General features: G+C 40.9%; 2 protein-coding genes and 1 long non-coding RNA gene across 7 annotated transcripts; 2 read left to right on the top strand and 1 right to left on the bottom strand.

The window, feature by feature from the left end:
- Window positions 1-23126: 23126 nt before the first annotated feature.
- On the bottom strand, window positions 23127-25222 carry Dph3 (diphthamide biosynthesis 3). Of its 2 annotated transcripts, none has more exons than XM_074043850.1 (3): window positions 24966-25222; window positions 24382-24521; window positions 23127-23586 (listed from the first exon to the last, which is right to left on the bottom strand). In XM_074043850.1, exons 1-3 carry the CDS (start codon window positions 25071-25073, stop codon window positions 23532-23534), a joined length of 303 nt encoding a protein of 100 aa, XP_073899951.1. In that variant the 5' UTR covers window positions 25074-25222; the 3' UTR covers window positions 23127-23531. The 2 variants fall into 2 exon arrangements, with proteins under 2 accessions (XP_073899951.1, XP_020013115.2); XM_020157526.2 differs by having other exon boundaries at window positions 24447-24521; window positions 24966-25214.
- A 28-nt stretch (window positions 25223-25250) lies between these two features.
- On the top strand, window positions 25251-65631 carry Oxnad1 (oxidoreductase NAD binding domain containing 1). 4 transcript variants are annotated; one of them, XM_020157534.2, is made up of 9 exons: window positions 25251-25708; window positions 33350-33505; window positions 36045-36128; window positions 36415-36478; window positions 48274-48380; window positions 54694-54835; window positions 62911-63153; window positions 63933-64041; window positions 64649-65631. In XM_020157534.2, the coding sequence occupies exons 4-9, from the start codon at window positions 36419-36421 to the stop codon at window positions 64801-64803; spliced, it is 816 nt and encodes a 271-aa protein (XP_020013123.1). In that variant the 5' UTR covers window positions 25251-25708; window positions 33350-33505; window positions 36045-36128; window positions 36415-36418; the 3' UTR covers window positions 64804-65631. The 4 variants fall into 4 exon arrangements, with proteins under 4 accessions (XP_020013123.1, XP_020013121.1, XP_020013120.1 ...); XM_020157532.2 differs by having other exon boundaries at window positions 36008-36128; XM_020157531.2 differs by having other exon boundaries at window positions 35992-36128.
- On the top strand, window positions 55246-56244 carry LOC141411507 (uncharacterized). The gene is made up of 2 exons (XR_012436309.1): window positions 55246-55370; window positions 56095-56244. It is a non-coding gene; the product is annotated as an uncharacterized lncRNA (long non-coding RNA).
- Window positions 65632-65850: the final 219 nt, after the last annotated feature.

The raw sequence follows: 65850 nt of genomic DNA, 5'->3' as shown, positions 1-65850 counted from the left end.
GTGTTTTTGCTGTTTGTCTACGATTATGTTATGCTCCCCTCATTTTCCTTATCTTGCCTTCAACATCTCATCTTTGTTCAAAGCAGCTTTTCTAGGACCATGGAAATGTGTCAGCTTTTACCTTACTTTCACTTTTCCTCCTCTGGGACCTCTATAACCTTCCATCACCAATGGTGTCAGTTTTTCCAAACAAATTTTTTGAAGCACTGAGCAAATAAATTAATAGCTTATCAGAGCCCGTTAACTCAGTTATTACCCCCAAAATGCCATTTAGCATGGATGTAGAATGATCAGGCTACTGGAAGTGCTGCTAGGGTTGTGGGAATATACCCCCCGTCTTGCAGAGGCAGATGGGGCTCTGGCAGACAGATGGCTTCATATAGAGGATCTGCATAGAAGCAGCTGAAGGGGAATCCCTGGGGATGGGCCAAGACCATGGCCTCTAAAAATAGTTGCATCTGATAGCCAAATGTGAAATTAAATGATTAAAAACAAATCCTGCTAAAGCTCAAAATTTGGTTCTCTCAATCCTTAAGTCTTGTGATGAAGTTAAAGCATGCATAACTAAGAAGGAATATCAAATTCATCCTCCAATTCCAAAGACTATAGTAGTGACATAGAGTGTCATGGTCCCCTCCACATCCCTCTGGTCTTACAACTTCAGCTTGCTTCTGAAGGAGCTCAACTCTTCATTCAGTCTCTGCAATTCTTTGCCTGAAGATTGATTCCAAAGCCAAAGAAGGTTGCTTTATGAAATGCTTGGGAAGTCACATCCTCAGGTACAGTTCTCGGTCAGTGACTCATCTCCCTCACCTCTCCTGTAGAACAAATGAAGTGCACATTCTACATCATTTCCCAGAGTCCAATGTGGGATGAAGTTCTAATCACTCATAGTAGCAGCTGCTTTAATAATGCATCTTTAATTGGTGACATTTTCTTCATCACTCCCCCACTTACACTTTCTAGACTCAGCTTCAAATAAATCGCCTGCCCTCAAGCCCTTAACTGAATGTCTCCAAAGTCATAGGCCTTTCCCATCAAAAGCTGCCATCTATAAGAGTTATTCTGCTCATTAAATCCTATACTTTATCAGTAGTCTTGTCCCCATACTTCAGATATTCCCTGAGTTGAATTTACCCTACTACACTGCAAAGCTGGAAAATGGGTGTCCAGGCAGCCATGTCTAGGAGAGGGGAAATAATACCATTTTTGGAATCCTTTCTCCTTGGAGAAAAGTGAGTGTTCCACAATTTGATGTCCCTTTTTAAAGACTGAAGAAGAAAGGTTCTTGTTGCATCAAAATTTTTTTCTTCTCACTTTTCAGTTATTTTCCAATAACTGGTTCATACCAATGTTAGAGGATATAGAAGTACACCACAGAAGTTAAAAGTGGAGCCCATGATCACTCCTGTGATAAAGTGAGGAAGATTCGGCTATGAGACATGAATTAAGGAAGAGATGGGATCAAATAATGTAGTAAAGACCTAAAGAACAAAATGATCAAGGAGGATTCCTAGAGAAGGCAGGACGGAGTCACCAGAGTTAGCTGTCTAATCCTCAGTATAAAGTTCTTTGCCGTATTTTCATTGGTTCCACCTTTTTCTCAAGACCTTGTGACTTGTGTGATACATGGGGGATGAGAATCAGCCTGGCTGGGCTGAGCTCCCCACCCGGGACAGGGAGGGAAGAGAACAGCTGGGCCGGTTGGGTGAACACCAGTGAGATAGAAGATTCTAGCAAGCAGAACCTAAGTGACAGTGGTATAGGAAGAACGAATACAGATTCTTGCCATACATCACTGAACAGTGTGACCAGCTAAGTCACTTAGGTAAGATAACATTTAACAATTATTTTAGACTGTGGGCAGGGATAGGGTTAGCAACCTTTTCTATAAAGGGCTAGATAGTAAATATTTTTGGTCTTTGTTACAACTACTCAACCCTGCTATTGTGCAAAAATAGCCATGGATGATCATAATCAAATGAGCATGGCTGTGTTTCAATAAAATTTTACTTACAAAAAACAGGTAGCTGGCCACACTTGGCTGACAGTAGGAGTTTGTGACTTCCCTGGTCTAGTTTTTGACATGGCTGCAGATGATGAATTATAGATTCTTTTAAAAATAAACAGAGAAATGGTACCAAAGCAATTGTGAATGAGAAACATTGGATCATACACTTTAAGTGAGTAGATTGTATGATATGTGAATTATATCTCAATAAAGCCACTTGAGAACATGTAAATGAGCTTGAAAAATTTAAAACTAAAATAATTTTAAATAAAAAAGCAAGCAAAAAAAAAAAAAAAACCCTGAGAGGAGGGAAACAATGTTGTCATTATTAGTAGACTCTAATTCATTTTATAAAGAAGTAAGAGCCTGGGGTGGCTCAAGCCTGTACTTGTAACTACTCAGTAGGCAGAAATCAGAAGAATCACAGCTCCAGGCAAGACTGGGGGGATGAGGGGAAGGGGATTCATGAGACCCCATCTCAACCAATGACTGGGCAAGGTTGTGTGTGCCTGTCATCCCAGCTATGCAGGAAAGCAAAAATAGGATTACCACCCAGGCCAGGCCAGCGTGGTCACAAAGTGAGATACTATTTCAAAAATAACCAATGCAAAAAGACTGATAGAGTTCCTCAAGTGGTAGAAGGCCTTCCTACCAAGTACAAGGCCCTGAGTTCAAATCCTCATACTGCCAAGAAGAAAAAAAAAAGGCAGGAATAAACAAGCAAATAAATCCTTTTTAAAAATGAAAAAAAAAACCTTGAGCCAGACTGGATGCTTAACTTCATGAATTCTGCCAGGAAGAAGAAAGTAGGATCCAGAAGAATGACATTTCAAGACACCTGTGATGCAGTCTCATTTACTACCCTTGTTAGCTTTTATTCCTGGCATCTATCTCTTCATGACACAAAATGAACACCACAATGCCAAACATTATACCTTGACCCCAGTTACCCAAATAGAAACGAAAGGAGTGGGAAAAGAAAGTTCTCCTCTCTGCATCGAGAAAGCAAGATTTTTCCAGAAGCTTTCCAATGGACTTTTCCTCTGTCTCATTGGCCAGAACTGTCATATGATCAGCACCAGCAGTCAAGGAGGCTGAGAAATTAAGGAAATACCCCAGAAAAGGAAAAAGGGCTATGCACACTGACACCCAGAGCCAAGCCAGCACTGTGGTTGTTAGAAGATGGGAGGTTGGCTGGTAGATGGCCAGTAACAATGTATGCATTTTGAGAGTGACTCCTCTCTAAGGCAAGACTGGACTGTGCTTCTATTTTTATCATAATGAGATCAAAATCGACACAGAGCCAGAGACTTATAAAATTCTATGCTTATACTTCCTGGATATTATCCACTTATCAGATCCAACTCAGTGTACTCAGTCTAGGGTACAGAAAGGCAAGCAGGATGCACATCACATGGATGTCCATCTCTGCCACCTTAAAGGTGTGTTGATCTCTTTGATTTCTCATCTTCCAGAAAAAAAATTGTGGTCCAAGCTGTGTGCCAGTGGCTTATGCCTGTAATCCTAGTACTCAGGAGGAAGAGAGATCAGGATAGCGGTTCAAAGTCAGCCCATGGCAATTAGTTCTGGGAGACCCTATCTTGAAAAAAAAAAAACACAAAAAAATGTATGGTGGAGTGAGTGGCTCAAGCAGTAAGAGTGCCTGCCTAGCAAATGTAAGACCCTGAGTACAAACCCCGGTGATGCCCCACACACAAAAAAAATTGTGGGGGGCATGAAAATCAACAAAACTCTCTTTATTCCTGTCTTCTGCTTTCCAAAAGAAACATAAAAAAGCAAGTAATCACAGTTTATAAAAGTGAAGGGGCTTCACATGGGATTTTTAAAGATTTTCTTCCTTTTTGTACATCATATGACATAGGAAGTTGCTTGAGAATCTGCTCAAAAAGCAGGGATAATTGTTAATCCCATTTTCTTTCCATCAGTGGGAAAAGTCATTATGTACTAGTGTGACAGGAACTCAGGATTTTCTCAAGGCTTTCCCATAAGACAGGTGCTTAACACAAAATCCGCCAACCCTTTGGTTCTAATCCTCCCTTCTTAGTCCACTCAGTAACCATGGAAGGAAGCAGCATCTGGCCCGTACCCGGGGAGGCTGTTTATTGTCCTGCAGCTAATTTTAATGGCTGTGACTTAGTTGGTCTGCAGAACACAAAGTCAAGTTTCTGTGTGATGCACTTACTATTAGCAATCCAGATTTTAATGCTTTTTCCATAGAGAATTCTAGTCCTTAGGATCCTTTTCCGAATGAGAAAAAAAAAGCAGTATATATTTGTTGGATGTCTGTTATGTACCAAGGACACTTCTAAGTCCTTGTCTCACGTATTTTCTGAACTGTTGGCCTGGACAACTTGATGAGTCACCCATGAATCAGAAAATTGCAAAATACCATCCTCGTTGCATTTTATGTCAGCCCAGATTCAGGGCTGATATGTTCTCTCTGGTTTCTGGGAAGGCAGAAACAATTCCAGGAAAGCAAATGAATGTGTCTTTTGATGCACTTGCCAAGTGGAACACAAACTAGATCTAGATGTGTAAGTAGCAATTTTTTCCCCAACATCACCATGAGAACGTGTGTGGCATACGGTGGCCCTTAATCTCTGTGAAGTAATAATCCATCAATGTTCTGATCACTGTAAGAGCCTTTCCAGCCTTGACTACACCCTCGAACCTCAGATTCACCCACTTAAATATCGTCAATATACACTAGAGCCCAGGAGACCTGTCTAAAGCATCCTCCTGTTGAAACACCTTCCATGAGTTCCCTCGCATCCAGAGCAATGCCCATCTCTTGACAGCCTGCCCTCATGCTCTGCCCTAACCTGGCCACTGCCCTCTGGACTCTACTCTAGCCACTCATTGTACCAGATAATTTGTTGTTCCCAACACAATGCTCTTTTTCTTGTCTCTGAACGTGCCATGCTGTGCTCTTTGCCCAGAGTGCCCTTTCCTCCTTTATCAGCTTTCTGGTTTCCATCATGCAAGACACGTGAATGCCTCATCTCTCTCTAAAGTGTCTTCCCCAAGCCCCCAAGCTGAGTTAATTAACCCGTTTCTAGAGCACTGTGTGTATATGTAGCTCTAACTTCACAAGGACCACTTAGTAGTTAAATTACCACACACATTCTTCCTCCACTAGACTTTAAACAAATTTTGCTTATCTTTTCCCCCATAGTATCTGACTCTTGATGGACAGATAATATATGTTTACTAAACTTAAGCTAAAGTGAGAACAACACTTTTTCTGGTGCATAGATTCAAGTAAATGAAAATGGAAAAGTCAGAGAAGTTTATTTGGACAGCCGAGAGCTCTTACCTGAGGTCAAATTTAAGAAGACTTTGTGCCGATCACTTAGATCAGATGGATTTATATCCTCCCAGGTGGCTGTAACAATTCCAAGCCCCACATCCACCCACTATACCCTTCCAGTTATCTATTGCTCTATAGCAAACGAGCCCAAACTTAGTGGCTTAAAGCAATAAGGCAGTTGCCTTATTATAGCTCCCAATTTTATGGATCAGGAGACTGGGCGTAACTCAGCTAGGCAATTCCTCTGCTTCACAGCTAGTATCACTTGGTGGCATCTGGCTGTCTGGTCTAGTCTGGAAGGTCCAAAACAGCTTCACTATCATGGCAGAGAGAGTAGGCTGGGCTCAGCTGGGCCCTTTCCTCTCCATGCCATCTCACATTCCTCTCTTTTGTTCTCTACAGCAGCTGGTCCTGTCTCTTATGCAATGGCCTAGCATACCTAGAGACCAGTATGGAAGCCACTCGTCACCTAAAGGCCAATTTACAACTGATATAGTTGTCTCTGCCATCACGCTCCATTGCTAAATCAATCATAGTCCATCTCTGCTTCAAAAGGGAGGGGAAACAGACCTCACCTATCAAAAGAAGGAGTAGCAAAAAAAGTGTATAGCCCTTGGCTCAGTGGCCAAGACTGAGTCTATGTCCCAGAATCTCTGGTCGAAGCTCTGAGGTTCACTCCGACTGAGTAGCCTAACCCAATCTCTTACCCATTCTCTGGGATCAGGGCTTGGGAATATTGTTAGAGTTAGAAGTGGAAACAATCCAAGCCAACATTACAGTCAAGAAATTCTGTAGGAAGGAGATGGTGGGAGAGATTGCTAAGGAGCTGTATTAGTTTTGAGTAACCCAAGAGCATAACCTGAACAAGGCGTTGGAGGCAGGGGGTTTGTTTGGAAAGTAATGTCAGGAAACACAAGTGAGAGTGGGAGAAGGAAGGAAGAAACACCAATGTAAGAGGTTTGTGAGCAGTGGGATTTGATTATTCCTACCCTGAGAGGCTCAAAGAACATGGTCCAGGCTGTCCAACCAAGGGAGATCGCTGAGACATTTTCAGCCAGTTCTCATCTCTCATTGGTTGAAGGTTACTTGAGCCAATACCTGTGCAGGCTACCCTTATAGGAGCAGAGCAGGCCTCTAAGCCTTCCAAGAAGACCAAAAGGCATAAAAGTGGAGAGGCTTGGGCTTCACCTGGACATCATGAGTCCACGTGGAAATATTCACCAGAGCTGAGGCTGAAATGCAAGCAGGACCATGGCTGCAACACTAGATACAAAAAAAAAAAAAAAATCTACAGTTGGATCCAACCAACAAAGTTTTCCTCAAGGTAAGAGTTCAAGTCTCCTTGCCAAATGGCTCCTGGGGAGCACGTCTGCAGTGGGTGGACTCCCAGGGAGCATCTCTTTCTTTCGCAGTGTCCAGTACTGACCATCTTCCCTTGGGCCTGTCTACATCCACAAGCCAGTACCACCAGGAATACTCCTATGGGTGATAAAAGCTGGGCATATTGGTGTTTATTGCAACAAGGGAGACCACACACCATGGGGTGTTTCGTGGGAGGGTGTCAAGCGAGGCTTCTTAGGAGATCGCCTTGGGTTAGGTGACTGGGGAAAGGGTTGGGAGGCACAGTCTCGCTCTGGATTAGAGGCTGTCAGAACGTGGGACAATTGTGTGGTTGAACATTTTAATAATTTTTATCTAGGACGTTGTGAGAGGAACAGAGTGGGGCTAGAGCTATAATTAATTGGGAAAGAACACTTATGTTTGCCAAGAGAGGGGACTATCGGGTCATTTTTGTAGCTTGCATATGGTCTTGTTTTTGTCTCACCACATCATGGTCACAGAATGACCTTGTCTGATGTTGGTGTTCAGTAAAATTGTGTATATTAACTAAGGAGGAGCCCAAAGTCAAACCTAGCAGTTGGTACATTTTCCTTTCCCATGCCTTTTCAGACACAAGCTCTTGTGCCCTGGGAAGAGTGACAGGTACCCACATTAGCCAGGTGCGTGGCCCTCAGTAATAGTTAATTCAAAGAGTATAGGAGGCACAAGAGTAGGCACAGATGGTAGAACTCTTTTGTCACTTGATAAGCTCTTTCAAAATCTGGCTGAGACATCTGAGTGGTTTCTCTCTCCTTCTTCAGAGACTCACAGCCACCATGCTCTTGGCTGAACCCTGGCGTGATGCCAGCAACAAGGAAACTGAGGACTCACTGATCCATTTCCTGTCATTCATTTGAGGTTGACAAAGCACAAAGGTGACAGCTCAGATAACATCCATGGCCACAAAATCCTCAAACTAATGGAGCCTGGCTGCCAGGGAAGAGAATGACAGGCATTCAGTGTGCTGCAAACTTTCCTGCCAGCTGCCACCCTCACGAGAGAATTTTAAATGAGACTCAGAGCCTGCAGAGTGGGTTCTGTGACAGGATTTATGCATGACTACATTGACCAGTGCCAATAGAAGGTCAAAGGTGGAGGACAGGTCAGGTGTCCTAACACCATTGGGTAAGACAAAGGTTTAAGGAAGTCAGCACCAGTAGGGTACACAGTAGAGAAAGCCACATGTTCCAAAAGAGGTGAGGATTCTATGAGTACCATATCAGCCTCACCATTGACACACCTTCTGGAAGCTCACCTCTTTCTTCCTAGGCCCCTGCTTCAGACTGGAGTCCTGAGCAGAGGCTGGTATTTTAGATATGAGCCAAGGATGTCTTCACTTGGGTCATTTATAATATGGCCCCAAAGTTCAATAAGGGATTGCAAAGATGCTGTGTGACACATCCCCGAGTGTCTTCTGCCATCAGCCTTAGCCACTGAAGAGCTCTGGGCCAGCTCACATTCCCCTCGTCCTTGGGCTGAGGGTTTTCTGCATTCTGCCTGTGTCTTCTCTGAAGACAGAGCTGTTCACATGAAATATCTGAGGAAATCAACTTAAAGGAGGAAGGATTTATTTTGGCTTATTTTATTTATTTTATTTTAGGCTATGGTCAGCTGGCTCCATTGTTTCTGGGCCTGTGGTGAGCACAACGTCCTGGTTGGAAAGAGTGGCAGAGCTGCTCATGTCATGTTGGCTGAGAAGCAGAGTGGGGGTGGGAAAGGGGCAGGGACCAGGGACAAGATATGGACTCCAAGGGCATGTCCCCAAGGTCCTGCTCCCTTCTCTTAGGTCCCACTTCCTAAGTTCCTAACACCTCCCAACAGCCCGTCAAATTATAAAGCCATCTCTGGGTTAGCCCAGTGATGAGGTGAATGGCCTTGTGATCCATCACATTCCAAAAGTCTCACCTCAGAACATGGCTGCAAGCTTGCAACACGAGTATTTGGGGAACATCTCTGATCCAAATCATAGCAGCCAGGGAGCCAGCAGCCTGACTTGATAGTCCATTTACTATCCCCAGGACAACCCTCGGTCACAGAGGGAACAGGACCCAGTGGACAGACACCCTAACCTCTTTCTTTAAGATAGATAAATCTAGAAACATTTTCTGTATACTTTTCAGGAGGGTCCAGCAGAACCAGGCAGCAACTCTGATTATGCCTATGTTGGCTTTTCCTTCTTTCCACCTCACTTCCCCACTCCCAAACTCCTGCTTCCCAGGTTTACCTCCCACACAAGCCACCAGCCCCCATGACTTTTTCTCAGGCTCTACTTTCAGGGGAACCCAAGTCAAACCAACCTGAGTGTAGTCTGCCTTTATTATACAGGTGCTCCCCGCTAACATGGTTGAGGCCCAGAGCCTTCACTCTATCCAGGGCCAGGGAACTGAAGCAGTGCCCGGGGGAATCCTGCCACAGGGCACTTGGCCCAAGATAAGACTGGTCCTTCATCCTTACACCATCAAGAAGTTACTTCCAGTTCTCTTGAATGGGTCAACCTTTCTAGCAGGAACCATTTGGTGGCATGTGACAGATCAGTCCTACAAAGGTAGGAGACTTTGGTAGAAGAATACTGAAGCATCTCGTGGAAATAGAGGGATCAGTCAACTGAACCATGGGAAGGACAGGGTTGTGGCTAGGCCTCAGGGAAAAGCCATGACCCACCTGGAGAGGAATGTGGCTACAAACAGCTGAGGAGGCCCATATTAAGGAGGACAAATGTATGTCTACATAATATGATGAAGAAGAGTTTCTGTAAGAGGGAAGGAAGAAGATTTGTTGCTATTTTTTTAGTGGCTAATCCAAGTGCCTAAACCAATATCCAAAATATGACATACGGTTGGTAGATGTTTGTTGAATGAACGAATGAATAAATGAGAATAATAGAGGGGAAGGAGGAAAGGGAGGTGGGATGGGGAAGAAGGCTTGAGGAGGAACTGAGGATGAAGTTGCCTAGCTTTGGACCAGTGCTGCTTTTCCCAGGGATTGTGACTGGTGGTATTACACCACTGTATCCAGGCTCAGAACCCTGCTGTGACTCCCCATTGCCCATGGGCAAAACTGTCTTCTTCAGTGTGACATGCAGTTCTTCCCAAACCTGGCCCTACCGTTTCTTCTCGTCCCCTTCACTCAGGCTACACTGGCCGCAAGGCTAGGGCTGTCCTGAGGGAGCCATTTTAAAATGAAGTCACTTGCCTTCCTCTAGAAAAAATATCATATGTGTTTTGAAAGGAATTTTAAATTGGTTTTATGGGAACAACATATCTCTTGTCCATGGAACACTCTGTAGTTGAACCCAGTAGGGAAGAACAGATCCTGCATCTATAGTTAGTACTCTGCTAACTCATATAGCTAGGAAGAAAGGTAGCTCCACTGATGAATCCTGGAAATGGAAGGACTATAATAATAAAATAGTTCACATAAAAAAATTAGGGGAGCTGGGCACATGGGCTCACTAGGGAAGCAGAGATAAGAGGATGATGGTTTGAGACCAGCCCAAGTCAAAAACGAAATGAGACCCTATTTCAAAGAACAAACCAGACATAGTGGCACATGTCTCAGCTACATAGGAGGCAGAGGTAGGAGGATCACAGTCAAAGGTTTGCTCCAGGCCAAAAAAAAAGCATGAACCCTACCTGAAAAATGATTAAGGCAGAAGGGCTGGGGTGTAGCTCAAAGTGGTAGAGCACTTGTCTGGCAAACGTGAGGCCCTGAATTCAAACCCTTGTTCTGCCAGATAAAAAAGCTGGGGGCGGGGTATAGAGAAGAAATGTAAAATGAGTATCTTCACATTTGTTATTGTTGTTGTCACATACTCTATCATTATTTTACCTCTTCAGAGGGTGACTTTCCATGCATAAATGCAAGAGTAAATTTGGATGAATTTGAACTGGGATGTGGAAAATATGTCTTATATTCCAGAAAATATGTCTTATATTCCAGAAAATACAGGAGGAAGGGAGAGAGGTAGGGAGAGAAGGAGGGAGAAAGAGATAGAGAAAGATATATATATATATATATATATATATATATATATATATATATATATATAGAGAGAGAGAGAGAGAGAGAGAGAGAGAGAGAGAGAGAGAGAGAGCGCGAGAGAGAGAGAGAGAGGACTAGGATGACATGATGAAGAAATATGGATCAATGTATGTGAATAAATGTGTATTGAATGATGAACAAGGAAAGAGAGGGGCAGTGATCATTAAGCATTGACACTGTTCAAAGTGCTTAGCACAGTGTCATTTCATCTAATCTTTACATTCACCCTGCGAGGGGACACTGGGCTGCCCAATGTCACAAAGATAACAAAGGATTCCAATCCGCCCTTGCCTTCTGTGTTAGTTGGCTGCTGCCCTGAAAAGTAAATTTGCGCCCTCTAGTGGCATAACTAGAACAGGCACTAGGGGTGGGCACACCAATATTGAAGCAGTCAGTCACCCGCTCCAGTGGGATTTGTGAAACCTGGAGAAGCAAACAGGCATGTCTGTGTCCCATCCTCACCCCTAAATCCTATGACCAGAAAAGGCAAGGCAAGCCTAGAGTCAGACAGTCTGGAAGGGTGCACTGTAGATGAAGTAATTTCCTGTTGAAATACATTTTCCCCCCAATACTGGGAACATAAAAGCCCCTCATCATCCCACCGCCCCTTCCAAATTTCCAGGGCTTCTCTTGACCTCAGTCTCCTGCGCCCCCACCCCCAACAGCATTAACACGGAAGGTCTAACTGCTCCTGGCCTCCAACCCCTCAGTGAGCAATGGGGGCATTGTGGGGACTGGATTCTCTAGCAGTCATTCGCGATCTGCCTCTTCCCCTCCCACTGGGGTTACACTCCCGCCTGCTCTGTCAGACTAGCTTTTGAGGAGGATGGCGCTTGGCTCAGTGCAGTTTATTGAAGGTATTTACTAAGAAGTTATTGTTCAGTTACTGTTGCCTGCTCCCGCACCCCCCTCCACCCTAAAACACAGACAACTTATTCCACCCTAGAAATCACTACAGGATCCTTAGCCAGCAGACAGGTGAGCACCCTTGTAACCCCCTCCCACATGTGGGGACTCATTCCCTCTGTCCCTCATTTCTCTCTCCCCCCACAGTCTCTGGCTGTGTTATGGGTCGCAGGCAGAAACATGCGTACATATAGCTGGTGTAAAAACATGAATGAAACTGCATTAAAGGGAAGCAAATGCATAGAGCAAGCTGGGCAGAGAAGCTGGAGCTGCATGGGGAGGGGACGCTTGGCGCAGAGGTGAGGAACTCTTCTCTAAATCACACCTCAATGGGGCACAGAGAAGAACACAGGTCACCCTAGGCCACTGGTGCCTTAGCTCCTTGGAGGGAAAAAAGATAGGGTACACAAATCACTGTGGGAGCAAAGGCCATGGAAATGAGTCATCTCTCTTTTTACCTGAAATAGGATTGTGGTTTTGCTTTGTTTTGTGGTGGATTTGAACACAGGGCCTCACACGTGCCAGGCAAGCACTCTATCCTGGGACCAACTCCCCAGTCCTTTTGCTTTAGTTTGTTTTTGAGATAGGGTCTCATGCTTTTGCCTGAGCTGGCCTTGGACCTCAATTCTCCTACCTCTGCCTCTTGAGTAGCTGAGATTACAGGAGTACATCACCAAGCCCAGCTAGGGATGCATTTTGAAATGCTTCATGTTCCCCGGGCCAGTGGTAGATTAATTCTAAGGCACTCGCTGCCAGTTTCTTCTGTACACCTGTGGGAGGCATCCGTGGGTGCCTCCTGATAACCGAATTCATCTTCTCCAAGGGGAAATTGTGGCTTCAGCACACTTTCCCCAGTGCCTGGTGGGCCTCTCCATGGAATCAGCTCCCCACCACACACATGCTTTGAAATGAGATGATGGAAGCCAAGAAGCCCCAGGTGGCAGGCTCCAAACAGAAAGGTGGCTGGGGAGGCTCCTCATTGGTATGTGTATGCTCGTGTGTGTGTGTGTGTGTGTGTGTGTGTGTGTGTGTGTGTGTGTGTGTGTGTGTGTGTGTGTAGGAGTTTGTGGAAAGTACAGATTGGTAACAGGCACAATTCTCTAGCAACTATCACTGTGCTCAGCACATAATAGGTGCTTGTGTTGGTCACACTCTCATTGCTGTGACAAATACCTGTCACTTGGTACACTTTTTACAGAGCCTAACTTATGAAAACTTTCATGTTTATTGTCATATTTAATTTTCACAACCCTCAGAGGTAGGTTTACTATTCCCATTTTACTGATGCAGACACAAGTGTTCAGTAAGTTTCCTAAACTTCGTGTGGAAGAGTTGAGATGTGAACCCAGGTCTTTCATATCACACGTCTCATCCTTTTCACCCCCTTAGAATATCTTGCCAGGACATTCTAATGCAACTAAAGAAAGGCACTGTAGGCTGAGTGGTAGCACTTGCCTGTAATCCTACCTATGAGGGAGGAATAGGTAGGAGGATAACAGTTGTAGTCCAGCCCTGGCCAAAATGCAAGACCTGATCCCCCACCCCACCCCCTGAAAAAAAAAAAAGAAAGAAAAAAAGCAACAGAGGGCTCATGGGCACTAGCTCAAGTGGTAGAACAATTGCCTAGTAAGTGTGAGACCCTGAGTTTAAACCCCAGTACCATCAAAAAAGAAAAAAGAAAGGCACTGTAAAAAGAAGAGAAAGTCAGAAGAGGTATTTATATTTCTTCAGCATGTGACACCATGCCATATTCTAGAACAGAGCCTTCCAAGAGAACTTTCTGCAGTGATGGAAATATTCTTTGCTTGAGCTGTCAAGCCACAAGCCATGGCCTCATGTACACCTGTCTACTTGGAGTATGACAGTGTGACTATTGAAGAACTGCCTTCTCAATTTTATTTAGTTTTAAGTTTAAAACCATGCATAGCTAAGGCTGCCATGTTGGACAATGTAGCTCCAGTAAACAGAAGCCCTGCTAGGTGCATTTAAGATGTCACTGAGGCCAGTAATCAACAGGCCATTTGCCTCAGACTTTGGGATGATAGTCAGGGAATGTCAGCTGCCACACTCATATTAGAGGGCTGCCCCTTGGGGAAGAGAACACATAGGTCCAGAGAGTCTTTGGCTACAAGCTGGTCTTGGCTCGGACTTACAACACTGGAGTCCAGTAGGGCTCTGGCCCCCTCCACAGGCCCTGGCATTGCTGTACACTCCCTCCACCTCCTCTAGCCGGACAAACCTTAGCTGTGGCAACACCATCCAAGAACAGAAACAGTCATGTGTCTGCTAACAGTCACATTAGAACAGAGCTTGAAAGGGGCCTTAGACATCTTTCTTCCACATCCTCCCTCCCAGTTCACAGTTAAGAAACCAAAGCCAATAGAGGTGACCAGAATGTCTTTGGCCTGTTTGCCCAGGGCACTGACCCACTGAGTCCACAGATGGGACAGGGACACGTGAGCAAGCAGGAAAACAGGAACCATCTGGTCAAGGTCAGGCCTTCCTTCTGCCTCTTCATGTTCACACAGTAATTCCTTAAGATTGTTGATGAATAAGGCATATGTGTCAGCAAAAAGAATAAAGTTTCCAGTCATTTAACCACCAACACATCCATTTGGGTCACTTATTGGTGAAAAATATTTTCATTTTGTTCTTAAATATTTTCCGTAATGTAGTTCCATTTTTTAAAATTCTCCCTTTTGAGAAAAATAGAGGGGATGAACCAATTTGGGTTATAATTCATATATACACGGAAATGTCACAATGAAACACCCTGTACAGCTATCTTAAACAAACAAAAATGTCATTTTTCTTTACAAAAACATAGTAACAGGAAGGCAGGACAGTCCCGTCTGGCATATTGGTACCACTGCAGGGTAGAGCAGAAGGAAAGGGCGAAGGAGGTGAATGTGGTGGAAATATTACGTACTCACGTCTGAAAATGGAAAAATGAGACCTGTTAAACTCTTCCAGGAATGGAGGGAGGGGACAAAGGAGAATGATGGAGGGAGTGAATTCAACTATGATATAAGAACAAGGGCAAACACAACAAGGGGATTGGACTATGAGCACATGATAAAAGAGAGAGCACACAAGGGAGGGGTGAGGATAGGTAAGACACCTAAAAAACTAGCTAGCATTTGTTGCCCTTAACGCAGAGAAACTAAAGCAGATACCTTAAAGCAACTGAGGCCAATAGGAAAAGGGGACCAGGAACTAGAGAAAAGGTTAGATCAAAAAGAATTAACCTAGAAGGTAACACATACGCACAGGAAATTAATGTGGGTCAACTCCCTGTATAGCTATCCTTATCTCAACCAGCAAAACCCCTTGCTCCTTCCTATTATGGCTTATACTCTCTCTACAACAAAATTAGAGATAAGGGCAAAATAGTTTCTGCTGGGTATTGAGGGGGGGGGGGAGAGGGAGGGGGCGGAGTGGGTGGTAAGGGAGGGGGTGGGGGCAGGGGGGAGAAATGAACCAAGCCTTGTATGCACATATGAATAATAAAAGAAAAAGAAAAAAAAAAGAACTTTTGCAAATGTCACAATGTACCTCCAGTACAATAATTAAAAAAAAAAAACTCTCCCTTTTGTGGATGTTAGGCTTAGCTTTCATAAACAAAAAATTCTTAGAGCATCTTTTTATTGATTGAATACATTGTTTATCCATTTTGGAGTTACTATTAATACATCTTAACACTTTTCCAAGCAGAAAGTTCCCTTTGTCTAATTTTACTAAACCCCACCCACACACCCATAACTCAGCATGGTGCAGAAGATGATAACCATGCCAGATGGACAAATCATTAGTAGGCCACTCTCTGCTAGGAATAGGTAAGCTATGTATGGCAGACTTTGTTGAAGGTCCAAAGTTTGGGACTTTAGCTAGAGCCATACTCATTACATCAGAAGTGTGAACTGCTCTCCTGCTTTGAAAGAGTTTGGATAATAAAAATTGTTGCACACTACCAAAAAGAATCATCCCAAAGTTTCAGCAACCAGGAAGCAGTCACAGTAGGTGAGTAGTCTTGGTCCCTCTGGGTATTGTATCTCACTTTTAATGGCACCATATAAGTATATGACCTCATTCTTCTCTATAATTGGAGCTAATAAATATCTTTAAGTGGACACTTATGGCAGACTTTGGAAATATTAACCTGTTATTATTGGCGTTCTATTGCAAAGGTGAAATGTGAATATTAATATGTAGAATCTAGTCAAAGCTTCACTCATCTTAATGCAGAAATGAAGCAAAATTGATGAATGGGACTGTTGTCTGTGTCCAGCCAGCAAGATGAGAGTGACTGGGTTTTTAAAACTGTTTTGACTGCCTCCATTTTATTACTTGAAAAGTTGTTCAATTACTCAAACACTGCCACAGAAGAAAGAAAATGGGATTTGGAGTTAAAAGTATTGCATCAGGGTGCCAAGTCTGCTATACGATGATTATGGCAGATTACTTTTCAAGAACCTTCCTTCCTTCCACCACCCCCATAAGAGAAGTGAATTTCCCTGCTCCTAGTCTTTGAGCTTGGACTTGTTTTGGCCAACAGGATGGTGGCAGATGTGATCTAAGCAGAGAGTTAAAATATGCATGTGTGGTGTGAATGGGCTCTTGCACCTCTGGCTCAGCTGATCCACTGGTCCAAGCAGGAAGAGAGACATGGGACCAGTCCCACGCAGACTAATGTGCACTTTACAGACACCCTGCCAAACCCAGTCAGGACCAGTCGACCCCCAATTCACCAGCAGCCATTTAAACAAGAATAAATGACTAGTGCCTTAAGTCTTGGGGTGGTTTGTAATATAAGAAAATTCCTGATTGACACGTTGGCAAAGACTTGGTTTTAGTTAATATCTAGTATTTAGTTAACCATTTAGATCACATATCTATACAGTGTGATCTATACAGATCACACATCTATACAATGTGATTTGAACAGTTGTTGCTATTATTATTTTACCTATTTAAGACCAAAATAATATTCCACCCCTATCTCAGCTTCCTCAATGTTTTATGTGGTGACAATTTAACTAAACCACAACTGTTTTCCAGAATTTCCTTCCCTATATGGTCCTAGGTTAACACTGACCACAAGAGAAATTTTGTTCAAGGGTTGTCTGCTGGTAGAGTGGCTCAAGTGGTAAAGCACCTGCCTAGCAAGCATGAGGCCCTGAGTTCAAACTCCAGTGCTGCAAAAACAAAAAGAGTTGGGCGTCAGATGTAAAGCAGCAAGGTTTATGCTCTGAATGTTGGAGCAGGGCACCAGAGTAGTGGGTGTTCACTTGTGCTGTGGTTTAATTTGTTAGCTTGCCTTGTTCTGGTCAAGTCTTTATGTAACTCTGTCAGGAGGGGTACCAGCTTTCCTGGCAAGTTACCCACAGCACTGAGGGTGGAGGCAGGGAGAGACAGATTTGTATTTTCTCTTATTCACTCCAGTCTTTCTTTTCAATTACCAGTTTGGCTGACCTACTGCTATCTTAGGCTCAACGTCACGTGCAAAGATCACAGCTTTCTCTCGATGTTCCCTTTAGCTCCCACAAGCATGTTAAGTCTAATCCTGTCACAAACCCTTCATTCACTACCACTCATGCTGCTTCTGCTTGAGTGAACTTTGACACATTACGGCTGAGCACATTGTTTTAACCTGTAAATTCACACAAGTCCCCAGATCACAGTCTCAAATCATCGGATAAAGCAAGAAATGTGTAAAATTAAACAATTAAATATTCAAGTGGATTTGTGTGGTCCCTCAGTATGAATAACTATGGTAGTTTTGTACTATAGTTTTATACTTGGCTAAGCTGGGAGTTTCCCAGAATTCTCTTCTCCTATACGGCCCCAGATTATACTTGGCTAAAAAAAGAGATTTATGCAAGGGTTGAGAGGGAAATGAAGCAGTCATAACTCTGAAGAAGCTATAGTTAGAAGTATCACTTATTGAGTCCTAACTATGTGCATCATTTCATTAAATGGTTCCAAATCCCCCATCTAATCTGGTTCACTCATCCTTCCAACTAATAGTTCAGAAATACCTGCTAGTTGAGTTAATGCTCCAGGTCCTCATTGCCATTTGGGATTATAGTCTGGGACCAATGTCTTCTGAGGTGACCCTGTAGCCTGTCAGGGGTCTTCTGATAAAGAGTCTGACACACATATACCGCCTATTACTGGCTTGTTTCTCCCTCTTCCCCATCCTCAACCTTAATTTTTGTCCAAAGATACAGCCTTTGACCTTACTCAAAATCATGTTCTCTTAAGAATGAAGTCTGGCCCCAAATTGTTTCCTACTGACTGAATCCTGCTACCATGGTCAGGTCTCAGATTGGAACTGTCTTGGCCCTGAGTGTCAACCCTCCTGGGCCTATGTAGTTAGTGCCTGTGGCCCCATGCCACCGAGGTTCCTTATACCATATGAGGCATGGCTTCTATTGGCCACCACTTTGTACTGAAGCCCTTCCCCCACCAAGCCCTCTTATTTTCCAGGCACAACCAAGGTGACTCCCCTACTTGGAACTGGCCTGCTGCACCTACCTGGGCCTCTACAATCTGTATTGTAACCAGGTCTCTTTCCCAGCACTTGTCCTATCTCAGGGGGCAGGTGTTGTGACAAGGCTGCACAGGTTGTACAAGGATCAAAGTTAGCAGGGCTCTTATGAAAAATATTCAAGTGGGTTTGAGTGGCCCTCAGTATGAGTAACTGTGGAAGTTTTGTATTGTTGTTTTGTACTTGGCTAAGCTGGATGTTTCCCAGCATCTCTTCCCTATATGGTCCCAGGTTACATGGCTAAAAAAAAGAGATTTAAATAAGGTTTGGAAGGCAGAAAGGAAGCACCAGCCATGACTCTGAAGAGTGCTGCAGTGAGAGGTGGTGAGACAGATGCAGAGGGGCTGGGTGTCTTCCCTGTTCCCTGCTGAGCTTCGGGCACTTTCCTGTCAGTGCTACTGACTGATAGCAACCCCAAGCTCCACAGCAATGCTTGGCTGCAAACTGACAGAAGTAACAGTGACAGACGAAACATCCTTTTCAGACTTCATCAGCCTCCTCCATGGTTCCTGGCCCAGCAGCTGGACAGACCTCGCTTCCAGATTTCCTCATAAGCTTTAATTTTTTCATTTACACCATGACTTGGGGAAGACTGGTGCTTTCTTCCTAATTTTATTTATGTTCTGGTGATTACTGGGGTTTGGACTCAGAACCTCGAGCTTGCTAGGCAGGTGCTCTACCACTGGAGCCACATCCGTAGTCCTTTTTGCTTTAGTCATTTTTAAGATAGGGTCTAGTGTTTTTTGCTCATGCAGGCCTGGCCTGAGATCTTCTTACCTCCACCTCCCGAATAGCTGGGATTGTAGGAATGAACTTATACTGCACCTGGTTCTCTGTACCTGGCCTCTTCCTAATAATAGTGAAGTGTGAAGACCAAAAAACAACTTTCTGCTTAAAAAATGCTAACTTGCCTTCCTAGAATTTGACCAATATTCATTCAGAAATCTCCCGAGTTATGTTTTCTTTTGAGTTCCAGGCCTCTTTTGCAAGTGCATCTCTGCAATTATGTAGGGAAAGGGGGAGATTCCCCCCACCGCTCCTCACCCCTATTTTGAGCATTTTTGTAGACTAGGCGATAGTACTTTGACTGATTTTTTTTTATATGTCCTTTGTTTTAAACCCTTTACAAGAAATAATTTGTAAAATGGCTTCCCAGTCGACTATGTAATCATGAGCAATTTGCTTGGTGGGAAGTAGGGAATGGCAGGCATCCTTAAACGAGTTAGAGAAATTCTAATTACTTACACCTGCAGAAGCTGTCGCTTTTGTGAGGTGTGTAATTAGCAGCCTGAGCATGTGCTGGGAAATGAGATTGTCTGTTTAAATAGAGGGCATAGGCCAGAGGCCACCTAGCCTGGGCTCTCCCACTGTGCACATTAGCCCAGCCTGGGCTCTATGGCTAGCCACTTGTTAAGGCAGATTGCAGGCTGAATGCATGACAATTGAGCCCACTAACTGTTCCTTGTGCAAAGCAGGTGTGACTATTAAAAAAAAAAAGGGGGGATGGGGGGTGTCTTTTTTGACTTTGTGATTATCAATTTTCTGCTTTTCTAGCCCTGTGGGTCTTAGCCTTGGCACATCACAATCACCAGAAACCATCCCAACAATCCTCATGCCCAAACTGCACTCACACCAATTAAAGTGTCTGTGATATCACTTCTTAAAGCTTCCCAGGTGATTACACATGTGCCACCAAGTTTGAAAACTAGTGGTTTGCAAGCTCCAGCGCCTAAGATCAGCTGGAGGGCTTGTTAAACTACAGGTTGCCAGACCTCACCCCAGACTCAGTAAGGTGAGGGGTGGGAACATCCAAACATTTGCACTTTTCATATTTATTTTGTTTAATCTTTTTCACAAAGCTGTTTCATTCTCATCCTTCAGGTCCCAGAAAAATGCCACACCTAGCTTCAGTCTATTCTTTAAAAGGACACCTGCCCCAGCTATCTGGCTTGTTTCTCTTTGGGCCTCAAGCAGTCTGTAATGTTTATTTCCTGTCTCTTCCAGTTGCATGTAAGCTCCGATGGCAGAAATTGTGTCTTCTATACCTAGTGCCTAGCACTTGGCAAGCACTCCAGACACTTCCTGAACACTGGTTAGCAAAGAAACGTAAATGGTCTACATTTCACAGAGATGATTAGGGAACTTGTCTAAGATCATAATGGCAGAATTAAGATTCAAATTTGTGCTGACCAGAGCTGGGGTCTCAAACCAAGAATTGTCCTCACTCTAAGAATTGATCATCAGCCTTAAACAAAATACCAGCCTTCTTTTTCAGCAAAAAACTGAATTATTCACCTAAGAATGCCAATTATCTTTGCCTTAATGACATTGGACTCAAAGCCAATTTCCCCCCAAATAAATAACAATAAAAACCCAGGTCCCAGTGACTAACGCCTGTAATCCTGGCTACTCAGGAGGAAGAGATCAGGAGGATCAAGGTTTAAAGCAGTCCCCAGAAAAATAGTTTCATGAGATCCTATCTGGAAAAACCTATCACAATAAAAGGCTGGTGGAATGACTCAAGCAGTTAAGAGCTCCTGCTTAGCAAGCACAAGGCCCTGAGTTCAAATGTCAGTGCCACCAAACAAACAAAACCAATGTCCTTATCAGAGTGGCCAACTATAACCCATGGTAATTTCTGTCCTAGTTAAAACTATACTGTCCACACCAGAAACTATTTACAATGCTCCAAAGCAGGTTAAGATTTCTACTTTACATAAAATCATCATACCAAAACCTTTTAATGTAGAATTTTGACGTTTAGAGGAAGAAAAGCCAGACAAATTATTGTGAATTTGATTTCACTTAGCATCCAATATAATTTATTCTAGTAATAAATTAACAGTTATAAAAATGTTGGGTGCTAACCTAGAAAAATACTTCTGAATGTGTACATTAAAGTATATGCGGAACCCTTTAAAACAGTTGACTTAATTTTCAAACTTAGAAGTGTAGTAACATCGTTATTGAAGAAAAATGGATTCCATTCTCTGTAATTCATGATTTAGGGTTTTTAAAGGTTTCAATCATTTTGGTTCCTGCAACTTCCACATCTGAAATGAGAACTGACAGCTAGGATCACCTGACCCAGTCTCCAAAGTGTACAGATGAGGAATCCACTTGCCTTGCAAAGACAACAAAGCTAGTCAGACAGCACCTGGGTTACCAGTCAGGTCTCAAGAACTGCTCTGGACAGGTCTGTCAGGCTACATAGGGCACACAACACACAGAACTCCAGCCACATCTGAAAGACCCAGGTTTTACTTCCTGTTTAACATAGGACTGGTTCCTGGTATGTTCCTTTGTAGTTCACAAACTTAGTGACTCAGTTGTTCTAAAAACAAAACCATTCCTATAACCACAGTGTATCAGCAGTTAGGATTGCCCATCCATTTGTTTCTGTTTTCCTGGGATGTTTGAAGTTGGGCAACTTTTCTTCTTGTTCCTCTGTGCTCACAGTAGACTTACATCGAGGGTGTCTGCTCGTTTGAAATTTGGCAGCAGCAGAGAAAGTTTAACATTAGTAGTATCTATCAAGCCAGCAGTGCAAGCATGGGACAGTTCATTCCAACAGAGCTAGTACACACCCTGCTCTGTTCATCTGAGCACTTACTCTGCTTTGCAGAGTGGTGTGGATTATTTCTGGGTCATCAGTGTTCCAAACAGCAATGAGATTTCTTGTCACATCAAGTATATGCCATATACTGCACCAAGCACTTCTGGCATATAATTTTAAATTTATAAGCCATTAGGTTCAAAAAAAAGTCCACTTACAGCCAGGTGTGGTGTGCATGCAAGCACTCAGTAGCTGGACTGACAGCTTGAAGCCAGCCTGGTTTACATGAGACCAGCTCAAAAAAAAAAAAAAAAAACCAGCCAAACATGTACATGTTTGACTTTAAACCTTCAAGTGAGTGCAGCACACTTATCAATCAGGAATAGAACATTCATATTTTAGCAAGTTATTTTCTAATTGCAGGAACAACATACTAGGTATCAGTGCCTTTTTCAAAACTGTATATATACACAGCAAAATTCTGTTTATAAAGGAATTTTCAGATGTCCATGTAAGTGATTTCTTGCTTCTCTCAGCACTGCAGCAAGGGAAGACTACTAGCCCAGTTTATGTATTTTTCTTTCTCCAGAGCAACGTTTCTTAGCAGAAATGCATGTCTGATTTGCTTGCACACTATGGAGGCTTATTATATGTGCCCTCATGGGCATATTTGTTCAGAGTGGACCTCCACAGTCAACACTATTCTCCGTTGTAGATGCTTTACCTCTTAGGGATGGTGACACAAGGCTGTGACACGCTGCAAGCACTGCCACCAGCCATGAGGACTTGGCATTAACCCCTATATGAAAGGCAATTTCCTCAGTCTCATCAAAAAACAAGTAGCTAGCTGTCAACCCAGCACTCAGGACGCGGAGGCAGAAAGATAGTTAAATTTGAGGCCAGCCTGGGCTACATAGTGAGACCCTGTCTCAAAAAAACTCCCCTTTTTTCGCTCAAAAATTTTTGTTCTGACATCAAGTATTTCATTTACTAAGCTGGCACTTTTTACTCCTCATTTTTACCAATTTCATTTCCTTTGACTGTTTTTCTTTTTACCTTGTTCTGACTTTCAAGAAATATGCAGAGTAGAAGGGACTCCCATTTCTTTGGCCAATGCAGTTTAGACTGTTCTTCCTTACTCACTAACTCCTAACTAGGGAGAATTGTGGCCTATCATGTCTCTTTAACAGGACAACTACACTGTGTGCATGAAATGTAACAAAAATGGCGTGTACACAAAGCAAGAACATTCCAGGGATGGCAAGATGGTGGAGGGCTTGGTGAGGGAACTGGAAGAGCAGAACCGACAAAACAACAAATTTTTCTTATGAGTTAGAACAAAGCTGATGTCAAATTTCAAAGAAAGGAACAATTTTAATCATTTTAATGACTAAGTCAAAAATATAATATTTTAAATTAAGGAACCCTAATACTGAGGTAGATGTTGCTATTACAGATACTGAATTAGGTTTCAGACATAAATATGATGAAACGAAGTGAGAGAAAGCACTGATTTAAAATTACCTTCCTTTAAATTCAGATGGATAATTAAGAATCTTTTCAATTCAAAGTTCTAAGCATGAAATCCTGGTGTGGCGAACTCCGCAGCTGGGGAAAAGAGTCATGCTCTCATGGAGCAGTAAGCCAGAAGGCAGCTGTCTGCGTGGAGGAGCTGGTAACTCACACGTGATGCTTCCACCTTGGCTCGTCCCCAACTGTTTAGGATTTGGATTCTTGAGGTTTCTTCAGCATTTAACTAATTCTTTGTTGGTTGAAGGGGCTGGGACTGTTTCTCCACACATAAACTGATCCTATGGCGGAACGAGAAATGATATTAACCACTGGGTTTCTGTGCTGCAAATGTAGTACTTTGTTTTGCTGCACCATCAATCCAGCTATTAGTTTTCAACTGAAAAGAGCCAATGGCAGCACTATAATTGGATACTTAAACGTGTGTTGGATTTTAGAACTGAACTATTTAATAAATTTCTACACGATGGTCTAAATTATAGCTTGCTTTGCATGAGGCTCCATTTCTCATTCCCATTTTCCCTACACCCATTTTAGAGTTCATCCATAAGACTATCAAATTTCTTACTTAAGACTCCACTGCAAGCAGTGACCAAAATTCTGGGCAGTGTGGTCGTAAAAACATTTAGGTTTTTTCTGTTGAACATCTTTGGGTGAAAGATAATTGTACAACTAAAGATTAAATGAAATTGGAAAATTGTAAAGGTGCAACTAAGAATTATATCTCAACCAAGATAATGGAGAGTTCTATGTATAAGCCAAGCAAGAAATAAGACACAATTGTTCCCCTCAATATGTGTTCAGGAGCTCTGATGAACAAGTTTAATTACATATTAAGTAGAAGAGAAGTAAATTAAAACCCTCACGATTATTTTTCTTTCATTTGATAATAAGTAACCCATAGTTTTCATTAAATTTTCTTCATTACCCTTTCCAATGCCAAAATGAGTTTCATAATTTGGGCTTTAAAAATTTTTTAATGTATGATATGGCTGTTTGTTAATAATTTTAAAAGATTTTTTAAAAAAATAACATGTTACCTAGCACGCTATTAAGAAAAACTCTTCTACACTTACATATCACAGATAGGCTGCTTTAAGATCACTGCTGTTGCCTCCCCCATTTCCCATGTACCCCTTACTTTGTCATAGATCACTTTTATAATGAGAGAGCAGCTAGGACACGTTGCCACGTCTTCCCCATTCTCCAGATCTTCCTATAGCGAAATCAAACAACGTGTGGTCAGCATAGCCTTCCCTTCACCATCTCCTCCCCTCAACCTCGCCCCGTCTCTTGGTGGTTTGCATTCCCCCAGGATGCGTGATAGCCCAAAAGCTTTCCCCCTTTTCCCCTCCAAGTGTCACTTACGGGAAACACCGGGAAAATTAGGCGAGGTTCGCTCGCCTTATAACCCATGGAAAACAAAAAACACTCCCCTTCTCCAAGGAAGAATCCCAGGAGAGGAACAGGGCAGGGAAAGCAGCGCTCCTTGCCAAACTCAAGGCCAGAACGATGGACCCACTACACTTTGGTGGTGGGGTGGGGGGAGGGGGCGGGTTACTCAGAAGCAGGGAAAAGATGACGTGGATGACTCAGAGCCGCCGTGAGGAGCGAAAAGGCGCGTGCTCGAGTGAGTCGCCGGGCAGAATCCTGTAGTTACCTTGGTGATGGAGAAGTTGTCGCCGCACGGACAGGGGTAGAAATATGTCTCTGAGTCCTCGTCATACTGGAAGTCCTCGATCTCCACCTCGTCGTGAAACACCGCCATGGTCACTGGAGCCGGCGAAGGGCTTACGCCCCTGCAGTCTAACACTACCCAGGCTGCTCTAACTTCGCGGGCGCCGGCCCGGACCCGGCCTTGTAACCACGAACAAGGTCTGGAAAGGTCGCTTCCGGCTCGTAGACAATGACGCAACCCCAGCCTTGAAGGCCAATTGGGTAACCGGGTTGCGGTCACCATGGAGATGGTTGAGCTAGGGGAGGAAACGCTGGAAAGATGGCGCCTCTTGCTCAGCAGTGTCGCGCACCGCTCCTCCCATTGGACGGATAGCAACCAATAAGCACTCACGCTGCTGCTACGTCACGTCTGGGAGACCCTAGATGCTCCCAGGAGGCGAGGCGGAATTTGGCCGAAGTTTATCAATTAGGGGCCAGCGGCGGCTGTGTCCTTGTGTCACGCAACTGACTTTAGAAGGTCCCAGAACAGCACACGGAAGGCTGCGATCTTCCATCCGCCTTCTGGAAAGGGAAGGCGCCGCTTTGCTTGGTCGCTGGCGGCGGCAGGAGCACCTCAGCGTCTTCTACGACCACCCCCCTGTGACTGAGAGCAGCTCTTGTGGAATTTGGCTTCATCGAGTAACCTTGAGCTCGGGATGACATCCAGCTTATAGTTCCTGGCTGCAGGTACATCCCATCACTTTTTCACCCCAGACATCTTCACATTTTCTAAACTGTGTTGCTAAGAGGACCAGCACTTTGTTCTAATCCTTCATTTGCCAGTGATAACGCAGTAACAGTAATCACATCACTTTTTATTATTGGGAATTCATTATGTGCCACGTGTTATTCTTCCGTTAACCCTGGAGATTTAAATTTCCATTTTATTAGTCTTTAAACTTAGTTACAGACCGTGAGCATCTTGACCAAGATAACAAACCTAGGAAATAACGAAGAGCCTGACTGTCTCCAAAGCCAAAGAACAAATTACTTATGTCAACTCCAGTTTCTTCCTCATAAGAGAAATGGTGTCATAGGGCAGTATCATCAGCTTGGGGCCTCTGTGTACCTTGAAGCTAAACGCAACCGAAAGGTGGTTTGTCATGAAAGCAGTGCTAATGGCTGTTTTGGTACAACCTCGGTACCATGGTGCATTGCTCTTTTTCTAGAAGTTACTCTTGTCTCAGTAGAGAAGGTAGTGCAGTGTAGTGAAAAAACTCAGAATCTGACTTTATTACAGTGAACTCTGGAAGTTGGAGATTTACTTTCGTCGATCCCTGTTTCTTCTGCATGTAAAGTGTGAGTTTTACTGGGTTCCACAATCACATATAACTTATGTAGTTTGCATTTGCATAACGTATACTTTTTTGGGGGGTGTATTGGGATTTAAATTCAGGGTCTTGTCATTTGCCAGACAAATGTTGTACCACTTGAGGCATGCCCCCAACCTTTTTTTTTTTTTTTTTTTTTACTTTATGTGTTTTTTTGAATAGGATCTCACTTTTATGCCCAGGCTGGCCTAGACCGTGATCTTCCTTTTTATGCTTCTCATGTAGCTGGAGGGATGACAGGTGTGCACCACTGTGCCCAGCTTTTAATTGATTGAGATGGGTCTTGCTAGACTCCCCCCCCAACACACACACACACACACACACACACACACACACACACTGGCCTCCAACCTTCATCCTCCAGATCTCTGCCTCCTGAGTAACTAGGATTACAGTAGGTACAAGAGAGGCTGATGCTGGCAGAAATCAAGAGGATCACATTAAGGCCAGCCTGGGTAAAAAGTGTAAGACCCTATCTGAAAAATAACTCAAGGCAAAAGGGGCTGTAGGCATGGCTCAAATAATAGAGCACTTGCCTAGCAGGCAGAAGGCCCTGAGTTCAAACTTGTACTACCACCACCAAAACAAAACAAACAAAAAAAAACTAGTAAGTTTGAAAACCTAAAAAGAAGTCTTTGGGAGGAAAAATCCAGAAGCCACATTAAAGGAGTTTATAAAAGACTTTTGTTTTTGTGTAATTGAAGATCTACCCAGCAATTAGGAAAAATTTGAGATTTTTTGAAGGGTAACTAACTGGTGATTCTGGTCTGTATGGGCAGAGGAGAAACCCAATCAAAATCCCTGTATATCTTTAGACACATATTTCCAGGTAACCGCTTAGAAACAAGGAAAAAGGGGGCTCACAGTTGAGAACCATTTTTAGTTCTTATATAAGACAGTTTCCAGTGTATAGAAATTAATTCAGGCCAGGCACTGGTGGCTCATGCCTGTAATCCTACCTTCTTGGGAGGCTGATATTGGGAGGAAGGTCACAGTTCAAAGCCAGCCTGGGTAAATAGTTCAGGAGACCACATCTCTGTAATAGAGCAAAATGGACTAGTGGTATGACTCAAGTGGTAGAACACCTGCTTTGCAAGTATGAAGCCCTGAGTTAAACCTCAGTCTCACCAAAAACCAAAAAAGAAATGGGTGTAGATATATTTGGCTCATAGGAAGTATAAATTGATAGGTCTTTTTTAAAATTGGTGCTGGGGATCAAATCTAGGACTTTTCAAGATGCTAGACATACTCTCTACCACTGAGCTACCCTCCCAGTCCTGGTAGGCCGTTTAGGACCTATCAAAAAACAATTTGCTGGGGCATCTTAAAAATCTGAAATTAGTTGTCTTAAAAGTTTGTATTACTTAAAATGGAAAAAGAAAAACTAATTAAACCAGGTTCTGTGCAAATAGGTATCAGTCCCATCTTTAACATTGAAAAGTCTGAGGTGTAGATGCTAAGGAACTTGTTAAGGTAAAGCTAGTTAGTTGGCAGTCAGCCATAGTCACAACCCACATCTGTGATCCTAGAACCTAGGATCTTAATTAACTACAGTGCCATTTATGATGTAAGGTGCTTCAAGAAGAGCTCAAGAAAGCAAGCATACAGCAGTGCTGATTCCCTTGAGACCTCCATTTGTGGGGTTCTCCTAAGCCTTTTGTACTGTTTTCATCCTGCCACCTACTGGCCATCCCTCTTGGTTGGCCTCAGGTGATTCTGCCCAGTCTGTTTGTGTCTGGTGAAGAAAGTAAAACCATAGCCAAACATGGTTTTCTTTTACTTCACGTAGCACTTATAAAGAAGACATTATAATGACTACTAAACTTTAGATTTATTCTTAAGAGGGAATAGAAACATTTTGGAATGATACATATTTGGACCCTGAGGGTGTGACAAAAGTAGATTCACTAGTTGCTAGAGTCATTTGAGATCATAAGTTTTATTTTATTTTATATCATAAATGCTAGCACTGAGTATCTAGAAAAGTAGCAGAAATTCTTGGCATAAGAGCAGACTTACAACTAGGTCATATGGTGTAATAAGAACTGTATTTGATAAGTGCTATTGTAGATCAGGCCACAGGGAGTACGTTATTGGCACTATCAAACCTCTACTTTTCTAGTTTGTTTTAGCATGAGGGGGTAATGTACTAAGATTTAGTTATGTATTTTTAGTAACACTCTTGCTTGCTGGGTATTTCCACAGATATTTTATTTATCCCTCTGAACAATCCAGTGAGGCAGCATGGGTAAAGGGTTACTTGCCTCTCCCCTCCCCAAAAAACCCCAAGAAGTAGTTACCCAATGCTAGTGATCCCAAATTAAACACTCATTGTGTACCACATGTATACTGCTGAGGTTCCCTTACCTAATGCTGGAGTCCCATCAAACACTCATTGTGTACCACATGTATACTGCTGAGGTTCCCTTACCTAACGCTGGAGTCCCATCACTTCCTCAAATGACACCTAGGATTGTTGTGTACATTTACTTTATTTCAGGGCATTCATGCTCTTTGAGGCATTTTTGTTTTTTCTTTTTCTTTCACTACTGTCTCACACCCCATCCAATCTACCAGCAAGCAATAGGGCTCTAATTCCCAAATATATTCCATGTTATCTACTTCTGCCATCCCTGTAGCCGTTGGCCTACCCTAATCTTAGACTGAAGCCTCTTAACTAGACTTCCTACTCTCACCATTCTTCACAAGCCAATCTTGACAGTCAGATATAAATTAGAGCCTGTCCTACTGATTTAGAGACACTTTTGCTTCCCAGTATCCTTAGGTTAAAGTTCATAGTCTTACCGTGGCTATGAACTGCTGTGATCTGGGACATGCCTAATTGCTTAACTTCCTTTCATGTCACTCACACCCCCAGTCACACCTGCCTTGGTTCTGCAAACTTTTCAGGCTTGTTTTGTGTTGTGCTGTTGTTTTTATTAATCCCTCTGCCCAAATGCTCTACTTTTAGCATCTGCTTGGTTGCCTCTTAGTGTCCTGGTCTCAACTCAGGTGTCATCACTTCAGAGAGGCTTTCCTGATACTCACCCCAACCCTTGTCACTTCTACTTCCTTTGTCATACTCATCGCAACCTGTAATCCATATTAAGCTGTCTCTTGCACTGTAATAAAGGCTTCATGATGGCAGGAGCATGTGTCTGGTTTTTATTTTATCTCCAATGCCTGAAACAGTGCCTGGCACCCTGGAATTGATGAATGAACTGAGTTTACTTGTTGAACTGAACCTTGTGAAATTAAGCTTAAATCTGATTTGTTGCTTGCAGTTACTTGTTTTGCTATTTACTTAATGGATATTAGTTTTGTTTAGCATTTATAATTTGTCTGTTTCAGAAATAGTTTGTTAAAGTGTCTTAGTAAAGTAGAGCTTGTGAGGATATAAACATTTATGGAGCATTCTTCTGTAGCTTTAGAAATTACTTAGTATATGTTGATCTGCCTTGGCTGATTAAATACTTACAGTGAATGTATGAACACATTAAAATTGGTAGTTTTTTTTTTTTTTTTTTTTTTTAATACCTTATTCTACGGACTGGTACTTTGAAGGCATTTTAAAAAATATATCCTTTATTTGCCAGTAGGTGGCACTCTTGATTATGATTACTGCTACAAAACAAGATTTTAGAATTTTAAAGAGAACAATTGTTTTATTGTTTTATTATTCATATGTACATACAATATTTGGGTCATTTCTCCCCCTGCCCCCACCCACTCCCTTACCACCCACTCCGCCCCCTCCCTCTCCCCCTCACCCCCTCAATACCCGGCAGAAACTATTTTGCCCTTATCTCTAATTTTGTTGAAGAGAGAGTATAAGCAATAATAGGAAGGAACAAGGGTTTTTGCTAGTTGAGATAAGGATAGCTATACAGGGAGTTGACTCACATTAATTTCCTGTGCGTGGGTGTTACCTTCTAGGTTAATTCTTCTTGATCTAACCTTTTCTCTAGTTCCTGGTCCCCTTTTCCTATTGGCCTCAGTTGCTTTTAAGGTATCTACTTTAGTTTGTCTGTGTTAAGGGCAACGAATGCTAGCTAATTTTTTAGGTGTCTTACCTATCCTCACACCTCCCTTGTGTGCTCTCGCTTTTATCATGTGCTCAAAGTCCAGTCCCCTTGTTGTGTTTGCCCTTGATCTGATGTCCACATATGAGGGAGAACGTACGATTTTTGGTCTTTTGGGCCAGGCTAACCTCACTCATAATGATGATCTCCTATTCCATCCATTTACCAACGAATGAGAACATTTCATTCTTCTTCATGGCTGCATAAAATTCCATTGTGTATAGATACCACATTTTCTTGATCCATTCGTCAGTAGTGGGGCATCTTGGCTGTTTCCATAACTTGGCTATTGTGAATAGTGCTGCATTAAACATGGGTGTGCAGGTGCCTCTGGAGTAACCTGTGTCACAGTCTTTTGGGTATATCCCCAGGAGTGGTATTGCTGGATCATATTGTAGGTCAATGTTTAGCTTTTTAAGTAGCCTCCAAATTTTTTTCCAAGTGGTTGTACTAGTTTACATTCCCACCAACAGTGTAAGAGGGTTCCTTTTTCCCCGCATCCTCGCCAACACCTGTTGTTGGTGGTGTTGCTAATGATGGCTGTTCTAACAGGGGTGAGGTGGAATCTTAGTGTGGTTTTAATTTGCATTTCCTTTATTGCTAGAGATGGTGAGCATTTTTTCATGTGTTTTTTGGCCATTTGAATTTCTTCTTTTGAGAAAGTTGTGTTTAGTTCACGTGCCCATTTCTTTATTGGTTCATTAGTTTTGGGAGAATTTAGTTTTTTAAGTTCCCTGTATATTCTGGTTATCAGTCCTTTGTCTGATGTGTAGCTGGCAAATATTTTCTCCCACTCTGTGGGTGTTCTCTTCAGTTTAGAGACCATTTCTTTTGATGAACAGAAGCTTTTTAGTTTTATGAAGTCCCATTTATCTATGCTGTCTCTTAGTTGCTGTGCTGCTGGGGTTCCATTCAGAAAGTTCTTACCTATACCTACTAACTCCAGAGTATTTCCTACTCTTTCCTGTATCAACTGTAGAGTTTGTGGTCTGATATTAAGATCCTTGATCTATTTTGAGTTAATGTTGGTATAGGGTGATATACATGGATCTAGTTTCAGTTTTTTGCAGACTGCTAACCAGTTTTCCCAGCAGTTTTTGTTGAAGAGGCTGCTATTTCTCTATCGTATATTTTTAGCTCCTTTGTCAAAGACAAGTTGGTTATAGTTGTGTGGCTTCATATCTGGGTCCTCTTTTCTGTTCCACTGGTCTTCATGTCTGTTTTTGTGCCAGTACCATGCTGTTTTTATTGTTACTGCTTTGTAATATAGTTTGAAGTCAGGTATTGTGATACCTCCAGCATTGTTCTTTTGACTGAGTATTGCCTTGGCTACTTGTGGCCTCTTGTGTTTCCATATAAATTTCACAGTAGATTTTTCAATCTCTTTAATGAATGTCATTGGAATTTTGATGGGAATTGCATTAAACATGTAGATTACTTTTGGGAGTATAGACATTTTTACTGTGTTGATTCTACCAATCCATGAGCATGGGAGATCTCTCCACTTTCTATAGTCTTCCTCAATCTCTTTCTTCAGAAGTTTATAGTTTTCCTTGTAGAGGTCATTCACATCCTTTGTTAGGTTTACACCTAGGTATTTGATTTTTTTTTTGAGGCTATTGTAAATGGAATTGTTTTCATACATTCTTTTTCAGTTTGTTCATTATTAATGTGTAGAAATGCTAATGATTTTTCTATGTTGATTTTATATCCTGCTGCCTTGCTGTAGCTATTGATGATGTCTAGAAGCTTCTGAGTAGAGTTTTTTGGGTCTTTAAGGTATAGGATCATGTCATCTGCAAATAGGGATATTTTGACAGTTTCTTTACCTATTTGTATTCCTTTTATTCCTTCTTGCCTAATTGCTCTGGCTAGGAATTTCAGTACTATGTTGAATAGGAGTGGAGATAGTGGGCATCCTTGTCTGGTTCCTGATTTTAGAGGGAATGGTTTCAGTTTTTCTCCATTAAGTATAATGCTGGCTGTAGGTTTGTCATATATAGCTTTTATAATGTTGAGGTACTTTAAGAGAACAATTTTTAATAATTAACATTTCTTTGTTTTCCAGTTGAAGTGAGAAATAGACCATTCAAAAAGAGTCACTGCAGGTGAATCCTATCATAAAGACAGTTCATTTTAGTAATAATTGCTAAAATAGTAAGTAGGACAGTATTTCTATATTTAACTATAGAGCAGTTAAATTTTATCAGAGGCTTTGGCCTTAAATTACATAGCTGTATCATTCTAGTCTTTGAGTATGGCTTTGCTTTCTTCAGCATTATATGAACTCAACTGGGCAGAGCTGTAAGAGGAAGCATCTATGGCCTAGATAAGAGGGATGGCCAGCAAAGGGTGAGATGAAAAGAGTATCCTAAGAAAGCAGGAGTTAATACAGGCCAAGGAAGATGAACAAGGCAAGCAGTAAGAGAAATAATCAAAACAGAGAAGTGGAAACCTGGGCATGGTGGCTCATATCTTAGCTGATCAGAAGGATTGTGGTTCAAGGTCAGCTGGGCAAAAAGTGAGAGAGACCCCATCATAACAGAAAAGCCTAGACATGGTGGTACACAGCTATCATCCCAGCTATAGTGTGAAGCGAAATAGGATCATGGTTCAGGTCAGCCTGGGCAAAAAGTAACCAGAGAAAAAATGGCTGGAGACATGGCTCAAGTGATAGAGCATCTGATAGCAAGCATGAGGCCCTGAGCTCAAACCCAAAGTACCATCAAAACAAAACCAAAACAGAGAAGTGGCAACATGAGGGGAAGAATTGATGGGAAAGGGTAATTGAGAGTGGGCTTTCTGTGAGGTGGTGCCTTCTGATTATAATGAACCTTTTCTTTTGCAGCTAAGACCCAGTAAGGCTTTTCTTGATTTCCCAAAACACTGTTCTTAACTTCTCTCTGCCATTGCAGGAATTTTGTTCAAGTTTCAGTATATGGAAAAACTTCCTGTGATCCAACTGGAGTATATCCACACATCTCAGTATAATACCAGGACCAAAGTACACTGTATCAGTCAGCCACCCAGACATACACTTAATGACTTCTAAAGTCTCATGGACTCTTAAAGTAAGTTCCACCTTCCTTCTTTCAGTGATTAGCATATTGTGTTTGGTTTAGCACATTTGAAGTTGAGAAATCACATTTAGTAGTCTTTCGTGAAGTGAGAAAGGTCTTAAACTTTTTCATTTACTAGAGAGAGGAGCCAGTAACATGTTAATTCACAATGATCATACTCTGGAAAGAAGAAATAGGTCTTATACCTCAAGACTAGTTAGAAAGCAGTGAACTTTAAGATATAATGAATAAATTACATCTAACTCACTTTGCCCCTTGACATTTTTAAAAAATTTTTTTACCTCTGCCCATTAGAATCTGAGCTTTTTGTAGCACCAGAGTGTAGGCCAGTGCCTACCTCATATTGGACTCTTAATAACTATTTGTTGAATGAGGAACTAAATTAATGAATATGAAGCTTCATGGGCTGGCGGAGTGGCTTGAGTGGTGGAGCGCCTGCCTAGCAAGTGTGAGGCCCTGAGTTCAAACCCCAGTGCTGCCTAAAAACAAACAAACCATTGAAGCTTCATTAATTGGCTTGAATAGTTTTCTAACACTAAATTTATTAATTAGTTTATATATAGTGCCTTCCAAAGAGTTCAGGGAAAAAAAAGTTTGCATACATTTTCATTTTTTCTCAAGGTAACTAGTAAGGACAGATATGGCATTACAGTATGTTAAATGTGACTATTTTGGGCAAAGAAGTATTTAAAAATTGGCACAGGAAAATGGTATGGAAGGAACAAAAAAAATTAAAAATATATCATTTGACTCCTTATCAGTGATTTTCCTGATAGTACAATAGTTTTAAGTATTGAAGTGTTGGAGAACCTTTCTGTGTGTATTTTTTTAACTCTTTTTTTTTTTAAGTATAACATACAAACAGAAAAGCACACAACTCCTAAGAGTTTATTCAGGGTGAGGGTACCTAGCCAATCAGCACCAAGATAAAGAAACAACCTTGTCAGCAGCCACCTCCCAAGGGTAACTGCTAACATAATTTCTAACATCAGAGATTAATTTAGCCTGCTTTTGCACTATGTATGGCTTTATCAAAGAAATATGTTTGAGTTTCAGCCTCTTTCTTTCATTATATATGGTATTTATGATGTTCAGTTATATTATTGGATCTAATCACAGTTTATTCATTCTCATTCATTCATTGTGTCATATATATTTTGTCTATTTGTTTACTCTTGTCAGTGGTCTTTTGAATGGCTGCTAGTTTAGGCTATTATGAATAGCATTATTATCTGTGTTGGTGTTTAATATCTGGGAACCTTAGCTTTTTATGTTTGGGAGCCTCAGTAAATTTATCTGCCTCTTGCGCTTTATCTAACAAAATTTTTTAAATTTAAGATTCATTATTAGTACAAGGGGGTTTCTTGTGAAAATGCAACAATATATTTGGGGCAAGTTTAACCTTTCACTAAGTTTTCTTAACCTCTCTTCTCCCTCCCTTTTAAAAAACAGTATTTGATGGGTTTCTTTGTACTATTTCTATACATATGTATTCAACATACTTTGACCCCCTTTACCTCCCCATTTCCCCTCCCCCTCCTGTTTAAACCCCCCCCCACAGTGTCCCTTTTGTACTCAAGTCCCATTATTATGGTCTAACAAGAAACATTAAAGACTTAATGTGGGGCTCTTCAGGTAGAATATAATTATTAGGCAGTTATAAAATCTGTCTTCTATAATAGCATAAGATTAGTCAGGTCAACTTGGTCAGAGATTTTGGAAACCAGTAGAGAACATGAATATAGCCACATGCCATGTAATGACATTTCAGTCAATGAAGGACTGTATACACATCCCATAAGATTATAGGGAGATGAAAAATTCCTATTGCATTGTAACATTGTAGCCCTCTAAATATCACAGCATAACTTGTGTTTGTGATGACGCCACTGTAAACACACCTGCTGTACTGCTAGTCAGATAAAAGTATAGCAGTGCAGCTATGTACAGTGCATAATACTTGATGATAAGGCTATGTTACTGGTTTATGTATTTACTATCCTATACTTTTTATCATTATTTTAGGGTGTACTTTTACTCACAAAAAAGTTTACAGTATAGGAATATGCCCTGTTATGCCGGCAGTAGCCTCATACATCTCATGTTTACTGTAGCTCTTGATTGCATCAAGAGTCCACATTGAGTAATTAATCTACACCATTGAAGTTTGTGTGAGTGTACTGTATGATGTTTGCACAGTGATGAAATTGTCTAATGAAGCCATTCTTAGAATGTGTCTCTGCTGTTAGTGATCATAGCTGTATTCGATAGCACCAGTCATTACATACTTATGTACTATGCATATACATTGAATCAACTCTGAATGGTAGGAATTTTGCAGGTGAAGTTAGGACTTTGCTTGTTTGTTGGTTGACCAACACATAACTGCACACAGAAATCTACTCTTTTCACTACCACCCCCCACCACCAAATAGTCTGCTATTTCCCCACTTTCTGAAAATTATTTTAAATTTCAGTTTTATGTTTGTCCAGGAAATACCATGGCTTGTACTGCTGCTTTGATTCCCAGGTTGTTGCAAGGCTTTGTCAGAGCCATCTGCACTCAGGCTGCTTTGTGGAGGTTGACATCTGTGCGCCACCTTAGTCTTACCAGGTGAGTCGTCAGCCTTCACTGTCATTTGTGGTTGATTTTCAAAGCGATCTGACCTACTGATGGTTGTGGGAGGTCATTAAATACCCCAAAGAAGTAGCATTTAGCTTCAGTGTTCATGCCACTGGCAGCTTATTAAACTTCGATTAGATGTGAAATTTTCACTGGCCATTTTGTAGGATCCATAATACTGTATTGCATTGTGAATAGCCATGGTATTACAAGGGAAACTAATTTTATTATTTTATGAGAATAATACTTAATAACCTAATTTTACTTTTTATTAAAGCATAATGAAATCCGAAAGGAAAACTGATCACTTGGAGAGAACTGCAAGTGTCGTTCGGCGGGAGGTTTGTATCTTTGGGGTGTGACAAGGTTTTTCTGACTGGACAGTTTGCCCACAGTTAAGACCAGCTTACAGGACAGGCATTAGTTCAGAATGGTCCCTGTGAAGGACAGATGGGAAGTTTGTTATTTTCTGTTCTGAAATTTTCTGAGCAGGACATATGGTAGTTTATTTTAAAAAATGACAGAGAAGTACTCAATTTTTCCTTTAAACTTAGAATAAATGGATTAATTTTTGATGAAGGGAATATAGCAGCAATTAAGGAAACAGTTCTCACAGATACGATGTTTAGGGTTATATTTTAGAGATAGAACTTCTTTTAGAGCCTATGTTTTATGAATGGCTTACCTTTTCTTTTTCTTTCCTTTTTTTTGCACCATGTCTCAATGTCCTTGCATCCCTACTTTAGCAACACTTCCTATTTCATCAAGGCAGTACTAACATCTGAAAAAGGAAGGTGGATGAGCTCTTGTTGCCCTTCCCATATACAGATTTTTTTCATCATATTCACAGTGTAAAAACTAATCTGCCAGCTGAAAGGTGTCAAGGGCTGAGCAGTAAAGGATCTTCACCCTTTACCTCAGTGAGTAACCCTATTTTCACTTAAGAACATAAATTGGATATTTTATTTTGCTTTCTGAGTTATTTCACACATATTCAGATATATTTAGCTTAGTGTTGTAAGTCTATTTAAACTAATAGTTTAAAAAAGCCATTTTATACACTTCTACAAACATCAGAAATTTTATTGTCTCAGTAATTTAATTTTATGTATTGGTAGAAGACAATTTAATGGGATATTGTTTAGACCCTGCTTTTAAAAACTAATTCTACTTTCAGGAAATTGCTTTGGGACTAAGGGTGATGTGTTTCTTGATTTGGCTTTAAGTTGATTTTTTTTTTTAAGTCTGTAAAATTAGCTTAGCAGAGTAAGTTCATCTGAAAATACTTTTTGTTTGTTGAACATAAAAATGCTGATTCTATAAATGTGAGGCTTGTTAGAATTTTGTTTTAAAACTGAAAAGCTTGCCAGTTGTGAAGAAAAAGTGGTATTTCCTGTTATATTTTGAGGTAGGTAGATAAATTAAAACAAGTGTTGGCAAACTTTCTGTAAAGGGCCAGGTAGTAAATATTTTAGGGTTGATAGACCATGCTGTCTCATTTACATCTGAACTCTGTCTTCATAGTGTGAAAACAACCATGACAGTATATAAACAAATGAGTGTGACTGTGTTTCAGTAAAACTTGATTTACCCAAGTACTCAGACTAGGCCTAAAGGTAATAATTGCTGGTCCCTGAATTAGAGTACTCATCTCAGGATTTTACAGAACAAAATTATTGGGACTATCAGGGGTTATTCAGATCCGAATTTAGGACAAAGACAGTCTCTGTAAACTCTAATAGTATGATTGAAGAGTTGAGAATTTTAGTGCTCAGAAATCAGAAAATTCCGGGTTAAAATTCTAATCCTGTTACTACTTTGGAGGAGAGTTCTCCTCTTTGTCTATAATTTCTGTTGTCCCAAGCAGAATGAGAACTGAGAGGAGATGAGAAGAATTAGAAAAAGCTAGATGATCTCTGGGACCACCATTTCATCAGTGTATGAAGGCATCAGGGAATCCCTCCAGAAGGCCCTACTAGCCTGGACCAGTTCCTCATAGTCTTTGTCTACTCTTGTCATTAATTTTTTTTTCAGTACTGAGATTTGAACTCAGAGCCTCATGCTTGCTACCGGTTGAGCCATGCCCTCAGCCTTTTTTTCTTTTGATATTTTTCCAGATAAAGTCTCATGTTTTTATCTTGGGCCGAGCTCTCACTGTGATCCTTCTACCTGTGGCTTTTCCCACAGCTAGGATCACAGGCATGAACCAAAACACCAAGTTTGTTGGTTGAGATGGGGTCTTGCTAACTTTTTGCTTTGACTGTCCTTGAACCATGACCCTCTAGATTTCTGCCTGCCAAGTAATTGGGATTACAATCGTGCACCACATTGTCCATCTTGTAATTTGTATAGCAATTACAGTATGCTTTACAAAACTCCCCATGTATCATTTAGTCCTTCAGTTCAATTTATGTGGCAGCCTAATGATAGGATGTCATCTACATTTTACAAAAGAGGAAACAAAGCCTAGGAAATGTCTTATAGGTTTCCCGAGAGCCAAAGGAAAGCTGCAGCTCAGAGTTCCCAAGCTCAAAGACCCTAGTTCTACCTCTAGAGTGAGTAGAGAATGGAGCAGTCGCTCATCCAGAAATGTCCTTTCAGTATCGGGCATTGTGTTCCCTCTGGAAAACTTGCAGAATGTCTGTTTTATGATGTTAATGTAACTAGTCTGAGATTATGCTGAATTGAATGACATTTGACTGTTCAAGTTCATGTTTTTTTTTTCTTAAGGATCAAAGAATAAGTTTGGGTAACCTTAGAAATGTCAAGAAGATAAAAGTACAAGTATTATGAAGCAGTAAGGATTGTTCAGCAAAACATGTATTTTTCTGGGGTCACTCTGTACTTGACCTCTGCAGAGAGTAGCCCACTAAGCTAGATGGACTGTATTCATCAGTTTGGTGGGAGAATTTGGCAATGCAATAATTGTGTTAATTAGCTAGTTCTTAAGCAATCATTTATTCATTTGGAAATGTGCCCAGCTAGGTGTTGGGCATTGAAAGTGATAGACAAACCCTTGCCCTCAGGTTTTAGTGGAACTCTGGTCCAGAGAAACTGATTTTGTGCACCTAATTGATTTTGGAAAAGCTACTCTTTTTCACCTGTCCTACTTTGCTTTTTTCCTACAATGGTTTATGTTTATTGTTGCCTTTTTGTTTTCAAAGCATTTAATTACACGATAGGTTGGTGCTCGATTCTTACAACCACTCTGGGAATGAGGTGCGGGATTCTTTTTCTGTTTTACAGAGGAGGGACTCAAGACTCAGATTTAGATAGGATGATCCTGCTTCCTGATTTGCCTGGGATAGTCCCGGTTTGTGCTGCTTGTTCCTAGAATAATTATCAGTAGCATCTCCTTTTACTATGAAAACTGACCTGCCTTAAATGATGAGTTACATTGCCAGCCTAAGTTTAAAGGACTTGTCCAAATGGAACACTCAGCCTTTGAACTCAGAGCTCTGATAATGAAGTCAGCTTTTCTTACAACATAAGAATGTGTCACTTGGTTTAGACACGCAGGGTTTAATTGAGCGTTGTGTTGCTGGGCATACGAAAATGGGGAGTTACTGATGGCACAGTGGTTAGTTAATAAAGTCAAAGGGCTGGGCTCCTGGGGCAGAGGCCTTTGGAGACCCTGTGGTTCGCAGTGCTGATCTTCAGGTGCTCATATTCTGCTTGACTTGGGGTTTTGCAGAGGTGTGGGTTTGAGTGGGATGGGCTGCCAGCTGGAGAATGGACTGTGTCCCAAGCTTAACCTGTACAGTTCTCTTCTAGTCATGATTTGTGCATTTTGAGGAGATTGTGTGCTTCAGTGTGAGGAAGGGGACATGTCTTTAGCATCCTTTATTTCTCAGTAGCTGTATACCTGTTTGCTTTGGTTATCAGCCTGATGGTCAGAGAACCTTTTATAGATAGTCCAGCCTGAATAAGTAGTGCTTGGCACTCGTAGCCTCACCACAGTGTCCCTAGTGACACATGTGGTAGTAAGACACCCAGGGCACCTGTCACCTAACAGGGGCTCCAGAGAGGCTGGACTGCAGCCTCTTGGAGAAACTCCAAGGTAAGCACAGCCTCATGGCCTGGAAGCTGGCTGTGGCTTCTTGGTGTTTACAACTCACTCTGCTCTGCAAAGAGAAGGAAGCTCCTTTGGGAAAGGTGCAGCTCTGTAGCACCTAACACAGTGCTAGCATACCCTAGGTACTCAGTACTTGCCTCATTGAGTAGAATAAGCAAGTATTAATCTCAGTTCTGTAATTGATTATTTGCACTGTCAGAATGAGTTACTTTGTGAAGTAGGACCAGTGATGATACCCATCTTGAGATGAGGGGGTGATGCACATTTAGCCTATAGTTCTGTAGAGATAGAAGCTATAAAAAATGGGAATGTTGCCTATACTTACACCACAAACCTAACTGGGTAGTGCCTAAAATGTAATGGCAGTGCTTTTCACTGGCACACTCTTGTTCAATAAGCTAAACAATCCAAGAGGTAAGGCTGTTTTCCCTTTTTCCCCTCAGAGACCCAGTCAAGTGAAATGAGTTTTATTTTAAAATCACCAGCCATGTATCCAGTGTCTACCAAGTGCCCAGTGCTGTTCCAGGTGTTGGGATTACAACAGAGCATGAGGTAGGCAAAGCCCCTGCTGTATGTGTGAGTTTCACTGTGGTGTGGATAAGCCAGAGAATGTCAAAAGTGGTAAGAATGATGAAGGAAATAAAAAGAGGATTATAGGAAGCAAGAGTGGCTAGGGACAGGGGAGTCAGTATACATCCGTGCTTAACATTTGAGCTGAGAGGAAAGAGCTGGCCATGTGCACAGCATTCCTGGCAGGTGGACTGGCAGAAGCCAGGATTTTGAGGTAGGAATGAGGGTGGCGTGTTCAGAGGAGATGGATGGGTGTGAGAGAAGGTAGAGGAGGACAGGGGCCAGGTTATGTAAACTGCTGGGGGCTTGAACAAGGAGTTGAACAGAAGGTTGTGAGCAGGGCAGTGAGTGATATTTTCATTTTAAATAGGTCATTTATTTGCTTGGATGTGAGCTTTGACACTAGGTTGGAAGCTGGTGGTATACAACAGGACAGGTAGTGGAAGTGGTGGTGGGGACAGAGATGGGTCTGGGACAAAGTTAGGGCCGATGGGGGTCACAGATGGAGATGAGAGAAGAAACCAGGATGTTTTCTAGCATTTGGGATCTGAATAATCTGGGTAGACAATGATGTAATGGTGGTGATAAGGATTTGCTACAGTAGAGAAGAATGTGTTTGGAGAAGGGGAAATAAAAGCTTGGTTTGAGATAATCCTGGAGTATGGAAAAAGATGGAGTTATAGATGAAACAGGTTAGCCAGGTGTTTTATAAACTCATTTCAGCTCATGTCAAATATTGCATCAGTGTCATAGGTACATGGGGTGCATTAAATTGTTTTCACTACTTTTATATATTTTTAAAATTTTCCATAATAGTAAAAGGGAAGAAAATTTGAGAGGGAAAAAGAGGTTCTGAGACACTTTGGGGAAGTGAGGGAGATCACCAGCCATCATTTACTTCTCCCATATTTCTCTGTGGGAGAAATGAATAGTTGATTTTGGAATGGAAATTCAGATAGACAGCTGTGTATATGAGTTAAGAGTTCACTGCTGGAAATAAAGTCTAAGCCATTACAGAGTGAGGAAGAGGGCCTAGGACTCAGCCCTAGGTGGGTCACCAATTAGGTGGCAAACAGAAGAGCGAAGAGCAAGGGCCAGCAAAGGATGTGGTGGAGGAGGAGTGACAGCTGGCAGGAGGGAAATCAGCAGTGTTGTTGAAGCCAGGGGAGAAGAAGGGAGTGTCCAGCTCTGCCAGCGCTAGACACTGGATTAACCACTGGATTAACCAGAACGTGCAGTGGGTGACCAGAATGTGGCTGTCGTATACTTCTGAAGAGTGGAAGCCCAACTGTTGGGTTGGAGAGAGAATGAGAGATAAGAAAGTGGAGGCAGATTCCAGTACTTGAGGCCAGCCTGGGCCTCAAAAAAAAAGAAGTAGAGACAGAACCATATATAACTCTTGAAAAGTTCTGATACTAATGGGAGCAGAGAAATGGGATGACAGCTGGATGAAAGGAGAGGCTTGTTTTTGTGTATTTTGAGAAGCAGTAAAATGTAGTGTTGGATTCAAATCTCTGTTTTTGCCACTAAGTAGCTGTGGGATCTCAGTTTTCTCCTGGATAAAGTGGGAATGATAATGGCTGCCTCTCCGGGTCATTGTGAAGATTAAATGGACTAATGCATTTGAAGTGCCTGGCTGATGGTAAACACTGTCTGCAGGCATTTGCTGCTGCTGTTATTATCTGAGATGGGAAATCCTAGCATTCTCACATGTTCTGGTATAGAGGAGAGGGCAGGGGGTAATGCAGGAGAGAGGACAGTTGCTTGAGTGAAGCCTGAGAGGGCCAGACCAGGTAGACAGGTAGTCTTTGGGAGGAGTAAGGTAAGTACATCTGTTGTGCCAGGGTGCAGTGTTGACCAGCATCAGCCACTTATGTAAAATTGTATGGTTGACAGAGAGTGTTGTAGTCTGTCTTTCTTTTTTACTTTTCCTCCCTAGTCCAGGTTGGCTTTGAACTGATCTTCCTGCCTCAGCAGCTCATGTGGTCTTTCTTTGTAAATAAATCACTTGAGAGAAATTGACTTCTTTTAATCAGGTTCCTATATGTCAGATTGGGATTCTGCTATCATTTAAATAATTTTCCTAGGTTTTGGTGTCCTCATTATAAAGTGACATACTATTCTCAATAATAGTTTCCTTCAACTCTAAAATTCTCTTGAGTCCTAACCCTATTTTTGGTTTAGATTATCTCTAATCCTTGCTTTGCCTAAAATTTTAACCATAAGATGAATAAACATAAAATGAACACAGGGGAAGCTAGTCAGGTTTCCAAAGATCTGTTTCCTTCTTGTACAGAGACTTCTGCATCAGCAATACCATCAAAATATCCGTATAAAATCAGCTTTTTAAGTAAATGTGATGGGATTTCCTTTTAGATGCTGACTAAGTCAAAGGATTAAAAATGTGTACCAGTAAAAGTTGGCAAATGTATTGTTATTTTATTGAACAGTAGAAGTCTAAATGTTATTTTATAGAAAACTTCATTTCCTGCCATGTGTTTTAACTTAGGACATGGCTAGTTGAGGTTTTCGTTGGGGAAATCTTTTGATCCATTAACTCTAAGAGCAAATACAATGTTAAAACACATAGTTTCTCCATTGTGTTTTACTTATTCAGTAAAAGTAAAAAAAAAATGGCATATAACAAAGACTACAATTATAGATCCTTATTATATGAACTAGCTTCAAAATTTTCAACAATGAAAAAAAGATTTCACTGTTTTAAATCCACCTGGCTAGAACTCTGTATACTATGTGATATTTGCACTAATTACATGAAATAAAGCAGTAAGAGAGAGGCATGTCTTTAAAAGTCATGAATTGTGTTCCAATTATAGCAGTTCTGTCCAGACTATTAGGATGAATAATAATAGGTATGTAGCTATTTAACACCAAAGATATAATACATCTGGGAAAATATTTTGGTCATAGTCATTATCCAAATGAAAATAGAAAGTGTAACTTTTCCCCTTATTAAATTTTGTACTTAGATTAATGATTTCATTTCACATAGTTTAGCATTTGATTGTAACGCATTCTTATGTGTTTCAGATAAAATTCTCTCCCCTGTAGGATTGTGGCCAGGTGACTCTTCTAGATGCATTTAAAGCTTATACAGAGCTAGTTTTGTAACTGAATCCAACAGATGCCAGTTAACCTGTTAGAAATTAAATAATCTAGCATTTGTCTGTATTTTCACAAGTTATTAAACTAAAAGAAAACAATGAATGTTTTTAAAATAGCAAATCTTTTTTTTTTTAATGGGGAAAACTTAAATACTAAATTTTTTTTTATTGTTGTACTGGGGGGTTGTGACATTTACAAAAGTTCTTACAATATATCATGGTTGAATTCACCCCATCCATCATTCTCCTTTATCCTCCCTCCCCCAGCATTTCTTTTTTATAACATAAAAAAGGAGGGTAATAAGCTAATAGAGAAGCTGGGCCTGGTGACGCACAACTCTAATCCCAGCTACCAGGGAGATGAGGCAGGAAGATTGTGAGTTCCAGGCCAGCTCAGGCAAGCCCCATTTCAAAAACAAAATATAAACAAAAGGGCTGGGGGTGTGGTTCAGGTGGTAGAACACATGGTGCAATAACCTAGTACTACAGAAAAAAAAAGTAATGGACCTATGATAATTCTAATTACTTGTCTTTGAAATAATAGACTAAATGACCAACAGAGGAAGACACCAGTTCTACTGAAGAAATCCCTCTGACCTCTCCCGTATTTTTTAAAAGAAAACTGGATTTTCTCTGGTGTACCCCCACCCCCCACCCCACCTTACTTTAAGCAATAAAAAGTTCCTGAATTTCCACTGCCTCTGTTTGGAAACCAATTTTCAATGACTTTCAGTTAAGAATTTTCATTCTGTAGATGCTTACTGAGCACTACAGGGCCCTGTGCTTGATCCAAGAGCTGATTACATAGAATACCTGTCTATGTATTCCATCCCATACCTGATCATAGGAGGCTAGTAGTCTATATGGTGGAAAGACCCGTTTTTATAATTTACATTGACGTGTTCAATACAAAAAGAAAGTGCATTATATTGGTAGAGTTGAGAGAATGGAAGAGGGAAGACCTCAGGCAAAGGGAGCATTTGAGCAGGGCTTGAAAAATTAGGAGTGATAGAATGGGGAGAGCATGGCACATACAATTTGGGAGGTGGGGCAGGTGTTAGGTGCCTTTGGAGACCAGTTGGTTGTCCACTTTGGCTGTAAAATCACTAACATGGATCCAGGAGGAACTCAAGCTAGTATATGAATTACAAAGCCATTTAGCTTTTTGTCGTTGTTGAGTAGTAGAGAGCCCTTGAAGGTGTTTGTGCTAGGGAATAACTTAGGTTGGAACATTAACAATATTCACCCATTGACTGTTTTGAGAGATACAAGAAGAAATTCAAGATAGGAATTAAAGTGAAAAGAAAGAAATTCTCAGCTGAGATGGGGTGGGGCAAGGGAAGTAAAAAATGAGCTGAATTCATGGAATTTGGCTGCATTAGATACAAAAGGCTAGAGTCAAAGTTTGTGTTTGTATAACCACTGAAAATGGATTTGACCATTTTGAGTTCACGAGGGGTCCAGAATTGAAATCCTGGTGGTGGTGGAAAGCAGCTGATTGTTCAGGGTTCTATGAGGGTAGGGGCAGCCATCTCCATCTCTGCACACCAGTTTCCCAATTCCAGGTGTCACACTCAGGTGTCCAGAACAGGGCAAGAATGTGGTGGATTTACCATCTTTCATACCATCTGAATGACATAAAATATTTAACCCAGCATCTGGTATCTGTCTGAAGTAAAGGATCCTTGGGCATTGACTGTTATTACCCACAGGGAGTGTAGGTCTGAACCTGTGATGGCAGAAAGACTGATGAGTGGTCAGTAGGCAGTGGAGGCCTGGGAGTGATTTAGGGCCTCAGACAGTTTAGGGAAATCTCTCATTATGAAAGTGGGAAAAGGAATGGTAAAGAAGGACTAGGGTAGAGAGACTTCCCATCCTGAAGCATAGAGATCAGGGAGGGGAGGAACTGAAACTCCCTGATTTTCAGGGAGTTTTGAGTGTAGCTTTTTAGGAAGACGTTGAGCAGCCTGGGAAGAACAAGATGCAGGAGAGCTGAAGCCGGGTTACTTGTGGTTAAGAAGACTATCAGGGAAAGTGAAAGATCCTGTAGGCTAAGGAAGAGCTAATCATCTCAATTAAAGGAAGGGATGGGAGGCAAGATTTCTAAAGCATCTTAAAGGCGGTAGGGTTTTTAAGTTTGCACTTGCAAAATAATGAGTGGGGTAGGATGTACAAGTAGCACAAGGCCAACACACTGCATAGTTCCTGTCATCTGTGTGTGCGGCCTCCCCTGGCGTGTGCCGTTCTCAGTGGGCAAGATACTGTGCGGCAGCACTGCTGTGGTGGCATATATTAATAAGTGAGTAGGGTGTAATATGTAACATAGAACAAATATGAATGATTTCTAATAATTAGTGCAATAGGTATATTATAACAAACACTTAATAAGTACCTACTATGGCCAGCAGTATTATAAGTGCTTTTGCCTGTATTATCTCATTTAGTCTTCTCAACAACCCTATGAGGCATAGGCGTTATTGTTCTCAATTCATAGCTGAGCTGGCTAGGTAACTTGCTCTGAGTCACACAGTTGGGAAATGATAGCACCAAGATTAAATACCATGCTGCTAGCAGTCATTTCTGCTGCTTTATTTAGTAGCTGGATTGCTTAGGATGTGCCAGTGGCATATCTGATGAAACAGGAAGGTACTAGAGAGAGGAAAATTGATTGTGAAGGAGAGGGCTTATGGTTGCTGATGGTCCAGTTTGTTTCAGAGGGGTAGATGGTATGAAAGATGGTAAGTCCACCACGTTCTTGCCCAGTTCTGGACACCTGAGTGTGACACATGGAATTGAGGAACTGGGGTGCAGAGATGGAGTCGGCTGCCCCTACCCTCATAGAACCCTGAACAGTCAGCTGCTTTCCACCACCACCAGAATTTCATACCATCTGAATGACATAAACTATTTAACCCAGCATCTGGTATCTGTCTGAAGTAAAGGATCCTTGGGCATTGACTATTATTACTCACAAGGAGTGTAGGTCTGAGCCTGTGATGGAGAAAGAGTGCTGGTAGGCTGGATGTGGTGGTCCATGACTGTAATCCCAGCATTGGAGAGGCTAGGGTAGGGGGATCGTGGGTTCAAGGCCAGCCTGGACTACATAGTAAGTTCCAGGCCAGACTGAGCTACATAATGAGACTATCTTGAAAATAAATAATAACAGTAATAATAAAAGTGCAGGTAGAAAGCTATCCAAGGAAAATCATCCACTTGCGCTATTTATTCTTCAAGAGAGAAGGAAGAGAGGGTTGGCAATAATGCAGAGAAAGAGGGAGGGAAGGGATTTTGCAGGAAAAAGATAACTTCAGAGATACTTTAAAGTGGTGAGGGAGACCAGCATCTATCATGAGAACCTTCCTGTGGATTTTTGAAAATGGTCTCCCATTTAGCCCTAGTAGTCTTATTGGAGCAAAGGACCAGAGTAAGCTAGCATTAGGGTGGGAAGGTTATTGACCTTGACAGATTTCCAGAGTCTCCTTTAGTGGAGCTGTGAAGGTGGCCCTCCAGGGAGAGGTCTGCTCCTGGTTCCATTTGCTCTCACAGATGGAGTTGAACAGGAAGAGAATTTTGAGGAAAAAGTCATCTCTTTCTTTGTCTCTTATGAAGATGTCCTAGGTTTGGGGGAGGAAGAGAAACACAAAGCAGAGGAAAGAATGAAGAAAGCAGAGACATTTTGAATTTGAGAGGTGCTGAGACATGGGCAGCACTTCACTGAGTAATTCCAGAAAGCAGATCTGTCATTAGAGCAGAGCTTCTCAAACTCCGTGAGGAGAGTTTGTTGTTCTTGTTTTAAGATTGCAAACTATTTATATATAAATAAGTTAGAAAAAATTAATAAAAAGCCAAGATGTAAGTACAAACCCAGTTTTTCTATTCTGTAGTACTGCTTTTAAAAAGATTCTAGGTGCTACTTTTAATTTCTGCAATTAGCTTGTAATGGACTCCTTACGTTCTCAGTAAAAGTGGGCCTCACTTTGCCTAGTACGGGTGGAGAATTTTAAGTGCCAGGCAGGGCTGCTTACAGGCTGTCCCCCTACTCCCATCTCTTCCCAGGGAGTATAACCAAGGGTATGGCACATGGGACAGGCGCACATCATATAAATGCTTTTTAAACAATACCCTGTAAGAGATGATTTTTTTTAAAAAAATGCAGTGTAAGATTAGTATTATAGAAGGTCTTTCAAGAAGCAGCTAATTTTTTTCACCTCATGGTGGATAGAACCAAAGCAAAATATGCTTTCCCTTATTTGGAAATTTTCAAAAACCACATATTTGTACATTTCAAAAAACCTTAGAGTTCCCAGAAGGCATCATGTGTCCCTGATGTACACAGTAACCTGAGCCCTAGTTCACCTCTGTTTAGGTTGTGGCAGCAGCTAAGGTGTGTGGAGTTGCCGACGAGTCGCCATCAGTGAAGAGTCTCCGCTTGCTTGTTGCTGATAAAGATTTTTCCTTTAAAGCTGGCCAGTGGTAAGTAGCATTTCTTTTTTCCAAGGGTGTATATTTAAGTAGGTGCCATCAGATAGGAGGAATTTAATTTTTTTCTGGAAAGAACTTCTGGGCTAGCTGTTCCCCCTGAGGGAGAAGAATTCGAGGTCATTTCCATTCATGGTGAGCCTTTTTTGGCATGGAGAATCTGATTCCTTCCTTGGCCTGAGCCCACTTTGCTTTGAGCCTGTGGCCCTCTCTTAGTCATACATGAAAATTCTTTTGAGTTTTCAGGCTTCAAAGAAAGCAGCTAGTTCTGGTCCATGGAACCAACAGCTCTGATAATTGCGTTCTGCAGGAAGGCTTGCTAATGGAATGCACTGCAATAATCTAATCTGCTTGAGTTATGTGTTGCTGGGGATTCGTGTGCTTCTAAAAATTAGTCTTCTTTATGTGTAAGACAGTAGACAAAGCAGTCTCAAAGAATAGCAACCTGATACGTTATTACAGGGCTGACCATCCTCTCAACTGAATTCCTGTATCACTCATACCTTGTCTGCCTTGAGTTGAAATATTTTGCTCAATAAATTATCAGGATTCCCCGGTCAGCTTCCCCTGCCCTTCCCCCACAAAATCCTAAGTGCGTCCCTTTCTACTGTGAGGACTAATCAGTATGCTGACAGGCTAACAGCACAGCTGTCCCACTGTTCCTCCCAGTGGCCTCTCAGAGCTGCAACTCCAGTCGAATTGTAAATAAAACGACTTTCATTTCCCTAGGAAAGGTGTGTTTGGGTGTGTGTGGCTTTTATTTAAACAAAGCATTCATTCCTAAATGAATTTCTGGCATGTCAGTCTTGATAGTATTTCTTAGGAGTCACTTGACTAATTTTGGCAGTCCATCTGGAAATGTGGTTTTGTTTGAAGGAGGCTGTGTGATAATAGCAAGAGTTAGCAGTCTTGTGTTAATAGTTTGCCTTTGAATTTAGAACTAGAAAACAAGATGCTGATTGCAATAATTTGCGTTTGTGAAGCAATTTACTGCAATCTTTGCACATGTTCGGTGATACACATTAAATGCATTTTGGCAGTTTTAGGGGGTGGGCAACACATTTACCCTTCAAAAATGGTGTAGCAGTTACTACGTTCAGAAGTGGAAACTTTAATTGTAATGATCTGTTTTTCTGTATTTCCCTTGTATGGAAGTGTTTATGTCCTATGTGTAGCATTGTCTCTGTGCCTTCAACTCGGAATTCCTCCCAGATTCAGACCCCAGTTCCCTGGGCAGAAAAGGTACCATGGTATGCCTGTGAGTATATTAGCATTGCGGTGGCCTGATGAGAACAATGTCATTGTTTCCTAGTGGTGCACAGTGATTCTCAAGATAAAAGCATGTGATGTCTCCTGTCCCAGTAAGTGAATATGTCCTTTCACTGATGTTAGGACTCATTTTAGTGTGTGCCTAACAAACTCTTGCTTCAGGGTAGGGGTGATTAGAGGTAACACTTCCCCTGCCAGTATGGATCAGCATTGTTCCTGGGCCCTGGGCCCTTTAAAAAGATTGTACTCTTACTACTGATTTATTGTATGGCTTTGAGGGTTCTGAGTTCCTTTTTTTCTGTTTTTGGTCTTTTCTTTTTTGATGCTGGGATTGAACCCAGGACCTCATGCTTGCTAGGCAAGTGCTCTACCACTGAGCTATATCCCAGCCCTTCTGAGTTCCTTTTTGATATTTTACCATATAGTTTACAGGATGGCCATTTTGTTTAGGTTGGTGATGTCCCCCGTGTCTTGCTCTTGCCTTATGCTCCAGGTTCTCTTAGATCAGCAGCTTTGAAGAGGGTGAAGCAAGAGGGAGTTGGGAGGTGGATGCCAGGAAGTCCGTGTAATTAGGATTGTGAGTGGAGAGCTGCTAGAGGTAAAGGATCACAAGGATCACACACTGAAAGTGTTGCATTCCTGGCTCTTCACTTATACTCCCTCCTCCATCACCCTGTGTTTTTTTTAAGCGACATCTCTGTGAAGTCTTAATTCTTCCACTTCTCGTAGAGTTGACTGTTTCCTCCTTTAAGTTATTATTTAAAATAATTTAAATTATATTAATAAACAATAGAATTTATTAAAATAAAGATTTCCTCCCATTAAAATGGATTTATTGAGGGCAGGAAGCAAGGCATCCATGATGTCAGTACCTCCCACGGTGCTGTCCATGGTAGGCAGGTGCTCTCTGGCATTTGCACAGTGAATGAGCTCTGAGTGCTGTAGCACAGTATAAAGAGTTCAGGATCTCACGTTCAGTTGGCACAGTTTTCATGCCCACTGTGCTGGGTGTTGGGGCCGCCTCTGTGGACAGGACCTGGACACCTGGTACAGAGCTGGACACTGATGTGCTGATGCACTACATTCCCGGACTCCTTCGTCATGCATCTATACAGCAGGTGCCTCAGTTCTTGGCTCCAAGGTTGTTCTTAAAAGGTTGAAGTTTAAAACTTGATTCTTTCTTGGACAGATGTTTTATGAAATGTATATTGTGCATATCTTTTTAATCCCCACTCGTATGGATCTTTTAATATAATTTGACTTCTGTATATTTTAATGAAGGAGACCTTTTTTTCTGAAGGTAGCTTTCCAGATTAGAATAAAGTTCTTTTCACTCAAGAAAAAGGTCTTTATCAGCATCGAGCAGCAGAGGGCGCTATAGTTCAGGAAATGAAGCAGCAAAAGTAGCTCATAGATGAATTTATTAAACATGAAAATAGTGGAGAGTACTAGGAACACAGATAGCACATAGTGATTGTGTTAATAATTTTGACTAGTCTTAAATTTTTACGTTGTCTGAAATGAGAGGGAAGTTAAAGTGTTCATGGAAAAGAGGCAAATGAAAATAGGTAAACAGGCTAGAGACCTTTTCTGAAGCACTTCCAATCCAGAGCTAGTTTTGGTGAATTTTTAAGGTCAGAGATTAGAGGAAAATATGTTTTAAGGTCATAGATGAAACCAGTATAGAGCATCTTGTGCTTTTCATATAAGCCTGCATGTAGGAAAACAACAGAATAGTTTTTGCTCTTTGATGGCAGAGGAAATACCTAGAATGGATGTTTAAGTTTCCTAGACATAGGGATGAGAGGTTTTTGGGGTTTTTTTGTTGTTGTTGTTTTTAGTGCCATGTTCTTTTCTTTGTATGTGACTAGATTTGTTGCATTTTATAATTCCCACCAAAAAAGGGGGTTTCTGTGACATAGGGTTATGTCAAGGAAGGATCATAAGGATTTTAGGTTGTAAGAATTTAGTTAAAAGGAAACAAAAGTCTTTAGGAACTAGAAGATCATGTTAGCCTATTAAAGTTTAGCAAAAACCAGTGAGTTTTTGTTGTCTTTTAAAACACCATTTTACAGGCAGGTATGGTGGCTCATGCCTATCATCCTAGCTCTCCAGAGGAGTTTGAGGCCAGCTTTGGACCATGTAGTGAGTTTAAGGACAGCCTTAGCTACTTATTTACACCCTGTTTCAAATTTTTTAAATTTATATGTATAGTTTACATATAAAATTCACTGAGTATACAGTTCACTGGGTTTTGGTGTACTAACAGAGTTGAGCAGCCAACGCATAATCAAATTTTATGGCATTTTCACTATCCCAGAAAGAAACCTTGTAGCAATTACCATTCATTCCCCGTCCTTCTTTCTCCAAAGACAATTATTTATCTACTTTCTGTCTGTATAAATTTGCCCGTTTGGAACATTTCATGTAAATGCAGTCACACATTCTGTGATCTTTTTGTGACTTCTTTTTCTAACTGTTTTCACATAACATGATTTCACAGTTCATCTGTCTTATAGCATGTATCAGTAGTATTTCATTCCATCGGTGGATATAATATAAGTTTTTATCTGTTCATTAGTTAATAGACATTTAGATTATTTCTACATTGGGGCTATTATGAATGATGCTGCTATGAACATTTGTTTTCAAGTTTTTGATGGACATATATTTTCATTTCTTTTGGGTATAAACCTAGAAGTGGAATTGTTGGGCCATATGATAACTCTTAATATTTTTGTGTACTGCCAAACTGTTTGCTACAGTGGCTGTACCATTTGACATTCCCACTAGTAATGTATAAGGGTTCTGATTTCACCAGATCCTGACTAATACTTGTTTGTCTTTTTGATCATAGCCATCCTTTTGGGTGTGAAGTAGTAACTTATTGTGGATTTGACCTACATTTCCCTAGTGACTAACGATGTTGGACATGTCTTCATGCTTATTTGCCATATATATACATTCTTAATTAAAACTCATTTTAAAATTTGAGTTGTCTTTTATCGTTGAATTGTACTTCTTCATATAATCTGGGAGTACAAGTTCTTTAATAATATCATTTGAAAATATTATATTGTGTGCATCGTCTTTCAACTTTCTTAATGATCTCATTTGTAGTACAGTTTTTAATTTTAATGGAGTCTGATTCTCTCTCTCATTTTTATGGTTTGGTGTCATAGCTAAAAAACCATTACCATCTATTCTGTGCTTTCTAAGAATTATTATTTTGGCTCTTATACGTAAGCCTGTGTTCCATTTTTACTTAGTTTTTGTATATGGTGTGAGCTGGGAGTCCCAAACTTCATTGTTTTGCATGTAGTTATCCAGTTTTCCTAGTGTTGTTTGGTGAGTAGACTATTTTCTATTGAATTGTCTTGGCACTTTTGTCAAAAATCAATTGACCACAAATTTAAGGGCTTATTTCTGGGCTCTTTTTCTTTTCTATTGATCTATGTCCATCCTCAACCAGATCTTCATATACTCTAGCTTTGTAGTAACTTTTGGAATGAGAAGGTATGAGCCCTTCAAATTTTTTCTTTTTCAAGTTTGTTTTGATGATTCTGGATACCTTGAGTTTCCATATAAATATCAATTCCCAGTTTCTACAAAGAGACCAGCAGTATCTCTTTGGTAGATTTTGTATTGAATCTGTAGATAAATTTGAGGAGTATTGCCATCTTAACAATATTAAGTGTTCTACTCTATGAACATGGGATATCCTTCCATTTATTTAGATCTTTAATTTTTCAACAATGTTTTATAGTTTTCTGTGTATAAGCCTTATAGTTCTTTTGTTAAATTTATTCCCAATTATTTTATTTTTGTACTATTATAGAAAATTGAATTTTTCTAAATTTTACATCTGGATTTGTCACTGCTAGTACATAGAAATAGTTGACTTTTGTTTACTAATCTTGTGTCCTGCAACCTCATTTGAATCTGTGTATTATTCCTTTGGATTATCTTTCTTTTTTTTTTTTCCTTTTTTTCTTTCTTTTTCACTATGTAGCCCAAGCTAGCCTCGAACTTGTGATTCTTCTGCTTCATTTTCATGAGTGCTAAGATTATAGGCATGTACCACTATGCTCATCATCCCTTTGAGTTTTCTATATATGAGATTATGCCAGCTGCAACTTCCTCCTCTCTGATCTGAATGCTTTTTATTTCATTCTTTTGCGTATTTTCCTTAGCTAGAACTAGTACAACGTTGAGCAGAAGTGGTAGGAGTGGACATCCTTGTCTTGTTCCTGTTCTTTGGGAGATATCTTTTAGCCTTCTACCATTAAGTATGATGTTAGCTTTGGGTCTTTTGTAGATGCCCCTTATTGGTGTGAGGAAATTCTCATTTTTTTCCTAGTTTGAGTGTTTTTATTATGAAAAGTGTTGCAGCATTAGTTGTATTTTATCAAATGTCTTTTGTGCATCTAGTAAGGTGACCATATAAGTTTTGTCTTTTTTTCTAAATGTTATTACACTGATTGATTTTCACATTTAAACCATCTTTATTCCTGGAGTTTTTGTGCCTTTATCAGAAGGGATATTGGTCTGTAGTTTCCTCCCAGTTTCTGTCTGGTTTGGGTATCAGTATAGAGTAATGGCTTCATAGAATGAGCAACAGTGTGTTCTTCTCTGTTTTTGTAAGAGTTTGTAAAGGATTGGTATTAATTCCTCTTTAAGTATTTAATAGCATTCACCAGTGATGCCATCTGCACTGAACTTTTCTTTCTGGGAGTTTTAAAAATACTAATTCAATCCTTTGACTTCTTGCAGGTATGCTTAGATTTTCTGTTTCTTCTTGAGTCATATTGGTTAGTGTATGTCTTTTTTGGAATATGTGCATTTCATCTAAATTAAATTTTGTTACCCAGTTCATAAAATTCCTTTCTAATTCTTTTTATTTTTACAAGGTTCTTAATTACTTTTTATTCTTAATTTAGTAATCTTTTCTTTTTTTCTTAGTTTAACTAAACTTTTGTCAATTTTGTTTGCCTTAAAATTGCTTCAACAGTAATCATTTATTTACCTTTTTTTTTAGGATTGATTTCTTTATCCCAGGAGTCTCTGTGGTTGGTGGCTTTTCCATATGCTCCAGTCCCAGACTGCTAGAACAAGACAGAATGATAGAATTGGCAGTGAAATATGCAAACCACCCCCCTGCTCTCTGGATTCACAATAAGGTAAGCAATTTCGGTTTTCAGTTTGGTGATCTGGGCATCTGCCTCCCATAAAATTTGTGTCCATCTTAAAACACTTGGTATTGAGTATATAGAATACATAATCATGCAGAGAGGGTAGAAGAGCAGAACTTTTCTTTTTTCCCTGTGGTACTGGGGATTGAATCCAGGGCCTCCTGTTGGGAGCAGATTATGAGAAGCCTACATAAGCACAGTTGTGCTCAATGACAGGCTGAGTTTGGCACAGCCCCAGCTCAGACAAAATGCAGCTCAGCTGCTTTTCCTAAGTTGTTTACGTTCAGAGAAGCAGGAACACAGGTTTCTCTTGTCACAATGTCACGCCCCTCCCAGAGAACTGTTGCTCCACCTCCTTGTTTACCACTGTATATAAAAGACTCGCTAAAGGAGGACTTGAGGCTTTTTGATGGCAGATTTTGATTGGCTGCTGCTGATGCTGGCTGCTGTGTCTCCACCAGAGCAGCTTTCTGCACTGAGAACTTTATACATCGGCTTTACAAAAACTATGCTAAAGAAAAAGGTAAGGAGAACATGGGACAGTGCAAGTCTAAGGGCCAAGACTTTAAGAGAGATAAAAGAAAACATGGGACAGTGGGAGTCTAAAGAAACAGACTTTAAAGAACAGAAAAGAAGACTTTAGAAGCAAGGTTTTAAAGAATTGTAAAGGAGTAAGGCCTTAAAGAATAGAAGAGAAGCAAAGTAAATGAAGAGGATAATAGAGAAAAGAAGCAATGAGGCTGTTGTGTGTCTCCATCCAAGTGTCCAGCACACCTGGCCCCAACTTTATGAATGTCTGTCTATCACTTGTCCTTTCTGCATCTCCCATCACCCCCAGTTAGGTTCAGCAGTAACGGAGCGAGAGAAAGCTCGCTTCAGCCTCCTGCTTACTCGGCAAACACTCTAGCACTTGAGCTGCTTCCCAGTCCTGCAGAATATTTTTGATGTATTATGTTTGACTCAGAATGCCTGGGATTTGGAACTATGTTCTGTTTTTACCAAAAAATATTCAGTAGAATACTGTTTTGGATTTTATGCAAATTTTTGAAACTTGTCTCCTGTTTGTCATGTAAATGACAAATCTATAAATCAGGTTATTTTATAATAATCATCCTAAATAAAGGAAATTAAGTTATTCTGACCAGTATTTAGGAAAAAACTATCTACAGTTACATAATAGTGCTGGTCCCCAGAGGTGAGCATAGCTACTCACCTTGTGTCCATGTTCTGTCCACTTTTCATTGAAGGACTCGTCACACGGGATTCTGAGAGGGAGTCCAGATTTAACTGCTGCTGATAACTCATGCTGTATCATGGGACTCAACACAAACCCTACATAGGCCACCTGTCATTAACTACTAAACTCAGATGACAAAAAATAAACTCAGAGCAGATCAGTTTCTTATTGTCTTCATTTTGACTCTTACTTTTCACTGTCATCCTCTTCATTACCAGAGTGTGTCTTCTATATTTACCAACAACCTTCTTCCCATTCTAGGCAGTTCCTTAATCTCCTTTACCAGAAAGAAATGTGCCAGTACAAATATGGCTTCAAAAACTCAGCATTGTCCCCTTCTTTTCCTGGAAATCATTGAGAGTCAACAACGGAGAACAGAAAACAAAAACTCTTAACTTTATTCTCAGCAGAACTTGGAGACACACTCCAGTATATTTTTTGAAAGTCACAGAGCCACATGAGAACAAGTGGAGGAGAGAGACCAGCGGTTGCAGATCTCATAGAGCACTAAACATGCACATATGAGGGGGATGGGACTTAAAGCCCTTGTCTCCAAAAAAACATGGTTGGAAACACAGTTGAGGTTAGTAGCTGCAGAATTCCCACCTAGATGCAGTTTAATTCATTAGGAGACGAGGCACATAAAGAATCACACCAGCAAGCCATGTTTGTAGGAGGTAACACACCCTTGTATGGTTGAAGAGAGCTTTTGTTCTATGAAAACTTGCTAGTTCAGGAACTCTCTTGCCCATCCCCAGTATAGGAACATCTTGCATATGGTTGGTCCCTAAAAAAAAAATTACCAGCGTTCAAAGCTAGCTTGGGCTACACAGCAAGACCCTATATCAGCAACCAAAATATAATGTTAATATGGACTCATATTAACTCAAATTTAAAGTTAAAAGCTGGTGGCTCACACCTGTAATACTAGCCACTTAGGAGGCTGAGGTTGAGAGGATCATAGTTTCAGGCCAACCAGGGCAAAAATGTTTATGAGACCCCATTTCAGTGGAAAAAAGCCAAGTGTGGTGGCATGTTTTGCCCATCATCCCAGCAACAGTAGGAAGCTTAAAATAGGAGGATTGTGGCCTAGGCAAAAAGTGAGACCCTGTCTCAAAAATAACCCGAGCAACAAGGGCTGGAGGCAGGGCTCAAGCGGTAGAGCACTTGCCTCACAAACATGAAGCCCTCAGTTCGAACCCCTGAGTTCAAACCTCAATACCACAAGAAAAAAAAAAAAATTAAAGTATAAAGCAATAGTAGTCAAAATAGTATAGTATTGGTGAAAGGCTGGACACACAGATAAATAGAACAAAATATAGATAGATAGAACAAAAATTAACACACACACATATATTTTTTGACAAAGGTGCTGAAAAAAAAAACAGAAGGTAAAGCCTTTTCAATAAATAGTGTTGGAACAATTTTACATCTACATTAAGAAACTTCAACCTAAACTTCATACTTTACAGTCAAAATTAACTCAAAGTGGGTTGTAATTCTTAGATATGACACCAAAACCAAGATCCATAAATGAAGAAAAATGGACTTAATCTGCAAAAGTCTGTTACCAGAATTGAAAAATAGCTGATAGACTGAAAGAAAATATTTTCAAGTCAGAGATCCAACAAAGGACTTGTATCCAGAATAGATAAAGAACTCTTAAAAGTCAACAAAGGAAGAGAAACAACACACTTTTATAAAATAGACAAAGGATTGGATTGATACTTCCCTGAAAACAATATAAAGATGGCAAATAAGTAATGAAAGTTGTTCAGTGTCATTCACCACTAGGGAAACGCAGATTAAAAACTGTTGGTAGTAAAGTGGACATGCCTCACTTGGAAGACAGAAGCCGGAAGATCATGGACCTGGGCTACATAGTGAGATTTGAAAACAGAATACTACTCGGGAGGCAGAGATCAGAAGAATTGAGGTTTGAGGCTCCATCTCAAACAGTAGAGACTATGCAGTGGTGACACAAGCTGGGATCTCAGTTACTGGGAGGTATAGGTAGGAGGATGATGGTCTGAGGCTGGCACCCAGACAAAAATGCAAGGCCTTATCTAAAAAAATATACTAAAGCATAAAGGGCTGGAGACATGGCTCAAGTGGCAGAGTATTTGCCTGTCAAGTACATAGCCCTGTGTTCAAATCTCAGTATTGCCAAGGAAAAAAAAAAGCAAACATTTAGTGGGATACATAACATTATCTTATCACATTAATGACAAAAATTGAAACTAAGGACAATACTAGGATGCGGAGCAACTAGAACTCTCATACATTGCTTATATTGCTGGCAGGAATGCAAAATAGTGCAACTGTTAGGGAAAACATATCAAGTTAAATGTACGCTTACCATCTGACCCAGCAATGCTACTCCTGAGTATTTATCCTGGAGAAGGGGAGGCTGTGTTCACATAAATACCTAGCAGGAATGAATAGCAGTTTTGTTCAGAAGTATCACATGCAAGAAACAAACTGGATGTCCCACAGCAAGTGAATGGATGAACAAACTGTGACACACTCATACAGCAGATCAGCAATCAAAAGAGATGGATTGTTAATGCACACAACCTGGGTGAATCCCAAAGGCATGTTCCGTGTCAAAGCCAGTCCTGAAAGGTTACACACATTTTAATCCTTTTATATCACATTCTGGAGGACAGAAGTAATGATTATAAACAGATTAATGGTTGACGGTTGTAGTGGGAAAGGCTCTGGGATGGTGGCACTTTTCTATATTTTGGTTTTTATGGTAGTTACATAGGTTTATGCATGCGTTAAAATTCATACAGCTGTATACCAAAAGTGAAAAGTTTCACAGTAAGAATTTAAAAAAAATTTTTTTAAATCTGTAGGGGCAGAAAATTGCATCGTTTTTGTAGTATGTTCTTGTACATGTCAACTGGTGTCTGTTGAGGATAACCACAGGCACTTGCTGGACTTGGCATTTCCACTGTAAATGTATCCTGTCACATTTTTAATCCTTCCACCTCTGAGTCTCCTTTTTGTGATCTCAGCTGCCTCATTCCTTTCTAAATTCTCTGTAGGTTTTCAACTCATTACCATCTTAAGCTGCTCTTATGAGTCTAAAGTACGCTTCTGGGGTGCCAACAAGGTGTCCATGTGCCCCTTGTCAGATTCAGAGTGCTCATAGCCATTCTCCTTCCTAGTGTCATCCCCCTCCTCCATACACACACCCTGCCCTGTGGTTGTCCTCAGCCTCCCACGTGACCTGGTCCTGGTCCACCGCTCCCTGCTTGGTTTCATGCCTCATTGGCATTTCAATGAAGGAACTTATTCTTACAGCCTGTAGAAAATCTCCAAGTGGCATTGCCTGAGTGCACATCCTAATTGTAGTGCCTGCTCTACTCTGCCCAGTGGGAGTTACAAACAGCCTTTATGAACTCAGATTTTTCTTGGAACCATTTTCAGGTGGCTGTTTTTCTCCTGAGGATTTGTCTTATTAAGCTATTAGAGTGGACAATGGAGGCACGTGAGTGTCTGGGTGGCAGCAGGCTGCTCTGTTGGGACATGGGATAAAGTGCCATAAATGTCTTCCTTTATTTTATGGGCTTTGGCTCAAGCTCTTGGCAGGGTAAAGGGTTCTAGACAGCTATTGTGTGCTCAGCTTCAGTTGCTGAGGAAAGGTTATTTATTTCACAAGTAGAAAATCAAATTTGATATGGTGCTATGTCATTGAAGGTACTGTCCTTTTACTTACTTACATATTATATTGTGCATTGCTTTGAGTCTTGTGTTCATGTTATCCTGGCAATTTTTATTGATCAACAAAAGAAAGGTGACTTTGGATTCTTTCCAGATGCCAGCGAATTAGAAGATAGATCTCCTGACGATTATTTTGTCACTAAGGAGAAGACAGGCTTCTTGGGTATTACCCTTCCTTGGGGCACATTTTCTTGCCAACTTTAGGGTTGAACATACTCTAGTTTCTAAGAACAATAAGCTAATGGCTTTCTTCATTGTCATTACTAAACACACCAAAGATGGCCATTGGGGAAAATTATTTTGGTTATTTCTCAGTTTCTTTTGCTGTCAGATTATTATGGATAAAGAAAGATGTGTGTAGGCAAGAGAGAGGGACAGCGGAGGATGCAGGAAGATAAAATCCATCATCATCATCAGGCAGAGCCTCTTGTATCTTGGATTCTATTTTCAAGAGTTGAAAGGAAGGAGCATTTTAAAGCACTTTGGTAACCAGTGCAGTCACTCTGGATTTTAGTTATTCTGAACCAAGTGCTCCCTTGCTGCTAATTTCTTTTGTTAAAATGAAAACCCACTTAGTATCATTCATGTAACAATTTCCTGCATATTTAAAACAGTTAAACTCAGATATTTTTTCCCCAGAGAAAAGATTTCCATTCATTTAACAGTTCTTTACTAAAAAGGACCTATTTTGTGAATTCAAGTAATTTTCATTTTTTTCTTAGATTTTTTCTCTTAAGTTTAGTTCATCTTTAAGTTTTATTTCCTGCTTACCTGACCTGTATGGTACCATAGTTTTCATGCCAAGGGTTTCATCCTCAAAAAAGTATGTGATATGTTATTATTGCTAAGAGAGGGTTTGTTTAGTTGATTTATGCTAGGAATGTGTAATGAGACAAACCTGTGCTCTTAATGTAGCTTTCTTTATTCTTGAGTTCTGTTTTTTTAGTGACAGGGAAGAAAGAAGCAGGTATACCCAACACTTTCTTCTGTGCAGCTATAATGACTCAAATACTTTCTCATATAGAGCCTGATACCAACAGGGATTTTTCTCCCCAGGGTATATCATTTGATGCCCACAACAGCTCTGTTAGGTGAGCCTGGTGCTATTACCCATTTTCAGGTATGGTAACTCAGGGAAGCTGAAGGACTTGCTGAATTTCCTTGGGGCTGTGATTAAACTTCAGTTTTTTTACTCTTAGATCAGTACTTTTTTTGTTCTTCAAGACAAGGAATTTTCAACATTATCAGATCCAATAATGTCCCCTTTCTAGAACTATCATGAAATGAAATTCATAGTTAATGGAACAAACATGGAAAATTAATAAAAAATAATTTTCTAGCTCTAATACAAAGGTGAAATAAAGTGACCTATAATCAAAGAATCTGTATTTTGATACATAAATGTGTGCCATATCAAAACTAGAAGATAGAATGAAACCATCAGATGGTCACACCTAAGCCCAGAATCACCATAAATACATGGTCTACAAATGCACGTGACACAGGTATGTTGGCAGGTGACAGAAGGACACACATGTCACTGGCTGGGATGTAGTCTTAAAGAACAAGGAACATACGTGGTTAAGTTCTGAACATAACCTAATTCAATCTATTCAGTGGTTACATTCTGGAAAATTCAGACCAAATTAGATCTGTGCAAAAAAGGTTTTGAGTTTATTTTTGAAATGAGTGTGTGATTGAGAAGTGCTTGGGAGGTTAGTAAAGCACACCTGTGAACATGTGTGTGAGAGCATTTCCAGGGGGGATTAAGTAAGAGGGGAGGACCCCCTGAATGTAAGAGGCACCATCCCATAGGTTGGGGGTCAGATGCAGTAAAAGAGAAAAATAAGAAAACCAGATACTGCGGGCATTCTCTCTCTGTTCTACCTGGCCTCCATGAGATGAACATTCTGCTTCTCTAGACCCTTCTGCCATGATGTTGTGCTCACCAAGCCCAGAAACCATGAACTAAAACCTGTGAAACTGGGAGCCAAAATAAATTCCTTTTAAGTTGTTGTCTCACATATGTCTTATAGCAATGAAAAGTCTACTCACACAGTTAGGCTCTAGTCTCAGATTATTACCAACTAGCTTTCACCTATGTGAAATGACCCACACAGATCGCTCAGAAATTGTCATGACTGTCTTGTCTGTTGCAGATGTTTGTATGCTGGTAAGTCAGCTCTCTGAATTAAAAAATCCTGATTTGTATCATTTGCTGATTTCTGTGCTGTAAATACTTGTACAGTGGCTGACTTTTCTGAAGATTTAGTCAACAGCTCAGCAGAGGCCAGTGCCAGGTCATTTTGTGGTCGTCTAGCCCTTGCAGACATCCAGCATGTGTAGATAGCTAGCACTTGCTCTCTACATGCCAGTTGGGTTCCTCACATCATTGTGAAAACAAAAAGCACCACCATGAGTTTCCAGAACACCCCATCAGGGGCAGTATCGCCACACTGAGAACTCTGGTGGTATCCGTGGTGTGAGTGACCTCACCAAATACTGGGTGATTTACCTGGGTAGACCTGTGTGAGACTCTGCCTTAGTGTGAAGCCTCTGGTACCTGTGTGGCTGCTCCAGAGAGAAGTGCAACACTGATAAGCATGCAAAATTGGTGTGGCTAGGCAGTTCTGAGTGTCAGGAGGGAGCCCCTGGTTCTCAAACTTCTGAGCCCTGATGATCTCAGGGCAGCCTATGTCATGACATTTGCCTCATCCTACCTCTCAGCCTTAGAACATGGGCGGACACTCAGATGAAGAGGACCATACTGCAGAGTTAGCCCTTGCCTGAATTTGTTGCCATTTTTATCAGCTCAGTTCATCACCTGAGAAGTTAACAAATGGCACAGTCACTGAAGCAAATCTCTTTCTCAATTCTGGAGTGTGGATCACAGAGGTAGAGTTGCAAATGGTCTACATAGTGGACAAGTGGAATCAGTTCACAGTGCCCTGGGAAAATGGAGAGTTGGCTGCAAAAACAGTCATCAATACTGATAAAAATGCATAAGACAGACCCAGTTGGTTTTATTAAAGTAGAAAATTTGGCTTAAAACCTGTGCTAAAAGGACTAAAGAATCTTTTCTTTCCTGCATCAGTGTACACTTGACTCTGAAGTGGCCGTGAGAGTGGGTGGAGAGTTCTTCTTTGACCCTCAGCCTGCAGATGCCCCTAGAAACCTCGTGTTGATTGCAGGAGGAGTTGGAATTAACCCTCTGCTTTCCATACTGCGGCACTCAGCAGATCTCCACCGAGAGCGGGCAAACAAAGGAAGTGGATATGAGATTGGAACAATAAAATTGTTCTACAGTGCGAAGAACACTAGTGAACTCCTGTTTAAGGTAAAGAGGGAATGTCTGTTTACAGTTTGCTGTGAACAGACTCGTGATGGGTATTACTTGTCCAGAAACATTTCTTTAGGTTCTGGTTTCTCTGCACAGGTTCACACAAAAGGCTGGGCAGGGGTTAATCACGGTCAGATGAAGGTTAACCAACATGTCTTATCCAGGATAGTTAAAACTGCTAATGTTGAGGATGCTCCCAGTTAAGTAGCAGGATAGGATGGGTCTTGCTCAGATGGTATCTGGAGCTTAATGAAATGGGTGAATAGGAAAGTCATCAGGGCCTGAGATTCCAGAGACAGACAGGAGGCTCAGGTGTCACAGGCGTGAGTAAAACCTGAATAGTTTGGACCCTTCTGAGTAAAGGAAGCCCCCATGAATTGCATCTGTTGAAACTAAGCACATCTGATGGAGAAAGCTTTCACTTAGAACTGCTTTGCAGCTGCAGGAATGAACAAAAGAACAGAAACAGTTAAAAGACACAACAGTGGTCAGTGAAACTGCTGTGAAATTGCCAATGCTTAAGAAAAAGGAAAAAGAAAAAACTCCCGGACAGTTGGTAATATGCTTGTTAGCATATTCAGATTTCAATTAAAGCCAAATAGCCCTCTGTGCTCTGAATGCTCTGGCCTGCTAGGCTGCAAACAATATCTCCCTGAGTAGAGAACAAGAGCAACAGACGTGTGCAGAATGGCAGTTGAAGTTCGGCGTCAATGGTTGTGCACATCTGTTTTGATTTTTTAAAATTGTAGTGTGACCAACTATGTTTGACATTCCAGAAAAATATCCTGGATTTAGTAAATGAGTTTCCTGAGAAGATTGCATGCAGTTTGCATGTTACCAAACAGACTACACAAATCAGTACAGAACTTAAGCCATACATCACGGGTGAGTCCCCTAAAGATATTTTGACTCTCTCCATGCAGTTGAGTCATGGAGAGTTGAGCCTCTCCATGAAGTCATTTGATGGCCATGAAGTCGGTTGAGCCTCAATGCTTTATTATTGGGAGGTTGCCAGCTGGGAATATCACTACCAGGGAAATTGAGATGATTCATCATGGAAAAATAAGGAAAGGATTTAGTTGGAGTTACTTACTATTTGCATGTTTCCTACTGCTCATAATAACAATGTATTTTTGACATTTTTAGTAGGCCTTTGCATCATCACTATAGAATGTATACAAAAAGTTACATTCCAGACTTGGCTGAATTGGTTCCATTTCCATTGATGGTCATTTAAGTTACTCATGGTCTTCCCCTGTTGGAAGGATTTCTATAAAACAGTTTCTTTACTTTGCTGGAGGTAGTTTTGCATCTCTTCTGTAAAGACTGTAAATACCTGTAAAGTGGGTAGGCCCCTCCGAAGAGTGTTACTTGCTTCCCTCTTAGTTTGTCATAGGTTTAGGGAACCTGGAGAGGTACTGAGATTAAGTTAGTAGTCCTCATTTCTTGATACAAATGTATCTGCCTTAATTTGGTGTTTATTTTTTGGTAGAAGGAAGAATAATGGAGAAGGAGATAAGAGATCACATTTCAAAAGACACTTTGTTCTATATTTGTGGCCCACCTCCAATGACAGACTTTTTCTCCAAGCAACTGGAAAACAACCATGTTCCCAATGAACACATTTGCTTTGAGAAGTGGTGGTAGATAGCAGGCAAAGTCACAAAAGAAGAAGATGTGAGATCCATTTGGGAGAGTAAAAGATCATATTTAATACCATTTGTGGCACAATGGATTTACCTTGACTCGAGCCGTCTTAATTTTAAGGCTGTGAACTAGTTGACCAGTTGACAAAAAAAAAAAAAACCAAAAAAACCAGCACCAGATTTAAATGATAAACTTTTTGCAAAGACTTCAGTTGATCAAACCATTTTTTATTATATTGATTTTCTTTCATTAATAACTAATTATCTCAGGATGTACTGTGAATTGGTTAATACAGATAGATTTGTCTTTTGCCCTTAGGGAAAAAAGTAATTATGTACTCACATTTAATCATAGGAAATTGTGTCTTTTGGTGTGTGAACTGTAGACTGTCTTTAAATTATTTGATACCAATTCATATATCTTATGTTCAAAGAACTTCTAATTTAAATACATTCTTAATAATTTTGAAAGTTCTTCTAATGTCTTAGTTTACTTTTACCATGGCCTGCAGTATTATTTGGACCATTGAAGTTGCATCTGAAAATGGAAAATTGCTAGGAAAACTACTTTAGGCAGTTGAATATCGAGTGTGTTTGCTTTCTTGGTAATGAATATCCCGTGTGTATCCTAATTGTTAGTTTCTTCTCTAATGGAACCCTTTCTGTGTCCTGGCTGCCTGCCTTACCACTGTGAGAGGCAGCTTCCTGTTTGGAACAAAGGTGTTGGTGATTGGTGTTCCCTATTGAGTCTCCCTTCCCTGGCTGGGCTGGTGGCTGTGGAAATGTGGTTAGGATTGATTATCAGTATATAAAGCCACTTCCAAATCCTGCTTTTTACTTCCTTCCTTTTCCAGGGTTGTTCCTGGCACCAGCAGGTATATAACATACTCACTGAATGACTGAAAGAAGCAGTCAACATTTTAACTCCTTGCTAAGTCTGGGGTTGGGAGGCATTCCACAGGGTAGATAGAAAGAATGGTGGTGCCTCATCCTAGGCAGATTGAAATACTAGAATGCAGATTGTAGATGTATTTTTTCTATTTTTTGT

Source organism: Castor canadensis, chromosome 10, assembly GCF_047511655.1.
Source record: "Castor canadensis chromosome 10, mCasCan1.hap1v2, whole genome shotgun sequence".
Taxonomy (NCBI): domain Eukaryota; kingdom Metazoa; phylum Chordata; class Mammalia; order Rodentia; family Castoridae; genus Castor; species Castor canadensis.
The sequence above is the reverse complement of the archived record's forward strand: the minus strand, read 5'-3'. Positions and strand labels throughout refer to the sequence as shown.

Bases quoted from the DNA above. Each gene is read 5' to 3' on its own strand.
- Dph3 (XM_074043850.1), bottom strand. From the start codon at position 25,073: ATGGCGGTGTTTCACGACGAGGTGGAGATCGAGGACTTCCAGTATGAC. The intron at 24,522-24,965 runs GTAACTACAGGA...ATTTCGCTATAG, and splicing joins ACAACTTCTCCATCACCAAG to GAAGATCTGGAGAATGGGGA. The intron at 23,587-24,381 runs GTAAGTGTAGAA...GTTCCGCCATAG, and splicing joins AAGCAGCCTATCTGTGATAT to GATCAGTTTATGTGTGGAGA.
- Oxnad1 (XM_020157531.2), top strand. From the start codon at position 33,476: ATGACTTCTAAAGTCTCATGGACTCTTAAA. The intron at 33,506-35,991 runs GTAAGTTCCACC...TTTAAATTTCAG, and splicing joins AAGTCTCATGGACTCTTAAA to TTTTATGTTTGTCCAGGAAA. The intron at 63,154-63,932 runs GTAAAGAGGGAA...TTGACATTCCAG, and splicing joins CTAGTGAACTCCTGTTTAAG to AAAAATATCCTGGATTTAGT.